At 61.9% G+C, this 64,851-nt stretch overlaps 2 protein-coding genes and 1 long non-coding RNA gene across 3 annotated transcripts; 2 read left to right on the plus strand and 1 right to left on the minus strand.

Annotated features, from left to right (window-relative positions):
• Positions 1-444: 444 nt before the first annotated feature.
• AKT1 (AKT serine/threonine kinase 1) lies at positions 445-23,074 on the minus strand. Its single transcript, XM_079701243.1, has 13 exons — positions 23,020-23,074; positions 20,196-20,334; positions 8,343-8,471; positions 5,717-5,828; positions 5,463-5,610; positions 5,002-5,133; positions 4,834-4,899; positions 3,641-3,709; positions 3,373-3,498; positions 2,953-3,296; positions 2,569-2,656; positions 1,675-1,777; positions 445-1,432 (listed from the first exon to the last, which is right to left on the minus strand). The coding sequence occupies exons 2-13, from the start codon at positions 20,239-20,241 to the stop codon at positions 1,353-1,355; spliced, it is 1,443 nt and encodes a 480-aa protein (XP_079557369.1). The 5' UTR covers positions 20,242-20,334; positions 23,020-23,074; the 3' UTR covers positions 445-1,352.
• A 5,724-nt stretch (positions 23,075-28,798) lies between these two features.
• Positions 28,799-30,070, plus strand: ZBTB42 (zinc finger and BTB domain containing 42; the record flags this gene model as incomplete). The annotated part of the gene is made up of 1 exon (XM_079700598.1): positions 28,799-30,070. One exon carries the CDS (start codon positions 28,799-28,801, stop codon positions 30,068-30,070), a length of 1,272 nt encoding a protein of 423 aa, XP_079556724.1.
• Positions 30,071-30,105: 35 nt separating this feature from the next.
• Positions 30,106-35,774, plus strand: LOC307050239. Its single transcript, XR_013810786.1, has 2 exons — positions 30,106-31,047; positions 35,567-35,774. It is a non-coding gene; the product is annotated as an uncharacterized lncRNA (long non-coding RNA).
• The last annotated feature ends 29,077 nt before the right edge of the window (positions 35,775-64,851 follow it).

Consider the following 64,851-nt stretch of genomic DNA (forward strand, 5'->3'; position numbering starts at 1 on the left):
CTCCCGGCTGTCCCAGGCTTGCGGTGTGACCGCCGGCAGGCCGCTCTCTCGGGCCTCCTCAGGCCCCAGGGCCCAGGGCCTGGCAGTGACCCGAGTCTCGGCCTTGGCCAGCTCTGGGCCCTGCAGGGTGGCTGGTCCTTCCTGGTGGTCAGGGTCTGCGGCACTGCATGGACAGAGCTGGTAGGCAGACGGCTGTGCAGTCCGGGTGGCTTCCTTGGGGCGTGGGGCTGGGGTGAAGCCAGGTGGAGACACGGACGGCCAGGGCATCCCCCTCCGGTGAGTCCCGCCGGAGTGGGGTGGGGGGGACATCGTCCCTCAAAGGTCATCCCTGGGGCCTCCGGGCAGGCCAACCCCGGGCATAGGCCGGGCAGGAAGGACAGGGTGCTCCACTCAAGCGGACCGGCCACGTGCTCCTTCACCTGCCACCCAGCAAAACAAGCCACAGAGTTGAAAAGCAATTTTTATTGAAGAATTTGGAGGGAAAGTCTCGTAATAGTAAAAATACTAAAGTTGAGTATAAAAAACGCCACGGTGCAGCGCAGCGTCCGGCCGAGAGACACGGAGGGTGCAGCGACGGTCCCTCCGAAAGGTGTCAGGTGGGGCCAGGGCGACAGCAGGAGAGTGAAGCTTCTATAAGGACAGGTGCTACCAGGGGAAGCCATTGGGTGAGACGGTCCCAATGGGGAAGGGGGCAGAGTAAGGGCTCTCTCCTGAGATTAGAAACCCCAGTATGCACGGGAACAGCATAATACACGGCAACAGATGTCACCTGGCTCTTCTATCTCGCCGGTGAGCCCCGGCCCAGCCCCATTGCAGGGGCCACCCTCCTCCAGCCTCAGTGCTGGGGCTGCTGCGTGCCCCACCCCGAGCGAGAGGGGGCCGGGCCATCACACCACGGCCAGGTGGCTTCTGGGGCCCCCGGGCCGGGCCGAGACAGGGGCAGCCAGGGACAGCCGGCGAGAGGGACGGAGGGGCCGCGGGCAGGGCCCACCCGGGCCCGATTGCACTTGGCTGCAGAAGTCCTCAACGTTTTCCTACGTGAATCTAATCGTTCCCAAGGCCGAGGCCACGTCTGGAGAACTGGATGAATAAATTAAGAAAAACCGCAGGATGTCTTCCTCCCGACCTGGCTGGCCAAGAGGACACCGCCCCCAAGGCGGGCAGCCCTGCCCACAGCACGAGGCGTCTTCCCATCCGTGTCGGAGGACGGCATGGTTCTGCCCAAACGCATCCAGAAATAAGAAACATTAAATACAGATCATCCATGCGAGGCTTCCTCCCGAATCTTCCAAGCCCTCGTCCGGAGCACGTGGCTGCCCACGGCGGTGTCCCAAGCGCAGCCAGCTGGCCCCTCAGGCCGTGCCGCTGGCCGAGTAGGAGAACTGGGGGAAGTGAGGCCTCCGCTCGCTGTCCACGCCCTCCATGCTGTCATCTGTGGGCGGGAGGGGCGGTTCAGCTCCCGGGCACCAGGAAAGCGAGGCCGGCCCCAGGGCTCGCCTCCCAGACTCCACGTCCAGCCTCAGCGAGCCTCCATCCCACGATCCCAGGGCCGGGGGGCCGCGGCCCTCCCGCCCTGATGGCCACCCTTGAGGGAGCCTTCCCAGTAAAATGCTGAGCACGGAGTTCTGTTGCCTGGAAAGGAGGAAGGGGTCGGCAGGGAGGACCACCCCTCACCTTGGTCGGGCGGCGTGATGGTGATCATCTGGGCTGTGAACTCCTCGTCAAAATACCTGGTGTCCGTCTCGGACGTGACCTGAGGCTTGAAGGGTGGGCTGAGCTGCAGGAAGGGGGCTGCGTTACAGGCCTCGCCCTGCACGGCCCAGCACACCTGAACCTGGACCTGGACCTGGACCCAACTCCCCACCCAGGAGCCAAGGCTGGGGCCAGGCCTTCCTCTACCCACGTCCCCTCTGGGGCCTCGCCCTTCAGGGATCCACCTGCAGAGCCACCGGCCTCACTCGCGGCCCCCGGATGGCAGAGTGGCCCAGCAGCGTCAGGCCAGAGAGGACTCACCACGACGCAGGATGCAAGGGCAACTGCAGAGGGACAGGCTGCGGGGGGGAAGGACCCCCACTCCCCCGACCCCTGGCCCGGGGGCAGGGCTGCCTGGGAACTAGCAGCAACTAGCAAGGGGGCTCTTCGGTCGGGGCTGGGACTCGAGCCCTTGGAGGGCAGGCCCAGGAGGCGGCAGGACCCTGGCTGGAGCACAGCAGGGTTGGAGAGCCCTGTCTCACAGGGACAAAGGCTCAGCCGGCCAAGTGCGGCCTGCAGGCGAGGGGCGGGGTGGGAACGGGGTGGAAGCATGCTTGGGGACAGGCACCCAAGCCTAGGGACAACCTTCCTGAGCCTGCTGGCCACCCCACCAGCATGGACCAGGGCCTGGGGCTCCCAGGTCCCTCAGAGGGCAAAGGGCAGAGGCACACATGCAGGAAGCAGCTGCCTCGCTCCTCAGAGGCCTCCTCACGTGTGTTTGTAAGCAGGTATGTGTGTGAGCAGGTGTGTGAGCGTGAGCAGGTGGGTGTGAGCGGGTGTGTGCAGGGGGGAGGGGTGTACACAGGCCCCACACACCTTCTTCTCATACACATCCTGCCACACGATGCTGGCGAAGAAGCGGTGCTGCATGATCTCCTTGGCGTCCTCGGAGCCCCCACCGAGCCTGCGGGGAGACGGAGGCCACAGTGACGGGGTCGCCACCTGCTGGGCCCAAGGTTCAGACCCCTCCTCCCACAGGCTGAGGTCGGCCGCCAGGCAGCAGCCCAGGCAGCTGCAGCAGGTGCAGGGTGCTGGGTGGGCAGGAGCTGCCAGCAGAGCCGGCTCTTCCTGAGCAGGTGTGAGCAGGCCCTCTGCCCAGGCCAGCCCAGGCCGAGGACATCACACACGGCCACCAGCACGGTCGTTCCCTGGGGGTTTCGGGGGACAGGTGGCTGGGGGGCAGCCCAGGGCAGGGCTCACCGCTGCTTGGGGTCCTTCTTGAGCAGCCCTGAGAGCAGGGACTTGGCCTCAGGGCTGAGCGTGCGTGGGAAGCGGATCTCCTCCATGAGGATGAGCTCGAAGAGCTTCTCGTGGTCCTGGTTGTAGAAGGGCAGGCGGCCGCACATCATCTCGTACATGACCACGCCCAGCCCCCACCAGTCCACCGCCCGGCCGTAGTCATTGTCCTCCAGCACCTCGGGGGCCAGGTACTCGGGCGTCCCGCAGAAGGTCTTCATGGTGGCGCCGTCCTTGATGCCCTCCTTGCACAGCCCGAAGTCCGTGATCTTGATGTGCCCGTCCTTGTCCAGCATGAGGTTCTCCAGCTGCAGGAGGCGGCCTCCGGGTCAGCCCGCCTCCCCGCCACCTCCCCGCCCCGCCCCGATCCCCGGCCCCGCCCACCTTGAGGTCCCGGTACACCACGTTCTTCTCAGAGTGCAGGTAGTCCAGGGCGGACACGATCTCGGCGCCGTAGAACCGGGCCCGGTCCTCGGGGAACACCCGCTCCCGGGACAGGTGGAAGAAGAGCTGCGGGACGGGGAGCCTGAGCGGGGCCGGCGACCTGGGCCAGGGTCACGGGGCGGAGACCCTAACCAGGCGGGGAGCTGGCAGGGCAGCCACCCAGACACCCGAGGCTCAGAGAGGGCCGCCCCCGGGAACCGGGCCCTACCTCGCCTCCGTTGGCGTACTCCATGACGAAGCACAGGCGGTCGTGGGTCTGGAAGGAGTACTTCAGGGCCTGCGAGGGAAGCAGAGCTGAAACCCGGCCCTCAGGCTGGGCAGGAGCTTCGCCCTGTTAGGGCGGGGGATACCCCGCTGCCCCCGGCCACGCCCGAGGATGAGCAACTGCAGCTCCAGGGACCATGAGGCGGCGCCCCTGCAGGGCCGGCCCCGCTGCCCTCACACCTCAAACCACAGGCGGCCTCACTTTAAAAGAAAGGCCCGCTGGTGACCGCTCGCTCACAGAAACACGGATGGGAGACCCTCCCCGGCTCTCTCGGCTCCCTCACGGCCAGGCCCTCACGGCCAGGCCGGCCGCACCGACCAGGGAATCTGCGGAATGCGACGTTAGCGTCCCGTACAGGGACCCACTGGAGGGTGGAGGGCACGACAGAGCCTGGCCTTTTCCTCACAATCCTCCAGCCAGACAGAGGGGAAGAGGGCAAAGTGAAGCACATGAGGCAAAGGCACGGTAACGAGTAACGTCTGGACGAACAAACACGACGTCTGCTCGTGAAGTCTGAGGTTTCTCGTAAGAAAACGTCTCAGGAAAAGAACCACCGCAAGTCTGACCACGCCTCTGCTGTGCGTCAGGCCGTCCCCTGGAGCGAGGACACTTGTGCTGAGCGGAGGGGACAGGCCCACGGTGGTCCCGGGCACAAGACCTCGGAGGCCGGCCGCGGGTCGCCCAAGGCCTGAGTCCTGAGCCCCATCTGCCTGACTGCTGGCCTTCTGGGGGCGGGGCTGGCTGGGCCTGGCAGACCAATTCCAGGCACTTCTTTGTTGCTCCAGAAGGCCAGGGATTTTCCATACACCCCTCCTGGCCCAGGTTCCCCCAGGACAGGGACCTCCCGGAGTGAGCCTCAAAGGGGAAGCAGTGGAAGAACGTGCAGAAGGGTGGGCACGGGGAGCGTGGCCTCCCAGGGTCTCAGCGGGCCAGAGGGCAGGCCGGGCCTCCTGCCCTCTCTGTGCACCGGTGACCCCGCACCACGCACCTCCATCCGCCCCTCCTGGAGGCCCGCCCGCCGTCCGCGGGGCCCTAAGCCCGCCAGATTCGCAGGGGAAGAGGAGTTGGTGCGAATGACTGCGCGACCCCAGCACCTGGCGCCCGAGCTGTCCCCCCAGGGTCCAGAGGGGACTCACCGTCAGGAAGGGGTGCCGGGAGTTCTGGAGGACGCGGTTCTCCGTGAGCGTGTGGGCCACCTCGTCCTGGAAAACAGGGCCCACTGAGCCGCCCGCCCCGCCTGGCCCGGCCCCGGCCCCGGCCCCGGCCCCACACCCCGGCCCCCGGCCCCCAGCCCCGGCCCCTACCTTGGCCACAATGACCTCCTTCTTCAGGATCTTCATGGCGTAGTAGCGGCCCGTGGCCTTCTCCTTCACCAGGATCACCTTCCCGAAGGTGCCTTTGCCCAGCAGCTTCAGGTACTCAAACTCATTCATGGTCTGAGGATAGCGGGCAGGCACCAGGGTCAGGGGGCAGCAATGGTGACTGCTGAAGGCCCAACAGTGGTGAGGGGTGCCAGAGGCCGGGGCCGCCGCGGCCAGCCTCGGGGCCGAGCACGGGTGGGGCCCGAGGGGTCCGGGGGGTCCAGGGCTCGTGGGAGATCACGGGGCTGTGCGCCCCAACTTGGAGCCCTGGGGTTCGGAGGGACGGTGGGAGCAACGGCACCCGGGCCTTCCCGAACCTGGCGTCCCTCCCTCACTCCTGTGCGGGAGCTGGGCGGGGTGGGGACCCACGACTGCAGGGCCCCGAGGGCAGGGCTGGGCCTCACCACGCGGTGTTTGGGCTTAGCCAGCGCCACCTCCATCTCCTCGGCCCCTGAGTTCTCGCCGGGCGAGCCCGACCGGAAGTCCATCATCTCCTCCTCCTGCTTCTTGAGCCCGTCGGCCACCGTCTGGATGGCAGTTGTCCACTCCTCCCTGCAGGGCAGTCAGTCGGGTGAGGCCCCAGCCCCACCCAGGCCTGGGGCCTCCCCCTCCGAGGTCCCCGGGCTGGGGGCGCCGGGACTCGTCCTCCAGCTCGTACCGCTCCTCAGGGGTCTCTACATGGAACGTGCGCTCGATGACCGTGGTCCACTGCAGGCAGCGGATGATGAAGGTGTTCGGCCGCGGCCGCTCCGTCTTCATCAGCTGGCATTCTGGGGGCAGGCGGGCATCCGTCTGCACCGCGCCCCGGCCCACCCGCCACAGCCCAGCCCTCCCCAAGCCTTGGTCTCCCGCCCTGTGAAAGGGGGCCCGGACCCCCACTCCAGCTGGGACCCCTGCTCAAGGAGCTCAGCGGCGCCCCTCAGGGGGTGTCTGGGGGCCGGTCAACCCTCCGTGGTCCTTCCTTAGGTCTCCAAGCCCCCCGGCCAGCCAGGACACGGCCCTCAACCAGCCGGAGGGTGAGGGGTTTGGGAGGGCAGCTCGCCCTTCCCGAGCAGAAACGTCCCACCACGTTCCCAACCTCACGATGACCAGCGCTCCGCCTGCCCCTCTCGGCGCAGGGCCAGTCCCAGAACGGAGTGGGGTAGTGACTCACCCTCCGGAGAAGCTGCCTGTCCACCCCAGAGGCCACTTGGGCTGCGCCCTCCCCGCACGGCTGCCCACGCCCCCAGGTGCACACGGGAGTGAAAACAGGCACATGCACACCTGGAACACGCACACCTGCAGCCGAGGAACCGTGGAGGTGCCCCAGGCCCGGAGAGGGGCTGGATTCCAGCCCAGCCTGTATGAGGCGGGAGGGGGCCGCGGGGCCAGCGCAGGGGTCTCCGACATTCCAGCGTCTAGGCCCTGGCAACCGCGAGGGGCCCCGGCCGGGCTCAGCCGAGCACAAGGGAGCGAGGAATGGTCTGCCAGGCCGTGGGGCCAGGAGGGGGCTGGGGGCCCAGCCTTATGCGGAGGGCGGCCTGTGTCTACACGGGGCAGGGGAGAGAGGAAAACCTGTGCGGCCAGCCTTCTGGGTCCCCACGTGCCCCCTCCCACTCGCTCAGCCCATCGGAGACCACCAGGAGCCCCCAGGGCTCAGGCGCCTGACACCCACCCAGGGCCTGACTTCTCATCTCTCCACCCTGGAACCCATCCCCAAGGAAGAGCCCCTGGTACAGAGGCCCCTGCACAGCCGCTCACCCCTGCCGCACGCCTCTGCTCCTGCGCCTGGAGCCCCTGCTGGCCTAATGCCCGGGTCAGGGCCCCAGCCCCACCCACTGCTCAGGAAGCCCCTCGGGGTGGTGCCCACCTCCCATGCGCCTCCTGAGAGACCCCCCCGTGCTCCCCTGCATTCAGCCTGGGGAACACTCCCGAGGGGCCTCAACCCCCCAGCAAAGCAGCATCCCCCTGGCCGAGCATCCTTCCCAAGCCCGGAAGCCCCCAGCCTGACCCAGGAGGCCCTGCGGGGAGCCCAGACACACTGCAGTGAGGCTCCCATGTGGCCACGAGGCTGTGGGGACGGGGGTCTGCCTCCTTGGCCTCCCCTCACCCCCAGGTCCCTGTTCTACCTACTGCTTTGCTGAGACTTGAGGAGCCTGGGAGGGGGTTCAGGGCTCACAGGAAACGGGCCCTGCTAAAGCACCCCCAAGGGAGCCTCCCTTGTGGCACAGGGCCTCTGCCCCTCCCACGGGAAGCCCTGCAGCACGGGGCCAGGCACACTGGGGGCTGGGCAGGACGGCCCCCACCTCGGAATATCTGCAGGCGCGGAGGCTGGGAATCCTTCCCCGTCAGCCGAGGATCGGCCACCTGTGCTACGCCCCCTCCTGAGACCCTGGACCAGAACCTGCGGTCTGGCGGCGGGGGGGTGCAGGGGCGGCAGCCGGAGAACCCCGAGCTCCCAGGCACGTGGCAGGGAGGGCAGAGCCAGCCGGAGGGTGGGGGGTGAATGAAGGAGCCTGGGGTGGACCCCGGGGTGTGCTGGTCAACAAGCCATCACTAACTCGCCCAACAGACCTGTGTCCCGGGCCAGCCTGGGCAGAGCACCGGGAACAGGGACCAGGCCGGAAGGCCCGCCCAGCCCAGCATCCCACCCACCCACCCGTCCCCATGCCTGGGTGCCCCCCACCGTGGGTAGGGTGACACCCGCTGTCCCCCTGCAGGCACGTAACAAGGCCACAGTAGCACTTGGTTTAGAAAAAGTGCAAGTTTGTTCAGCGTCCTGAGACGCCCCAGGCCAGCAGTGCTGCACCCACCCACCTGGCACCCCAGCTGAGGGTGGGAACAAACGCACTGCCACGGTGGACTGGGGCCTCTGAAAACCCGTGGTGGGCACTCGGGCTGGGGCGACAGAGGCCCCGGGAAGTTGGCTGCCCCCCACCCCCACACTCTTCCTGCCTCTGCCGGGGGCTTTGGGGAAAGAGGCCCTGGTGGGCTGGTCTGGCCCCCGCTGGAGGAGGGGCCCAGGTCGGCCGGCTGCCCCAGGCTAGGCCCTCCGGCCTCCAGAAGTCCGCCCGGAACAACCTCGGGCTCGGCTCGGAGATCCCTGGCAGCCGGAGCCGACCACTAACCGGTCCCTGAGGTGACGCGGAGCCGCAGGCCCAGCCTGGTCCCCGGAGGGCTGCTGGCCCCAGACACAGAGGCCGGGGGGACCCCACGTGGGGCCGCTGGGCCCAGAGGGCTCTCCCCGCCCCGCCCACCGGCCCGGCGCCCTCATCCCGACCCCGGGCGGCCGCCAGCACACTTACGCGCCACGGAGAAGTTGTTGAGGGGCGACTCGCGCTGCTCCACGTCCTGCGGCCGTTCCTTGTAGCCGATGAAGGTGCCGTCGGTCTTCAGGAGGAAGTATCGGGGCCGCCAGGTTTTGATGTACTCACCTGAGGACACGCGGGCGGGCAGGCGCTGAGGGGCTGCAGCCGCCGGGCCACGCTCCCGGCCCCCTACACAGCCCGCTCCCCGGGGTAAGTCACAGCTGGTTGTGCCGGGACAGATGCGCCCAGGATGCCCCAACTCCGGGCACTGACCCCGATTCCCCTGGGGCAGGCACAGGGCGGGTGGGAAGACAGGTTTCACTGTGTGAAAGCACCACCTCTGATGAAGTGCCAACCCTGAACCTGTGACTGAAAGGGGGCCAGGTCAGCACCTGGACCTGGGGGAAGCGATACAACTGATGGGAAGCCGGCCCAATCCAGAAGGTCTTCCTGGAGGAGGTGGTGCCAAACCAGCGGGTCTCCAACCAGAGCGCGGGCACCAGCTACAGCCACCCGCCAGGGCCTTCAGGGCCAAGAGGCCTCCCCACCCACCCTGGGTGCCGCCAGGTAGTGGACGCGGCAGCTACCGTGGTGACCATGGCGACTGGGCTGCCCACCGCAGCTGGCCCCTGCCGAGAGGATGGAGCCTAGCTAGCATCCAGCAGTGAGGGGGCCAGCATCACACTCAGAGTGCGACTCATGGGGGCTTGCCTGGCAGACACAAGCCCACCTGCAGCACGTCCCCAGGGTGGGTACTCACGACAGAGCCCCCTCTGCCCGTGTGACTACACTCTGTCCAGGGGCCGAGTGCTGTTGTGAAGCCAGACCCGGGAGGCGGCTGTGTGGTCCTCGGGCTGGGACCTGCTGTCCTGGGCCCCCGCATCCCAGCCACGGGTCACCCAGGTCCCCAGGAAAGTTCTCCCTGAAGCTCTGCAGCGTCAGCCATGAACAGGCGCTCACACGCAAGAATCACAGCAGATGTCCTCTGTGACGTTCCAGCGACTGCCATTTTTCATACTGACACCCAGAAAAAACGTTTCATTTACATTTTGCAGAGCCAGGAGTTTGAACACCACCAAAGAACTTACTAATTAGGCGCCCGCTTCAGCAGAGGGCCACCGGGCAGCAGGAGGGGAGGGGGCTGGACTTTCCCTACGAGCTGAGCCCCACACGCAGCCACCTGGAGGGCGAGCAAAGGCCCAGACCCCCGCGCCTTGGTCCGCTCTTCCTCCCCCGCCTCACCGCCCAGCTCTCACCCTGCACGACCCAGGGCCTCTGGGGGATGCTGGGCAGTCGGGGCCTCCAGCCACTCCCTTCCTTCCCCAGGGAGCTCGGGCAGGGGTCTCCACGGGGCCAGACACCACTGGGCAAGGGAGGACCCGGGCGTCGGCCGGTAACCTGCCCTCACCCCGACAGCATTTAGCGGGGCCTCCACCCAGTTCCGAGCCCCCCAAACCCCTGGGGACGTGGGCTGGGAAGGTGGTGAGGCCACCCTTGGATGCTGCCTCCCCTCCTGGGCCCGGGGACCGCCCCCCAGGCACCGGTCCCACCCAGCCTCCCCCGCCCCTGTGCAGGGTGGAGCGGAGCTGGCTCCGGGGGCTGAATGCGGCTCACCCCGCTCCATCCCGGGCACCCGCTGCTCACTCCCACCCGCCTGCGCTCCAGTCTGGAGCTGTCGGCCCCTGATGGAGTGCCTCCCGTCCCGCCAGCTGCCGCTCCCCGGGACGCTAAGTGCGCGGGGAGAGTGATGAGTGCCTCATCCGTGCAGCCCCGAGAATCCATCTTGATCACCAACTGCTGCTGGCCCCCACCGTGCCCAGCATGGCGGCCCCCCAGCACCGCACCCCACGCGGGCAGTCGGCACGTGTGTGCCTGGAGAGGCGTCCGCGCTCGGCAGGACCCGCACACACCAGCCTGGGCCTCGGACCCCACTGTGGCTGAGGCCCTGGGAGGGGGACCCGCCCCCAGCCACGTGACCCAGCACCTGCTCTCCAGCTTTCACTCCACAAGGCCACCCCCAGGGCTGGGAAGGTTCTGGGATCCGGAACTGGGGGTGGGTAGCGGGAGTGGCACTGGCCAGAAAGAGGCTGAGGGGCAAAGTCCCCAACGCCGTTGAGCCCGTGGGGGGGGGGGGGGGGTCCGGGGGATGGGCCACAAGCCCCCAGACCCAGGGCACTGAATGGGGGCCAGGCGACAGGAGCCGGGCAACACACGGGTGGAAGCGACAGCCAGGGAGGCAGCCTCACTCGGCCCCTGGCCCTCAGCAGCCAGCATCCAGAACCCCGTAGGAGGAGCAGGACCGCTGGGCGGGTCGGGGGACGGGGGGACGGGCCGGGGAGGCCAGGGCCAAGGCTCTGAGACCCACAGACCCCTTTCTTCAGCCTCTGGGGCACTCCTGCCTGCAGACGTCCAGCCAGGCGGTCCCTTGGGAGCCGCCAGCTGCAACCTGAGCCGTGGCCTGCATCTGAACGAGTTCAGTGTGGACAGGATGCCGGTGGGCGGCCGGCCCAGGGACGGGGGTGACACAGGAGGGGCGAGGGGAGGAGGTGGCCGCCCTGTGCCTGTGGCCGCGGCTGGGCTCTGTCCTCGCGGCTGTAACACCTGTGGGCCAGCGAGGGGGATGAGGCAGCACAGACACAGACGGCCCACGGTGGGAACAGACGAGAAAGCCCAGGTCTGCTCTTCGGATGCCGCTCCCTAAACGGGGGGGGGGGGGGGGGTCCCCTGGTCTCTGGGGCCAGATGCCCGCCCACCACCGGGTGGCCTCCCAGCAGCGGCCACACCAGGGGTCAGCAGGGACTGGCCTGGACCTGGGCCCAGGTCGGGTCCCCTCGTCCTTGCCACTCCCGCCCAAGCCCAGCCCAGGACTCCAGAAGGGCTCCCAGCCACCCCATCCCACCTGAGCGAACGCTTCAGACCGGGGCCCTGGAGCCCCACATCACAGCTGGCCCAGCTCCCCTCCGCGCAGGGCAGGACAGCACCCCGGCCGCGAGACCGGAGCTGGGGGCAGGCACTTGGAGGCATGCGTGGTCTGGTGCCCACCCCCCACCTGGAGGGTCCATCCTCAGCCCCCCCAAGGTGGGGGGCTCTCAGAAGCCCAGCCCTGGGCCGGGGCGGGGTAGGGGCCCTGCGGCACCACACCCACCCCTCCCAGACACTGGAGCCCCACCCGGCCACCAGCGAAGGGGACCCACGCCCCCTGAACCCCGAATGCCCAGGCCTGCCCACCTGCCTCCCAGGCTCCGGATGAGGAGGCAACCGCCCTGGGTGGGGTGGACGTCGGGGGGGCGTCCAGGTCAGCAAGGCTCCTGTGCCCGGGCAGGGCTTCCCTCCTCCTCCTGCCCCCCTGGGACCCCCAGCCCCCAGCCCCGGCCCCCTCGGCGTCTCCATGTGTCGTCCACCAGGAGGGCCCTTCCACCATCCCAGCTCATCCCCAGAAAGGGGCTGCAGGACCCCCGAGGAAGGGGGACTCCTCGCCAGCATCACTCGTCTCCCACAGCCCAAATCACCCTAACGGGGCCACACAGCCAGGATCGGGGACAGGACGGGTGCCGGCTGACAGCCTGTGTCTGTACACCTCCCAGCCCGGGTCCCAGGCCGCGCTGTGGGTCAGGGCACCCCCGGCAGGAGGCCCGGAGGGCAGGACCCGAGCCGCTGGGGGCCCCAGGGGCACAGCGCACAGGCTCCCCACGTCCCAGGCCTGCCACCCGCGAGTCCTCCCCTGCCAGGCACCTCAGCCCCTCCAAGCCCCCAAGCGCAGGCCGCCGGCTGCCACACCGTGGGCTCCGTGTACGGTCTGAGTCCCCAGCTCCCGGGGAAACTGCTGGATAAACGCTTTGCCGCAGCGGTGGCAGGCGGCGGCTGGCAGGGAGCCAGGCGGCGCTGAGCTGTTTCTCCACAGCAAAGCGAGCCCCAGCAGGCCAGGGGAGCGGGTGCCAGCTGACGGCGGCCACCACGCGGTCCCCCGCCACCGCCACATCCATCGCTCATGGACAGCCGCCTCACGCCATCACCCCCTCCGGCGCCGCGAGCGAAGCGGGGCGGGCGCGGGCCTAGCTCATCTCGTGTCCCCACGTCCCCGTGTCCCTGTCCCACCAGCAGGACAACAGATCACGGACAGTCAGCGAAAGCCCGAGAACCGGTGCCAGGGAGGGGGCACGCCCCACTCAGGCAGAGCCCGGGTCTGTCGGGCGAGCCACGCTGCCTGCTCCTTGCTCCTGGGGACACCTTTCCGAGGGCAGCGCTCTCGGGGTCCTCACGGGGGCACAAACGGCCAGTGTGGACAAGAGGAGAGGAGAGATGGCCACTCCCTGCCCAGCAGCGGGGGGACAGGTGGAGGACGGGTGTTCCCCCGACACAGCCCCCCGAGCCCGGCTGGGCCGCCCCCAGGCTGCCTGGCAGGCCGAGAAGGTGGGATCATTATGACCAGTCACTCCTGGGGGAAACCGAGGCCAAAGGGAGAGGGCTCTCAAGGTCACAGAGAGGCAGATGGTGGCCAGAGTCCCAGGCCCGGCTGCCCAGGCGGGGCTCACTCCTCGACACAAACCGAGAACTCTTCGCAGGTCGCTGGTTCTGCCATCAAGCAGGCAGGGGCCCAAGGCCTCAGCCCAATGCACACAGACCCAAGAGGAACGTGGGGAGGCGGGATGGGAGGGAGGGATGCAGTCAGGGAGCAGCGCCGTGCCCCCGCCCCCCACCGTCAAGGTGCAGCAGACGGCTCTGGGGTCTCCCTGCCCCTTCCTGCTGCCCCAGGACGGTGCCGGCTTTCGGGCCGCTCACCAGCTACGACCGACAGCCCCCCTCGCTGCAGCTGCCTGCACATCACCTGGGCCTGGACGTCCCACCCTCCTGGCCATCTTCTCTGGAAACCCTCCTCCTTGGGCACCACACATCACCTGCTGCACAGGCCAGAAAAAGGGGCCACCCCTGACCCCAGCCCGCCCCGCCGCCCGCCTCCCCAGCGCTCTCCGCCTGATGTGCACCTGGCCTCAATACTGCAGGGTTCAGGGGGGCTGCTTGGAAAGAGCTGGGCTGGGTCCAGGGTTCAAGGCAGCCACAGCCATACCTCTGCCTGCAGGGGCATCTGGGGCCTACACTTTCCAGGCCGGGTGGGCCTGGGAGGCGGAGCAGGCAGCCCCCAGGCCTGTCAGTCCACCAGCTTCCCCCCATCTGCTGGCCCCTTGGGTCACAGGCCCTGGCAGAGGGGACTCCGGCCACCACGGGTCCTGGCCTAGGCCCTCAGGCAGCGTCTGCCCAAAGCCACACGGCACTTAAGTTCTAGGTTTCCAGAATGTTTCCCTAGGGACACGCCTCTCACTCCTGTGCTGAGAGCCCAGGATAGACCCCATGAAACCAAGGGAGGTGCCGGGGCTCCCCGGGGAAGGCGGAGGCAAGGAGGAGAGGGAGGGAGCGGGAGTGAACAGCCGGGCAGCACGGGCTCCCAGGAGAGCAGGTGGGGTGGCCGCAGAGCCCTCCCTGCAGACACAGCTGCAGGAAAGGAGAGCCCTGTGGGCACCAGCCCTGCCCAGACCCGCTCCCTGCAGACCCTCAGAAGAGGCAAAGCAAGACCCTGGCGTCTATGTGACCCCCAGCCTCCGTGAGCCAGGGCCCTCCCCAGTGGCGAGGGGCTCCAAGCACCCACCCCACCTCCCCCAGGAAACAGCGCCACCCACACAGGGGAGGGGGCAAGGGAATGAGGGGCAGGTCGGGGGACCCTCCAGAGAAAGGGCCTTCCACCTCCCAGCCGCCCGGCTCTCATTTTATTGTTCCCTAACTGGTGCGACAACCGTGAGGACAGCAAGACCTGGCTGGGGACGTGGTGGGGACATGGTGACATGGTGGCAAGCTGCATCCTCCCAGCTGCCAGCCCTGTCACCTCATGTTCCCGGCCACACCCACCCTGGCCCCAGCCCGGATCGAGCTCATCACAGCCCCCAAACTCCAGCTCGCAGCGTACCCCGCCCCCCAGCCCGGGGTAGAGCGCCAGCATGGGGCCCCCACCCCTGCCAGGAACAACCGGCTGAGGCCTCTGGGCCGGCGGAACCAGCCGGGAGGAGGCTAGGGGCCGGGGGTCTGTGGTCCTGGGCCTGCTCAGGGATCTGTGAGCCCAAACCAAGTGCCCAGGGGACCCCACCCCAAGGCTCGCAGGGGTGGCAGAAGAGGCACCAGAGAACCCCCCATCAATGCCAACATCCCTGAAACACGAGCGTTATTTCGGATGGTTAAGGAGCCGCGCGTGACGCAGGAAGAAAGGCAGCAGGGGCGTGGCCGGGTGGGCGTGGTCGAGTGGGCGTGGCCGGGTGCGCACGCGGCCCTCTGCCAAGCTGCTGGGGCCAGGTCCGGGCCGGGCTGGGGGCCTACCCGTGGGGACGAGTGGGCGGGGGCCCGGGGCACCCATCGCTACGGGTGCAGAGGCGGCAGGCGGCCGCCGGCTCCGGTTACGGGAGGGCCTGCGGGGAGGGCGCTGGCAACGAGCCTGGCCAGGTGCGCCCGGGCAGAGGGGATGCCAGCCGCGCCAGGGCCCCCGCCCCCACCCTCCCACGGCACTTCTAGGAACTGGCCTGACGCTACCCGACCCAGGCCCCTCCTGAGGGCTGGCAGTGGGCAGGGCCCCCTCCCCTCCACGTACAGGGCGCACACTCAGCTCCCTGGGGCGGCTGGGCTGCCGGTAGAGGCCCCCTCCTCATCACCACAGGACCAGGAAGCGGACAGGAGCACAGCCCGCTCAGGGCCCCTCAGGCCCGGGGCAGCGGTGACCCCCTCATCCCCCAGCGCAAGGACGCCCGAGCTTCCTCTTTCGTTGTTTGTTTTGAAGGGAAAACTCAACCGGCTCACAAAACAGGAAACTTGGTCCCACACAGGCCGGCAGGCCTCGGCCTCAGCCTCGTGCCACCGCCCGCGGGCTCAGGGGCACCAATCCAGGAACGGGCCCCCCTCCCAGGCACCGTCCTACGGAGCAGAGGCCCCAGCACCTGCTCCCACCCTTGGGCCGGCCGCCTGCACGCATCTGCCTCAGTGGACCAAGGGGACCCCCGGGACCAAAGCCGCGGCCGCTGCGGCGAGACCTGGAGGGGACCTGGGCATCCCTCGCCTGAGCCAGGGACGCTGAGGTGCGGGGGGAGGAGGGCCCAGGACAGCCCCACCCTCCAGCCTGGGGAACGGGGCGAAGGGAGCAGCCTGCCTCCCCTGACGGTCCCGTGAGCCCTTTGCCCAGGCAGAGCGGCCGGGCCGTGCACACAGACGAGTCACCCCGACGGGCCCCCAGGCAGGTGTGCTCAGAAGTGGGTCCAACAGGCCCCTGCAGGCCTCGGCCCCTGCTGTCCGCTCAGCAGAGCCGTCGCCCCCTCTAGAGGGGAGCCGGGCTGCACCCCTACGGCCCCGCCCCATGGGAAGCCCAGGACTGCGGATGGGTGGGGGTCTGTGTCAGCAGGTGAGACCACCGGCTCCCCAGCTTAGAGCCACCTCAGGGAGCAGGTAAAGCCCAGGGCTGCGGCCGGAAGCAGGACCTGGCCAGGACCGAGGGAGGGTAGGGGGGAGGAGCCACCACAGTCCAGAAGCCCGCCCCCCCCACCAGGACGCCTGGGACCGGCGCAGCGGGGTGGCAAGGGCCTGGAACTGGGGGAGGGTCTGGGCCAGAAATGGGCTGCGTGTGTGGGGGGGGAGGGGCGGCCACAGCCAGGCCTGAGACGCGCCAGGGACCAGCGCCACCGAGCCCCGTGTTGAGCCCCGTGAACACAGGGCGCCGCCAGGCCCGCAGCTCCTGGGGTGGGGGGAGTTAAGCCGACGCACGGATGCTAGCCTCCCACGTGTGCACGCATCGGGCAGACCTCACTTGGGACCACGTCCAAGGAGGGTCCTGGACGGGGGACCCCGTGCCCACAGGCCAGCTCTCCTCCACCCCACCCCTCAGCCCCCGCTTGCCGGGCTGCGGCGTGGTGGCTGCCCTTCTGGACACTCCTGGCCAGGCCAGCAGCCGGCCCACGTGAGCCCAGGGGTGCCCGAGGCCGGTGCCCCACCCCCACCCAGACCCTCAGCCCGTTCCTTCACCCCGCGGCCAGCATCCTCCCTTCTCCCGGCCCACGTGGCCCAGCTGGCCCATCCGTGGGTTGGAGACAACCAGGAGGACGCCCATAGACCCTGCCCCCTCCACGGGCTCCGAGAGTGGGACCCGCGGGTGGGGCTCTGCTGGAGCAGCTCTCCGTGGGGCTGGGCTGCAGCCGAGGTGGTGCACAGCCCGGCGGGCACCAGGGCAAGTGGGCAGGGACGGCGGGGCCCTGGGGACACGTCCCAAAGCAGCTGCACGGACGCAGGCCCGTGGCCTTGCACACCACACACAGCCTAAAGACAGAACTGGAGGCCGCAGGCCAAGTCCAGCCAGACCTGCATCCTGAAGGAGGACAAGGTTTTTAAACTGTCAACCTTCAAACATCAGCAGAGCGCACGTAATAGACCAAAGCTTTGGAAAGGGACTTTCTGAGCCACACCGGGCCCACCGGCCCCCAGCGCCAGCGGCTGGAGCCGAACGGCAGCCGCCCACCGCTCGGGGTGTCCGCCCATCACTCGGGATGCCTGCCTGTCACTCAGAACGTCCCGCTTTACTCAGGAAGGCTGCCCACCTCTGGGGACACCCACCCACAGCTCGGGATGTCCACCCGTCTCGCAGGACATCTGCACACGGTCCCTGCGGCCCCACCCGGCTCAGCCCTCCTCCTCACCACCTTCTGAGCCTTGAGCAGCTGGACCCCTCTCTCCTGGGGACAGCCAGGGACACCGAGGGCCAGGGGGCCTGCCTGGGTGCCGCAGGGCAGCACAGGGCTGGGACTCGAGCTGTGGCGTCAGCCGCCATCCCGGGCTCTCCTCCGCCCCCTCGGCTGCTCTGGCCCAGGGTACACGCATCAGGACACCAGGGCCGCAGCCCCAGGCCCTCCCCAGAGATGGGAGCCCATGTTCCTGAGGGGCGGGAGAAGGAGCTGGCGGCCGGGGATCTGTCCTGCCCTGACCCTGGCCAACGGGCCGTTGGGTCAACTCCCAACACCCACTCAGCCCCGAAGGTCCCTTCGCCCCTCACGTGCAGGCCCTGGGCTGGACGCAGGGCAGACACGGCACAGTGGGCAATGCAGGCCCTCATCCCACAGCAGCCCCCCAACCTACGTAACAGGAAGCAGCAGCGTGGGGGCCTCAGGGGTCTGTGAGAACCTGGAGGACAGTCGGAGCTCCCCCAACCCCACTGGGGATCAGACCCCCGGCTGGGGGAGGGGGCAGGGAGGCGGTGGGACCTCACACCAGTGCTGCAGGAGCCCTCCGCCCGCTCCCAGCCCAGGGACCCCCCCCAGCTCTACCCAGAGCCACCCCACAGGAGGCCTGGCTCCCTCTTCCAGCCAGTCCTGAGAGGCGAGCGGGGGCAGGGCCGGGAGGTGGGCGTGACGCTGCAGGTGAGGGACGGTTCTGGGAGTGGAGCACGCACGCAGAAGCATCTTCAAACCGTCCACCCTCCTGCCCGTGACGCGGGGTTCGCCCTGCACGTCCGCCCGCCCACGACCAAGGCCAGGACGCTATCCCCACCCAGGAAGTGTACGCGAGCCCGCCCGCCCCAGTCTCGGGAAACGGCACCGCCACGCACCTCCAGCCCCAAATCGGGGTCCTCCTCGATCCCCCAACATCTAAGCCAAGCCCACCCATTTCCCACCCCTCGGCCACATGACCCGTTCCTTTCACCCAGTCACCCCAAAGTCCAGCACACAGGAAGAGCCCACGTTTGCGGGAAAGAACAGATCCGTAAAAGACGGACCGAGAGACGGACACAAGGACGGAGAGAACAAGACAGCAGTGGGGGCAGTGGGATGAGCCTGCAACACACAGAGGTTCCCACGGGGTCACTGGGAACGGGGAGCGGAGGGCGGGGGGGGCCTCGAGGGCAGGCAGTGGAGGTGGGACACGGCACGACCCCTCCCGAGCTACAAGAGGGCCGGTGCCACATCGCCACCCCACACACTGCCTGGGTTGGCACGTGGGCTGGAGAAAGAAGAGTGGAGGCATGTGGGCGCGTAGGACCCTCTGTCCCGGCCTGAGTCTGGCTGCACTCTACCCCAGGGCCTACCCCACCAGGCCCTTGCCCATCACCACACCCACTGTACCCATGGGGAAGCCAAGGAGTCAACAGACTTGCCCTTGGAGAAGGACAGTGATGGGGCAGCCCAATCAGGTCAAAACCCAGCTCCCTGGATGCCCCACTGGGCCCGACACCCCGTGCCCCCGGCGCACACACCCAGAGTGGCACTCTAAAATTCACCCAGCATGAGAGGGGCACTCCCACCCGAACCTGGCTGGCCAGTGGATGCCCCAGTGACTGGGACAGGAGCCCGGGCAGCCCCGAGGCCGAGGCATCTCCTAGGTCAGGCCTTAGTCGAACAGTCGTTAACAAACATTTGCCAAGGATTAAGAGGTACCGATCCCCGTGTGTTCTTGTGCTGCCACCAGGCACAGAGGGGAGGACGGGGACCAGGGTCAGAGAGGGCATCCTTGACACCAAAGAGGGCTATGAGGTGAGGCAGACAGAGTAGGACCTGACGGGGAGCGGGGGTGGGAGGCTCCAGGCACAAGAAGCGGTACTCCTGGGGGTCAGGAAGGGGTAAACATTGGGGGAGGGGATCCGGAAGGCCGGTGGGTGCAGGAAGCCTTGGAGGGGCTCGCCACGGACCACAGGCCCCTGCGGCCACCTCATCTCCGCCTTGAGGCCCAGTGCACTGTCCTCCCTGCAGCCGCCTAAGTGAGCTCTAAAAGCACACAGCACACCACATCCTTGATCCCCTGCTTCGTGCCCTCTGCAGCCCCTTGAGATCTCATCTCCATCACTCCTGTGCTGCCCACCGCAGCTCCTGCAGCTTCCCAGCCTGCTCTGCTGGGAGGCTCCTATGCATCCCACAAAACCAGTCTCGTGACACCCACTTTGGCCGGGCCTCCCTGTGTGCTCCACCTGTGTCTGAGGTTCCCCCTCCCTACAGCCTGTGGGATCCCGAGGTGGGGACGGGGACACCCTCACCAGAGGGTGTGCACGAAGAGTGGCGTGGCTAGTGGCTAGCTAGCGTGGGATCGCCAGAGCTCTGGGAGGGAACAGGTCTGGAGGAAGAGCAAGTTGGGGGAGCAGGTGGTGACTGGCCAATCCCCGCCCTGGAGCAGGGGAGAGGGACTTACCCCCCGGCACCTGGACAGGAGGCCTGGCCAGCCCCCCACCACCGGCCGCTAAGCAACAGAGGGCGGCGGGGCAGGCCGGGCCGGAAGCCGAGGGGCCCAGGCCCAAAGCTCCCGTCCCAGCAGCTCCTCACTGAGCCCCTCCCTGGGCACAGGGCCACGTGAGTGAGCAGAGGGGAGGCTGAGGGGGCTCCAGGCCAGCCGGCTCGGCAGCTCCAGCGTAAACCCGCCCAGAGCCGGGCCACTGGGTGGCACGGAGCCCCCTCCCGCCTACAGCCAGGCCAAGCAGCCCTGCCCTGCCCTCAGGAGCCCTCGGGCAGCGCCCCGGGCCGCTAGTGCGCCAGGCCTTGGACCGGCCCCAGCGTCCTCACTGCCTTCCAGGAAAGCGGGTGGCTCTTCCTGCCCACGGCCCCAGCCAGGCAGCCACTCACGGGCTGCATGCCGGCCCAGAGCACACGTCCCCGCCCGGGAGGTCCCACGAGGCCATGCCCTCCAGGCCGTGGGGACACTGGGCCCCAAAGCGCACCCGGGCCGGTCCAGGAGGGTCCAGGAGCCCAGGGAGGCCTCGCTCGCACGGCAGCCACGGCCCAGGCCGCCCCCGGCCACTGAGGAGCCACAAGCCCACTTGGGACCCTCAGCCCCGCCGGCCCCGCGGGCACTGACCTCGCTTGTGCAGCCAGCCCTCCTTCACGATGGCCACGTCGTTCATGGTGTCGGGGCTCCCGCGGGCCTGCGTGGCCCAGACCTCGCTCACACACCTCTAGCAGGGTCCTCCCAGAGCCCAGCGGGCTGTCAACAGCCTCTGGAAGAAGCAGAGGGAAGTGTGAGGCTGTGTTGGGCTTGGGGACACACCTCGGACCTCGAGGTGAGCCCAGGAGGCCCGTAGCGCCTGGGGACTCAGCCCGGGTGCGTCTTCCCACACGACCTGTCCCCTCTTAGCATCCAGAGCCACCGCTGGCCCCCGCTCTGCCTTCCCGCCACGGCACCTGATACAAAGGCGCTCACACTGCTCCCTGAGCCCAGGCCTCCCCTCCCCCTGGGCTTCAAGCCCCTGCCACCACCCCTCTTGGACCCTCAAGCCCTCAGAGCTCACTGCCCTCCTTACTGACCCATTCCCACCTACCCTGACCTTTGTACAAATCACTCCCATCCCCAAAAGGCCCTCCTGGTATATCCCAGCCTCCCTAACCTGCCGGCCCAACGGAGGCCACCTCTTCCAGGCAGCCCCTCTGACTGCTTCAGCCCACACCACTCAGCCTCCCCAATCCCCTGGTGAGGGTGCCCAGTTCTCCCTGTCCATGGTGTTCCTGCCCAGAGGCTGGGGTTCCCAGGCAGAATCCAGAGCTCCTCTTCCCTGCCCCAGACTGGGAAAGGCGAGAAATTCAAACGTGACGTTTGAAGAACGCAGGGGCAGGAGTGCAGGCAATTGGTGCAAATGAGAGCCCGGAGCCCTCCAGGGTGACATGAAAACCCCCTACACACACCCACCCCAGAGAAACGCCAAACCCCTCCTAAACCACAGCGCCCCCGCCGGTCTGAATCTGGTTCATTCATTCGGCCAACATGTACCGGGCATCTCTGGTTTTGCCAGGCTCAGCGCTGGGCACTGGGGACAAAGAGAGGTACAGACGAGTCCCGTCTGTAAGGAGCACCCAGTCCAGGGTGGTTACAGACCCATAATTACAGCTTTCAGGAGGCAACAAATGGGGGGGGGGGACTGTGCAAACTCAGAGGCACTGGCACCCGCCCTCTGGAGGCCCACCAGCAGCCTTCTCTTGAGCAGACACTTTGGCCATTGATCCTGTGTGGCCCACCCCATTGCTCCCCTGCTGGATGAACTCCTAGGCATCCCTCAAAACCCCGTTCTCACATCACCGGTTCCGGGCATCCTGGGAAAGAGCACCCTCCCCGTGAGCAGTCCTCTGCTACCCTTCGAGGTGCGCACTCATGAGGGCAGGCCAGGAAAGACTCCTCTCGGGGACACTCGGGCCGGGCAGAGACCCTGAGTACCTCCAACATGGGTCTTCCTATAGTCACCTAGACACTCTCCCACAGCCCACCTTACTGGCCTCCTGAGGCATGGGCTAAGCACCCACAGAAGGCCACTTTGCACTGACTGTCTTGGGCTAAGTTTGGAAGGACAGGAAGACCCACTCACTGCCTTGTGTCTGGGACAGGGAAGCCGCTCCTTGCCCAACACACTCAGCAAGCCCACAGGCAGGGATGGCAAGTAAGAGTGGAAGAGGTACCACCAAGGACAGGGCTCTGAGCCCCACCTGGCAGGCACAGGGGGCTCTGGTGACACTTGAGTAGGCGTGGCCTGGAGGCAGAGGGCTGGACTCAAAGACCTCTGGATGTGCCCCTACCCCCACTGGGGCCTGAGCAGGGCCTGGTGCTGACAGAGTCAGACAGCTGCCGATGGCCCCGTGTGTAAAAATATATCTGCACATACACAGGGTGGTGTGCATGTGCACAGAAACACACACACCCAGCCAAGGCCTGGGCTGCCTCTGGGCACAGGGTGGGCGGCACGGATGGGACCTCTGCTTCCCGCTGCTTCTGTCCTGTGAGTGACTTCACCACAAAGGTGAATTACTGCTATTATTATTTAAGTCACAACCTTAAAAAAATAATAATAATTTGTGCTCTGAAGGGCCCCCTCCCCCTGCGTCCAAAACACTGGTTTATGAACTGGATGCTCAGCTGGGGGGCAGGGAACCAAGCCCCACAAATGTACCCCACCCTTCACCTGGACCAGAGCTCACAGCAGTTAGGGGTGGCCTGAACAAGGTGGGAGGGGGCCAGGAGTGAATGTCGGGGGCCCTCTGGCCACAGAGCACAGGCCCAGGGCCCCAACTCTGTCCACCGCGACAATACTCGGGAACCAATCCCACCCACCAAGTTCACCAGCTGCCCCGGGCCTCTGGGTTGCGTGGGCAGCACCTCCAGAGCCCACCCAGCTCAGGAACAAGTCTCAGGGCCCAGGAGGGCTGTAGTCCTTTGTGGGAGGGCCTGGGCACCCAGCCACCATGGACAACTTTTTGTCTATGGGAAAATGAAGTCCCTTCCAAGGGCCCACCCACAAACTTCAACCAGGGCCGGGGCGAGCTTTTTCCTCGGCCCCCTGAGCACCTACTGTGCGCCGGGGCCCCCCTGGCCGGGCGCCCGGGCAGCCCCTGGCCGCAACGGTGCCCCGGCCCCCCGCGCGCGGCCGCACCCCTCCGCTCCGGCCCGGGCCTCGCCCGGCGGAGCCGCTTCCCCAAGGTCATGCGGGAGGCCGGGGCCGGAGGCACGCACCCCCAGCGCCGGCGCGGCCCGCGCCCTCCCCGCCCAGGCCGCGCTCGGCCACTTCCTGCTCCCGCGCCTCCATTCCAGCCGCGCGCGGCCCTGGCCCGGCCCCGGCGGCCGCGAACAAAGCGGCCGGGCCGCAGGGAGGAAATCCGGGCCCCGGCGGCGGGCGGCGGGCGGCGGGCGGGCGGGGACTCACCGGGCGCCGCGTCCGGCGCGAGCGCGGGCCTAGCCGGGCCGCGGCCTCCGGCGCCCGCCGCTCCGCATCCCCGCGGGCCGGCCGGCCGGGGCCGGGCTGGAGGCCGCGGCGGGCGCTGCTCGGGCGGGCCTCGCGCGCCGCCGGACCCGGAGCTCGTGCGCGGCCGCCGGCTAGCTCCTCCGGGCTGCGCTGGCTGCGCTGCTGCGCTGGGCCAGCCGCCCGCCCGCCCGCCGCGCTCGGTCCCGCCGGCCCGCCCTCTCTCCGCCCCGCGCCCGCCCCGCCCGGCCGCCCGCCCACATCCGCCTCTGCCGCTCGGGGCGCCCCCACCGCGGGCCGAGCGAGGGCGCGGCGCCGGGGAGCGGGAGCGCGCAGGAGTGCTGCGCTCCGCCGCGGGGCCTGTCCCCAGGCCACGTCCTTTCTGGCCTCGGTTTCCCAGTTTGTCCGGTGAGCCCGCACTTCTCGGCCCAGTTCTGCCCCGACCCTGTTAAAGGGGCCGTTCTGGGACGAATCCTGGGCTTCTGCCTCCATCGGGCGGGGGTGGGGTCGGGGTGTAGGTTAGTGGGACTTTTAGAATGTGCACCAAGTGGGTATTTGAAGCTCGGGAGCTGGGGGCTCCAGGGGCCGGAATGGTCCTAAAAGACCCAATCCAAGGACCCTAAGTAGTGCAGGTCCCCTGGGGGTCGTGCAGGAGGCTGGCTGGAAGGTGGGCGATCGGTCATCTGTCTGTGTGCTGAAGGCCTGCTGTGGGTCTGGCCCTGGAGTGGCCGGCAGTGCGAGCCCCGCTCCCTGGTCGGGGTCTGCCAGGAGCCCCCCTTCCCCAGAAGGTAGATACTGACACCTGGCAGCTACGAAAGTGGACGGGGACTTCATGTGGTGATAGAGGGAGAAGAGGCCCACAGGGGCCAGTGGAGGGGCGTCCAACTGGCACCGCTTCATGCAGCACACCTGGCCTGGAGTGACCGCCCTGAGTCGGGCACAGACACCCAGAGGGGGTGCTGGAGGGACAGACTCCAGAGAAGAGCCGTCACAGCTGAGGCAGCCCAGGGTCCTCCCTAATGTCTGATTGGGCCCCAGGCGCTCACAGGCCACTGGGGGACAGCTAAGGGGACAGCAGGACACTGCAGACATCTCCCCACCCTGACCCCTCCCTGGGCCCTGTTGATCGCAAGTTTCTCCAACAGCTGCCCCTCCCCCCAACCCCGAGGCCTCCAGGCTGATGGTAAGCCTTTTGTGAAAGGAAGACTTGTGGGCTACCTTTCTGGGGTTGGTATGTATTTGGGGGGAGGAGGACATGTTTGTTCCTCGTCCAGGGTCAGAGTTCAGCCCGGGAGGTACAGACACTTCATCTGGGTCAGAGGTGGAAGCAGCTGAGCGCCCAGGACGGCGTCCGCAGCCGGCACTGGGGCTCCATCCCTTCCTCGGGGGGCCGACCGAGAGAAGGACGCTCCTGAGGGAAGGACCGCCTCCCCTGCTCAGGGGGACACTCGCTCCTCAGGGAGAGGACACCCAGCTCTGGGCCTCTCTCCTTGGCACCCCGCCCTCCCACCCCAGCCAGCAGCGTGGGCTCTGAATGTGCACCCCCAGGCCCCGCCTCCAGGGGCCAGGGGAGAGGCCCGACTGGCCCGCGCTGCAGGGGCACCTGGCCGTCGCTCACCCCCTTCTGGGACCATCCCACCCACCCACCGTTCTCCCAGGAGGGGTTTCCGCACCCACCCCCCATCCTGCGCTGGCAACGCTGAGGAGAAGGCAGAGGAGGCCCGGTGGCCTCGAGGGTCACTGGGGGCCCCCGGGAGGGCGCCCTCTCGTGGATAACGTGGCGACTCCCCAGGCTGTCCTCGGGCCTCCTGGCCATTTGAAGACAGCATCTTCGCCAGAGGTGTCATCACGGTGGTCCAAAACCTCCAGGCTTCCTCACCGCTGGCCCATCTCCAGGAGGCCTCCCTGCCTGGTGCGCCCACCAAGGGCCCGTGACCTGCGGTGAGCCCCACACCCCATTCCGTGCAGCGCCTACGTGAGCCTGCCCTATGGCTGGGGCATCTCTTCGGGCAGGGCCAGCGCCCTCCTCTGGCCTCCGGAGGGAAAGCAGAGTTCCTCTCTAGAACACCTCCTGCCTGCCCCCCCAGACAGAATGTCAAGGAGAGGACCCAGACCCACCGGCCACCCTGGCTGAGGCTCAGGCCGCGGAGGAGCCCCTTAGACAGATGTTTGCAACAAAAACTGCTGCACCGGCCCCTGGGGAGGAAGGCCACCTGCCCCCTCCTAAAGCACAGGATCCTCCGGCCCTGTCACCTTCCGCAGCTGCCGGCCTTCGGGCAGGACTCAGGGGCCGGAGCCCGGGCTGCCTAGTCTCGGCAGCAGCTGCAGGGCGGGGCCTCCAGGCAGCTCCCGGGCCAGATGGCCGCCTGGCTGGCTGCGTTCAGGGGAGCTCTGCCCCCACCACTGCAACAGCCTCCTGTCATCCTTGTACCCGAGACCGTACCAGGCCAAAGAGGGGATCTGGGGGCCGAGGGGCTGCTAGCTGCCGAGTGCCATCTCGGGGCTGCCTGGGATGGCCCCTCCTGGGCCTTAAGGAAGACTTAACTCCAGGAAGACTTAAGACCTTCCGACCAGAAAAATGCAGGGGCCTCTCTCCCCCATCACCTCCTCCCAGTGAGGTTTCTCGTCCTTTAGCCATCCCTACCCAGCACAACCCCAGCGTCTTGCTGGCAGCGTGCCCTGCTGCTGCTTCGATCCCTCTCCACGCCCCACAACCTCTGTCAGGGCGCCAAGGAGCCCTCTCTCCTACCAGCCAGGCAGGGCAGGCCAGGGCACTCTGACCGCCCCAGGGCCTCACTCCTAGCCTGGCTGGGGAGCTGTGCGCCAGGGCTGGGCAGGTGGGCACGACGGAGCAGGCGGGATTAGGTTGGTGGCACCCGTGGACATCCCACACAGATGCCTCTGCCCTGCTTTCACTCAAGAGACACAACTGCACCCGCACTTTGTGCCACGCCAACTTCTCAGCAGCAAGGATACAGCGGGGAGTGGGAGGGTGGCAAGGTCACGTGACGTGGGGAGCACTCTGGAGAAGGCTAAGGCCACAGAGGAGATTGTGGGTTTAGGGGGACCTGAGCGGGGGTGATCAGGAAGGACCGCTCCCAGAGGGTGATGCTGGCGCAGAGAAAGGACTGGGGAGGAGCCGGGAAGGGCTCTCCGGGGAGAAACGTGTGGAACCTGAGGACTGGCCATGAAAGGGCCTGGGGTCTTGCTGTGTGCCGGGCCCGGCAGTTAATCTACCCATTCTGCAGATGAGAATATTAAGGTTTGAAGAGGTTCAGGGTCATGCCCGAGGTTGGGAGGGGGCAGGCAAGACCCCAGGAGGCAGTCCCCTCCGGGTTCACTCTGAGCTGACTTGAAATCAGCTCCCCCTGCTGGGGTGGGGGGGGCGTGGGTGTGGAGGAGGAGGTTGGCCCTCCTCAGGAAGGGATCCCCAGAGCGCCTGGGCCACGGGAGCCAGGGCAGTCTCTGTGGCTCTGAGCACAGTGTGAGTCCAGGGTTCCAAGCTGAGACTGCCGAATATAGGAAATAAAAATGCAAGCTGTCCGGTCAAATTTGAATTTCAGATAGATAAGGAATAGTATTTTAGTATAAGAATGTGGCTTTCCTTTCCTCAGAGTTTAGGTCCTAACTGCGGTGGGCCCTGGGGCCTCTGGCCACTCCCCAGGCCCCCAACCCACCAGGGTTTGAATAGGATCCCTGGGGGCTCCCACCCCATCTCACAGCCAGGAACCCCTTCCTCCCAGGGGTCCCAGCCTTCCAGGAGCATGGCTGGAGGGCTCCCCACACCTCTTGCTGCTTCCTCTGCCCTGGTATACCTGGCCAGTGGGGTCCTGGCCTTTGTAATCCAGCCCCTCCCCCAATGCCACCCCCACTTCTGGTCAAGGCCTCCTTTCTACTCCTCCCCGGCTGCTGGGCTATGCGGGTGAGAATTGAGGACACTGCCACATCTGAATCCTGGTCCAACAACTTACTGCCTGCTGTGTGGCCCTGGGCACCTTAGCGAACCTCCACCTAAACAGGTGTCATAATCAGAGCACCTGGCTAACAGGATAGTTGTGAAGAGGTGAGCAATGGTCCGCAGGGCCTCATCCTGCTCCGCCCAGGGTGGCTGGGAAACACTCCCAACAACAGTGCACCCCATCCCAGGGGCCCCAACCTCTCCAAAATCGTTTCTATGTTTCTCGGGCTCTCCTTCCTTCACGCAGCAGACCTGGGTGTCCCCTCACACCTTCACGGCACCCTTGCACCGGAGTCACCAAGCCCGGGGGACGCCAACCCAGCCCCTCCGAGGTGTCTCCTCTGCCTGAACGCTTTCCCGCTGGCTCCGGGCTCTGGGTGCCCATTCCTCTCGCTCCATCACCGCGATGGTCCCCTCACCCGCATCACTTCTTCTGGGACGTGCCCAGCCCCCAACGCTTTCCCAATGCACCACTCAGCGCCTGGCTCCCAGCAGAGGCTTTGCTGGGTGGGCTGACAAGATGAGAGTTCTCTGTTCAAGATTCCAAAGTCGGGAACCCGGCTGAGTGTTTGGAAGAGGGTCCCAGCTAAATTAACTTGAATTCAAAACGAGGCTTTCAACGAAAAGGGGGTGTCATCTTTTCCATATTTACGGCCCCGCACTCCCCCTCCTCCATCCCAGGGCAGGCGCCCCGCGAGGTGGCAGGAGGCCGTGTCCCGGCTGTGCCTTCGGGTGGCTTGCTCCAGCGCTGGCCGGGAGAGGAGCTTGTCCTCGGAAGGGGTCCCTTAACAGACGGGCGCAGTCGGGACCCCATGGGGGGGGGGGGGTACCCTGAGGACGAGACGGCAAGTATCGCGAGAGAGCCCCCTTCGCCCCCCCCACCCCGCGCCGCGCCCGCGTCCCCTCCCACCCCAGCGCCCCAGATGGCGGCGCGCGGGGCCCGGCCGGGCGGGGCGGACAGGGAAGGGGCGGCGTGGGTGACCTCAGCGGTTCCGCCGCTCCGGGAAGTCGCCTCGGCCCGCCCCCTCCAGCCCCCGCCCCGAGTTTCGCTCTCTCCGGGGCGGGGCGAGCGGCGGGTGCTGCCCGGCCAGCCAAGTTAGAGCGCGCCCCGCCCGGCGCCCTCCCCGTCCCCGCGCCCTCCCCGCCGGGGCGCGCTGCCCGCAGCTCCGCGCGCGCCGGGGCGGCACCGGGGAGGGCGTGCGGCGCGGGCAGCGGCCGGAGAGGAGCTCGGGGCGGCGGAGGTGAGCGCGGGGGGCGGGCGCCCGGCTCTGCCCGCCCCGCCCGCCGGCCCGCTCCCCGCGGCCGCGCTGCCATAAATGGGGCCCGCGGCGGCGGCGGCTGCATCTGGCGGGCCGGGCAGCAGCTGGAGGCGGCGCGGGGGCGCGGGCCGGGGGTGGCGGCGGCGCGGCGACTCGGGCGTCGGGGGACGCGGCAGGCGGCCGCCCGGGAGTGAAGTTCAGAGGCGCCCTGGCCGGGAGGGGCACTACAGGCGGGGACGCGCGCAGGTTCGCGCGACTCCGGCCCCCTCCGCCCGCGTCCCGGGACCCGCCCCCGCGGCGGAGCGGCTCCTGTTTACTTTCGATCGAGTTTTTCCTGCTCCGGGCAGGTGCCCAGGGCGGCTCCAGGCGGGCAGTTGCGCGCGGAGCCCCGCGCCCCTCTCCCCGCGCTGCCCGCACCCGGGAAGGGCTGGGGGCTGGTCGGGCGACTGGGGGCGAGCGGCGGCCGCGGCGTCTCCAGGCGCGCTCACGGGAGTCCCGTTTGTGCCCAGGTGATGACCGCGGCGGCATGGAGTTCCCGGAGCACGGCGGGCGGCTGCTGGGCCGCCTGAGGCAGCAGCGTGAGCTGGGCTTCCTGTGCGACTGCACCGTGCTGGTGGGCGACGCGCGCTTCCCGGCCCACCGCGCCGTGCTGGCCGCGTGCAGCGTCTACTTCCATCTCTTCTACAGGGACCGGCCCGCGAGCAGCCGCGACACGGTGCGGCTCAACGGCGACATCGTCACTGCGCCCGCCTTCGGCCGTCTGCTGGACTTCATGTACGAGGGCCGCCTGGACCTGCGCAGCCTGCCCATCGAGGACGTCCTGGCCGCGGCCAGCTACCTGCACATGTACGACATCGTCAAGGTCTGCAAGAACAGGCTCCGGGAGAAGGAGCGCGCGCTGCCCCTGGAGACGCCTGCCCCTGGGGCAGAGCTGCCTGGCCAGCCCCCAGGCCCCTTGTCTGCCTGGTCCCCTGCACTCTGTCCAGCCGCCCAGAAGGCCAGGCTCCCTCCCTCTGGGGTCAAGGCCACCCACCCTCCACTGGCACGGGGGCCTCCCCCCTGGCAGGCTCCTGGAGAGTCAGACCGGGCCCTGGACCTGTCGCTGAAGCCTGGCCCGAGGCGGGAGCCAATCCGCCCACCCTGCGTCCTCCAGACACCCCCTTGCAGCCGGATGCAGCCAGGGGCCCAGCTGATCGTGAAGGACGAATCAGACTCACTGTCCGAGCGAGGGGACAGCAGAAGCCCTCGGTGCCCCCACAGCCCCCTGCAGCCGCCCTGTGTTCCTGCAGCCCAGCGCCTGGCCGGGGACTTGGAGCCGCTGCCAGTCAGCGAAGTGGGCAGTGGGGAACTGGAGCTGGAGGCAGAGCGGGGGGCGATCGAAGATGTGCTGCGGCCGGGCGGGCGCCTCTGCCTCTGCCCGCTGTGCGGCAAGCTGTTCCCCAGCGCCCACATGCTGCAGCTGCACCTCAGCGCCCACTTCCGCGAGCGGGACGGCAGCCGCGCCCGGCTCTCGCCCGACGGCGCAGCGCCCACCTGCCCGCTCTGCAGGAAGACCTTCTCCTGCACTTACACGCTGAAGAGGCACGAGCGCACGCACTCGGGCGAGAAGCCCTACACGTGTGTGCAGTGCGGCAAGAGCTTCCAGTACTCGCATAACCTGAGCCGCCACGCCGTGGTGCACACGCGCGAGAAACCCCACGCCTGCCGCTGGTGCGAGCGCCGCTTCACGCAGTCGGGGGACCTCTACCGCCACGTCCGCAAGTTCCACTGTGGCCTGGTCAAGTCCCTGCTGGTGTGACCTTCGCTGCAGGGGTGAGGATGGAGTGTGAGGGGCCGGAGCTCAGCAAGTGAAGCCCCTGAGGCTGGGCCCGCCTGGGGGAATGAACCCTGCTGCCCTAGGCACGGCCTCAGACTCGGGCCGACTGGGAGCCCCACGGACAGCCCTTCTCCAGCCTTGTGCCTCCGCCAACTCACTTCTGCTCCCGGCCGTGCCCTGAGCAGACGCCGTCCTCCTCTCCGTCCCCTCAGCCAGTCCCGAGGAGTGTCCCAACTCGAGGAGGCCCGTTGACCCTCCACCGGGCTCTCCTGACCAGCTCCCCGGCAGGCTCAGGGGTGCCCTGTGAGCCTGGCACCACGCTCGGTGACGGACGCACGCTCACAGATGCTGCCGGTGGGAGTCCCCGGCAGGGAGCTCTGATGGAACAGGCTACTCCTGGTGGGTGGCAGTGGAAGCCCCTGCAGGGGAGGCCCCGGGCACAGTGAGAGCCAGCAGGGCACAGCTGGTGTGACGGGGGTGCAGGCCCCAGCAGGGACCCCAGGGCGGCAGGAGCAGAACCAGCCAGAAGCTGTGAGGCTCCAGAGTTACAGGCGCTGGGGTGGCAGATAGGCCCTCCAGAGCCTTCGACCCTGACCGCGGCGTATCCCGGGGCAGAGAAAGTGGGGACTTGGAAACGATTCTCTTTAGATACAGAAGGAGCCTCCGCAGGTTGCCAGACGTCTGCCCGTGGGTGATGGGCCATGCCGCTCTCCTGCCTAAGCACAGGATCCAGGGCGCCTCGGAGCCTCCCCAGAGTGGGACTGAGGGGGCTGGGAACGCAGCTGCCCGCCTTGAGTACCGCAGGTCAGCGGTAGGCCTACCTCGAAGGTCACTTCGCCTGCTCAGGGTCTCCCTGGAGCTGCTGGTCATTTCCAGAGCCCTGAGCAGGGGGGCCGAAGGCTGTTCTCTTTACCAGGAGCCGTGTTTGCAGCGTTTCCCTTCCCTGCGGCGGGGCCCGGGTGAGAGCAGCCATCTCGTGAGGAGGGGCGGTGGGGGGACCTCTTTGCTGATGCCCCTAAAATGCAAAAGGCCACCACATTCGTGCTTGGTGGGAGGCACCCCGCCCTGCCTGCCCGCTCACCCCGCAGGGCTCGCTGCTGGAACCCAAGGGGGTGGGCAGGGGTGGGGCTGCCCCAGCTTCTGGGAGTCCCACAGGTGGCAGAGCCACCTGGGCTCCTGGTTTCCCCAGACTGCATGGGCTCTTTCTGCTGTGACTGGAAGTGGTGCTGAGGTCAGAGTTCAAGTTTAAATGATCTTCTCGGCCCCTGACAACACTTGATGTCGTATTTATTCGTTTGCCTGGTCTGGAGTGAGAAGACCATTGGCCTTTGCAGCAGGTGGACAGGCGGGGACCATCTCCCTACAAGCCCTCGGCTCTCCCGGTGTGTGGGCAACTGGCCTGCGGACCAGAGAGAGAGCCGGGGGAAGGAGACCTCCGCTTCTGATTGTCCTGGCCCCCCTCCGCCTCTGGAAGGGCTGGTGGGACCTCACGCTTGGCATGATGTGCTTCATGATCGGATTTCCGTGTGTGTGTGTGTGTGTGTGAGTGTGAGTCTGCCTGTGTGGGCACCTGTGTCCAGCAAAGGCGGGGCCTGAGCCGGACCAGCAGCCGCGCGCCCACCCCAGCAGGCAGTGGGGAGATGAGCATCGGGCCTGGTTTTCCCCAAGGAGTTTCCACCGGGGAAGAAATTTATTTTCCTGGGGCAGGAAGCCTGCCCTGAGTTATCAACACTGGATTCATTGTGTTTTGCAAACAGTTACTGTGAAGTTAATGTACAGAGGAGTGGTCAGCTTTACATTTAATAGCTGATGCGGTTCAGATAAAATAGATATACATACACACACAAGTATATTTAAGACGCTAATCGTGTGCCATCGTGTAGCAGAGGCGTGTGTAAATGCATTTCGGGTGGAGCCTGCTGTGCGGGGTCCTCCCGGGCGGCCCAGCCTCCCGCCCCTCGGTCACTGCTGTCCTGCCCCTGGGGGGTGGCTCTGGGTGCCCAGAGCGCAGTTGTTGATGCTTAGCGTTCTGCGGGAGGTTTTGTGTGCACGTGCCCGCCTGCTGTGAAGGTCTGGAAATCAGTGCTGTCTTCCCATGTTCTCATCATCGTCTCAGTGACAGTGGTAATAAAGCCCACGCTAGGCGGAGACAGCCGTGATTATTCCTGGGGACAGGACTGCGTGTGGGAATTGGGGGCACTGCTGGTCCTGCGGGGGACCCAGGTGGGTGGTGGGCAGTCTGGGAGCCCTGTCCCAGATGCCACCTGCTGTGTCTCATGGGTGGAGTGGACTGGGGCAGGGCCGTGGACAGGTGACAGACACTCTTTCCCCAGATTTGTATCCCGTTAACCCTGAATTGGGGGAGGGGAATCCCGGGGAGCAGGATGCAGGTTGGGACCTGGTGAGAGGCCTCGTGGCTTCTCGCTTGGGGTGCCTTCTGAGCACCCGCAGGCCCTGGGACTCAGAGCTGAGGCTCCCAGTCCTGTGGCTCTGGGTCTTCCTGTCTCCCTGCATCCAGAGGCAACCCCACCTCCCCTGCTTTCTCCCCTCCCTCCACACCTCATTTGTACCCCTACCTCCCTCTGGGCGGGATGGGCCCTCGCAAGAAGTGGGCAGGCCTGGGAGGGGGGTGTGTGCCTGCTGCCCCCATCCCCACCCTGTGGAGCCCAGCTTGATGTCTAGAGGGCGGGGCGGGGGGGTCAGGCTGGCTGGGTGGCTGGGCGGGCCTGGCCCCTTGGTGGTTCCAGGATCCCTGAGCCAGCCCAGCTGGTGCCCGGGCTGATGGGCGGGTGCGTATGGGTGTTCCAGGGCCCCCCACCCCCGCTGCTTCACGGACGGGCGTGAAGCTGGTGCTTCCCTGAGCCTCCTGGGAGCTGTGCCTTCCTCACCAGGCCCGGGACAGATGGGCAGATGGCCTTATGTATCCCAAGCCTAGTCCTGGCCAAACACCCTCCAGGAAGAGCTGAGACAGACCCCAAGGGCAGGGAGGGGGGACCTTGCTTGCCTACAGGTCCCCAGAAGTTGCCCCGAGCTGAACTGGTGCCAGAAGGGCTGCTGGTTCTTGGGCCAAGCTTCGAGGCCTCCCCAGTCCTAACCCCAAGTGCAAGGCCTTGCTTCTGGGAGGCTGTGCCTGGCACCTTCCCTCCCTTGCCCAGCCTGGCTCCTGCGGAGCCTTCCTCCTGGACCTAAGCCACTGTCCTGCAGGGAGGCCCTGTCATGTTCCCAGTTGGGCCCATGACTCAGCCCGGGCCTTCTCAGAGCCCCGGAGAAGGCTGCTGCCGTGCCAGCCGGGCAGGGGAAGAGGGCAGTCAAAAGGTGCCTAGGGTCAGAGCTGACTAGGGAGGGGCTTCCGGGACCCCTCCTGCCTGCGGTCCCTGCCGGCGGCTCTGCCCAGCCGCGTTTGCACTCTGCGCACGGACACGCCCACCCCCGAAGCTATCGCCCCCGCTCCTGGGGTGGGGGGAGGGCATCCAGCCTGGCCCCTGGGCCACTCGTGGAGGAGCCCATCTGGCCCGCAGTCCCAAAGCCAGGCCCTCTTTGCACAAACTTCGGGAACGCCGGTGGTGCTGGACGCAGCCCCCCTTGGCAGGTGGCGCCCGGGGCAGCACGGAGGAGCCCACGGAGGGTGCAGGGGGTGGGACTGCGGGGCAAGAGGGCTCCCCAAGGCCCCCTGGCAGGGCGAGCGCTCAGGACGCTCCAGGTGGATGCGGAGATGGGCGCTCCAGGCCGAGGGCCGCCGCTGCAGGGGCGTCAGAGCGAGGGGTCGTGTGCGAGCGGGCGCAGGGCTGTGACGGCCGGCCGGGAAGCCACCGGCTTTGAGGCAGGGAGAGGCCAGGGCAGCTCTGGCCAGCCACAGGCCTCCCTCCTCAGTTTCCTCCATCCCGCGCCGCGGGCTCAGCCAGCGGCCCGCTCCCCCCACACCTGGTCTCGCCCCTCCCTGGGTTCATCCCTGCTGCTGAGGGAGGTTCATCCTCAGACACCCGGGAACAGACGGACAGACGCACAGGCTTCGGACACGGCTCCAGCCCTGCTGGGCCCCTGGCACTCCTCTTCCCACCTCAGCCGCATGGTTCCTTTCTCAACGCCCGACCCTGCACGGCCATTGTCATCGTCACGGTCACTATACCTCCCCTCTCCCTCCTCCCCTACGTCCACGGTCACCTCCACCACTGCCTTTGTGGCGGGTCCCCACGGAAACTGACCCCTCATCTAGGCCAGTTTCCAAGCTGAGAGCCCGGTGCTCGATATCTGCAAGCTGAGAAGTGGCGGAGACGGTGACGTCCTCCCAGTGGCGCTGCAGCATCAGCGCCCCTCTTCCTGCGCCCTCAAGTTCCAGAACTTTCTCAGTCCCCTCCCCCTCCCCCCCCCCCACTCAGAAAGGAAGATGTCTGTGCCTTCCCCACCCCACGCAGGCCACCTGGCCTCCCAACACCAGCACGGAGAGAAGCCCTCCTCGGTCCCTGTCCCCGGGTCTCTTCCTCTCCCTCGCCTCCGTGTCCTCACTTGTAGAACAGGCACCGTGGCGTGGCAGACAGCTGCTGAGGGGAGCCTGGGGCACCGCCCAGCGGGCACACGGGCAGCGCTGCTGCTGACGATGCCCACCCAAGGCAGAGGGTGGAGGGCTTGGCCACAGTGCCCCACGGAGCAGGCAAGCCAGTCCCTGGAGTGCTGGCCATGCTGGGTCGTAGTGTGATGGGAGGGCAGTTGGAGGAGCGTCGCCATTGGGCCCCAGGCCTCCTGGGCCACCCCGCATGCTCCCCCCGCAGCTGTCCCTGCCCGGCCCCCAGAGGGCTCTGGAGGGGGGGCGCCGTGGACCGAGGAGTCCAGGACAGCTGGCACGAGGGTGGGGGCCGGGCGGGGGCCGTTCAGAGAGGAAACCGGCTGGGCTGACAGTGTCCAGGCCCCCTGACCCCGGCTCCGGCCAGGCTAGCGGGTAGCCCTGCAGAGAAGTCAGTGACCTGAGGGATTTCACAAAATCCAGGGGCGGGGCCTCGCCTCCCAGAGTTGGACCCAGATGGGTTTGTTTTCACCAATTTGAACAGAAATCTGTGTAAAGAGAAACCTGTTCCCTTGCCTCCTTGAACAGACAGCTGAGGCCTTCAAAGTTAGGTTCTGGACCCAATTCCATTCTGTGTGCCTGTGTGTGTGTGTGTGTGTGTGTGTGTGTGTGTGTGTGTGTGTGTTGGGGGGGGACGTTCGCACCCCTCCAGCAAGCAATTCTCTAACACCAGCTGGGTGTCCTACAATTCAACCCCATTCCGACACTATCTATCCAGGTAAAGCTCGGATCCCACAGTTAAGGGTTCAGTCCTACAAGACCGCCCACCCAGTTGAGACGCCAGGTTGTCACCTGTGCTTCTAACCCTTGGGCTATAGATCAGAGGTTCCACGATCCCTCGTTGGGTTTGATTAATTTGCTAGGGTGGCTCCAGAACTCAGGAAAAGTTTACTCACTAGATTACCGGTTTATTGTAAAAGGACATAACTCAGGAAGAGCAGATGGAAGAGGTGACGAGCGAGGCGTGGGGAAAGGTGTGAGCTTCCACGCTCCCCCTGGATGAGCCGCTCTCCCCGCTTCTCCACGAGCTCACCAGCCAGGAAGCCCTCCGAACCTCGTCCTTCTGGGGTATCATGGAGGCTTCATGTGTGGGCGTGATTGATTAAAACATTGGCCATTGTTTTTTTTTATATATATTTATTTATTTGGTTGCACCGGGTCTTAGTTGCGGCTCGCAGGCTCCTTAGTTGTGGCATGCATTTGGGATCTAGTTCCCTGACCGGGGATCTCACCCGAGCCCCCTGCATTGGGAGCGTAGAGCCCTACCCACTGCACCACCAGGGAAGTCCGTGGCCATTGATCGTTGATTCCACCTCCAGCCCCTCTCCCCTCCCCAGAGGTCAGGGATGGGGGGTGGGGTGGGTGGGGACTGACAGTTCCACCCCTGTCATCACGTGGCTGGTTCTCCTGGCAACCAGTCCCCACCTTCAGGTGCTTCCAAAGCCACCTCATTCATACAACAGAAGACACCTTGACCACTCTCTTCACTTAGGAAATGCCGAGGGTTTTAGGAGCTCTGTGCCAGAAATAGGGATGAAGACCAAATATGTATTTCTTTTTTTTTTCCTGGCTGCGCTCGCTGCGTGGCTTGGGGGATCTTAGTTTCCCAACCGGGGATTGAACCCGGGCCCTCAGCAGTGGAAGTGCAGAGTCCTAACCACTGGATAGCCAGGGAATTCCCTGTATTTCTTATTATAAATCATATTATCACAGCTTGTCATTGGTTTCTTCACTGGTGGTACTAGTTTGCTAGGGCTGCCATCACACAGCACCACAGGCAGGGGCTTAGACAACAGACATCACTGTCTGACACCCTGGAGGCTGGAATCCCAGATCCAGGAGGTGCAGGGCTGGCTTCTCCTGAGGCCTGTCACTGTGGCGTGTAGACGCCGTCTTCTCCCGTGTCCTCACGTGGCCGCGTCCCTCTGTGCGTGTCTCTGACCTCATCTCCTCCTCTTATAAGGTCGTGAGCCAGACTGGATTAGGGCCCACCCTAGTGACCCCAGTTTAACTTGATTACCTTTGTAAAGACCCCATCTCCAAATGCAGTAACGTTCTGGAGGTCCTGGGGGTCAGGGCTTCAACATGTGAAGTTGGGGGACAAAGTCCAACCCGCACCTTTGGGGTTTCAGGAGGGCATGGAGGCCGCAGGACCCTGGCCTAGGAGCCGGGAGGCCCAGACCCCAGCCTGGCTCTGCCGAGATCCAGATGAGCCACCGCAGCTTTTTTGTCAGCGACGTTTGTTGATGTTTCCACGTTTGCCCTCCAGCCCATGGGCTGTGGGCCGCCTGGCACTCAGAGCCACAGCTGTGGGGACACCACCCTCCTCAGGAGCCTGCAGGCCCGACAGCATTCTGCCCACACCCCTACAGGGGCCACCGTCACCCCCGTCCCGTCGCAGGGCAGACTCCTCCGCCCCAGGGCGGCCCCTCGCCTGGTCCCACCTGACCATCCCGCACAGACTCTGCTTTCCTTCAGGGGGCACGGATGAGCCTTTTCTCCCCTCAGCCCCCACCGGCCGGGCCAGGAAGGGAAGCACATGTGTCCCCATCACCCTTCACAAGACCCCAGCCCTCTGGAGGCTCGTGCCGTCCAGGTAAAGCCCCTCCCTTCCTTGCCCCTCTGGGACCTCTGCCTGTCTCCCCTCCGCCATCTCCCCCTCCAATTGCCAAGGCCTCCGAGATGCAACCCTGTGCAGGAAATGCAGTGCCCGCCCTGCCCTGGGCTCCCAGGCCTATTCCATCCCCCCTCAGTCCCACTCCTGGCTCCGTCACCACCAGCGACGGCATCTGCTCTGGGATCCGAACTTCAGCCTCCCTCGCTCCCGTCGACCTGATCAAGCTTCTCAGTGATAATTCTTCAGCCGCGTGGTTGTGAACCCACTGACCTTGCCATCTTCTCCCCACGTCTCCCCCACTGCCCAGACCTTGAGTCACTGGCCCTCTTTTTCTGTCAAACTCCTGGGCAAAACCAGAACCTGGACGGCTGTAAACATTCCCTTCACTGTGGAGTCCACGGAAAAGGCAGGCCTGATGGCTCTGCCTGACCTCCTTCATAAAGGTGTCATAACAGAGAGACATGCAAATGAATCTCACAGCATCTGCGATGCTGGCGGAGCATGGCTGGACTGCCGCCCACCCCCACAGACGACAGTCAGAAATGCTGGACAAAAATACATGTTTTAAATAACACTTTGAAGGCACTGGAGAGCGAGTGAAGCAGGCAGAAGCTGGACAGGAGCCCATCCTTGAAAAACAGAAGCTGCAACCAGCTAGACGTGTGCGTTTGTGGCCGCAGGGTCTAGAGACACGTCCCAAGAGAAGTTACACACGTAAATGGCTGAGAGGCACGTGGAAGAGTGTGAAATAAAACCACAGCGAGCCGTCACCACACACCCATCCTGAAACTCAACGACCGACACCACCAAGCATGGGTGGGGACTTGGAGCCACTGGAACGCTCCCACACTGCGTGCAAAAGGAATCGCGTTTCTCACCAAGGTCAGCTCCGCTCCAGGGCGCAGCCCAGGAGAGCGGACACCCGTGAGCACAAAGGGACCCGACTCCAATGTTCACAGTGGCTTTTCCCTATTACCTGGAAACTAGAAACAGCCCAAATGTCTGTGAGTGTGATGGCAGCACACTCACACCACGGCATAGAACGGACCCAAAGGGGACCAGCGAGTAAGGCACAATGTGGGTGAACGTCACCGTTCGGAGGGGAGAAGGCGGCCGGCCATGCACACTGACGGCAAGAAGCTTGAGGGGAGGAACAGCTGTCCAAGGGGGTCTGGGCGGAGGGGAAGGACTGACTGGGCGGGATGTAAGCGACCTTCTGGAGTGACGGACACTTCTAGAGCTTATTGGGGGTGTGCTGTGCAGGTGTAGCGTTTGTCAAGGGTTACAATTAAGCTTTGTGCATTTCAACGCATGTACTGTCAAGACTAAAACAGTTGCAGGAGGACAAGAGCAGGTGAAGGTCTAGACACAACTAGAATGGCGGAAGGAGGGTGGTCGCTGAAACTGGTCGACGGGTACAGGGAGTTTATTGTACTTAAAAGACACTTGTGTATTTGAAACTTTCCATAATACGTTTGTTTTTTTAATTTTTTATTTATTTTATTTTTGGCTGCATTGGGTCTTCGTTGCTGTGCATGGGCTTTCTCTAGTTGTGGTGAGTGGGGGCTACTCTTCCTTGTGGTGCGCGGGCTTCTCATTGCGGTGGCTTCTCCTGTTGCGGAGCACGGGCTGTAGGTGTGCAGGCTTCAGTAGTTGCAGCATGCAGGCTCAGTAGTTGTGGCTCACGGGCTCTAGAGCGCAGGCTTAGTAGTTGTGGCTCACGGGCTTATTTGCTCCGCGGCATGTGGTATCTTCCCGGACCAGGGCTTGAAACTGTGTCCCCTGCATTGGCAGGCGGATTCTTAACCACTGCGCCACCAGGGAAGTCCCCCGTAATACATGTTCAGAGTTAAAAAAATACACAGATACATTTTGCGTCCGCCTGCCGAAGATAACAGCCTGGTACCACCCTTTCTTGAGGAGGCTGTGGGCATGATGGGCAGGGTGCAGGCTGGCACGTGTCCGATGTGGAGGGCGACTTGACAACTGCTGTCCACGTCACAATGGCAATGGATGCTTGGACCCAGAAGTTCCAGGAAGCTATCCTACAGATAGGCTCACATATGTGCCCAACGACTTATGTATAAGAGTATTTATCAGAGCGTTGTTCAATGTAGCAAAACACTGGAAAAGGCTTAAATGTCCAGGGTCAGGGGACCAGCTAAGTGACACCACAGTCCACACATTGAATGGAATACTCTACAGCCGTGGAAGTGGAGGTGCCCTGTGTGGGGCAGGGTGATCTTCACGCTGTGAAGTGAAGCTAGGAAGTGCAGGGCGTGGTGGCATGCCAGCCTCCCCGTGTAAAAACAGGGCACATTCTATGCACATGAATGTAATTCACATAGGTATAAAATCTCTCTGGAAAAACACTAAAGAAATAGCGAAGTTGGATATTTTGGTCACTTATGGGGAGGGAAATTGGTGGCTGGCATGGGAAGTGGGGGACCTTTTTAAGTTTTGGATCACGTTACCAGTCATCAGTTCCCAGATCGAATGTTAATTAAAACGTAAACGTCTTCCTCTAACCCCCATCTCCTTCCTCTTTTCTGCTGTTCCCAGCGAGATTTTTCACATGACTGGTTAGCTCTGTGTACCTTCTATTTCTTCTTTTCCCCTAAGTATTATGCTTTAATCTTTATTCTTTGTCATTAAAAGACACACATGGAATGCCCCCTCTGACTTATACGTTCCCTGCCCGCTCTGTACACCCCCATCTTTGCGTTACCACCATCACTCACTTCTTGCGTGTTCTCCATTGTTTCCTTTTGTAAATACAGGCGAATATTCTTTCCCCCCATTATCACCCCCCAAAAGTGGCATACTATGTATGCTGTTCTGCACGTTGCTTTTTTTTTTTCTTTTCTCACTTAAAAAAAAGACCATAGAGACCTTCCCGGGTCAGCACATAAAAATTTCCTTGACCCTTTTATTTGTCAGTGGCTGCTCGGTGTCCCCTGGTGGGGCTGTACTATTGTATTATTTGGTCTCCTAGAGATGGACACCTGGGTGGTCTCCAAGCTTTCGGTGTTACAAGCAGTGCTTCCACTAATAACCTTGATCGTGCACCCTTCCGCACAGGGGGTATTCGGAGTACATTCCCAGTGGGTAAAAGCACCTGTGATCCCATCAGGGGCCAAACTGCCTCCGTGGAGGTCGCACCTACCTTCACCCCCTGCACCTGCTTCCCTACCACCTTGCCAGCCCAGTGTGGTATCAAACTTTGGGATTTAAAAATATCTGACAGGTGAAAAACAGCCTCTCGGACTCATTTTATTTGCATTTCTCTTGTAACATGTGAGGTTCCCTGCTTCCCTGTGCTCAGCCCCTCTGCCCACTTTCCCAAAGGCATTTCTACTCCAAGGATAAGGAATTCACCCAGTCCTTTCTAGCATTTTTACGGTTTCACTTCTTCTACATTTGTATCTTTGATCAGTATTTTCGTGTTAACGGTGCACGTGCTCAAGCTGAGGATCTCACTTGCTCACTCTTCACCTGAGCAACTTTACCGCAGTGTCCACCTTCCCCTTCGCTGACTGGAGAGCGGCCCCTCCACAAACCCCCACGTGCATCCAGGTCTGTCCCCTCCCGCTGCTCTCCCAGTCCCCGCAGCCGAGCTCCAGGGCTGGACTGAATGGGCCTCGTCACGTGTTCTGATATCTGGCGGGGCGAGCGGCTCCAATTTCTCTTCTTTTCTGTTTTTTTTTTGGGGGGGGTGGGGCTATTTTTGCCTGTTCGTTTTCCACTGAACCCTCAAGTCAGCTCACCTAGTTCAGGGAGAAGAGCTGCTCTTTATTCTGTAAAATCCTCTCCAAACAGCTTCTCTCCCGACACGCCACCGAAACTCCAGGTCACCAAGTCAGAGGCCCTGCTGTCACTGTGCTCTGTACCAAATTCTCAGCAGCATGTGGCTCAGCTGCTCTGAGCAGCATCTCCTCCTCCCCAGCATCTCCCAGTTCTCTTTCTACCCCCCTGGCTGCTCTCCACCCCACCCCCCCTCTGCACGTGCTGGCTCTCCTCAGCAGCCCTCCCAGGCACCACCCCCGCCCCGACACGGTTAGTGCCCCCTCCCATGGGAATCTCACCCTTTCCCATCCCGCGGGATGCCATGTCTTGCTGGGGCCTCCTAAACTGACGCTGCCTGTCACGAGCTCCCCTCTGAGCCCAGCCACACATGCAACACCCACACAACTCCTGAGTGCCTTCCAGGAACACAAAGTGAAACCTGGACTTCCCCCCACTAACCCACTCTTCACCCGGCTGCCCCCGTTCGGTAAATGAGGGCATCAGCGAGCCTGCTGTTCAAGCTGAGAGCCTGGATGTCACCCCTGGGTCCCTCCTCTGCCTCACTCCCCCCGGCCCACAGCGAGTTCTGAAGCCTGTCTGCAGAACAGAGGTCCAATCTCTCTCCTCCACTGCCAACACCCTACTCCAAGCGCAAACATCCTCCACACAATCCCCCCCGTGGCTTAGAATCCCCCGCTGGTTCCTCATCGCACTGGCAAAGACATTCTATCTCCTTCCTCCCCGAGTGACCCAGCCCCTGCCCTCCCTCTGACCTCATTTCCCAGCATCGTCCGGAGCCTTTCCTCTCTGAGGCCTGGCGTCACAGCCCAGGCCCAGGTCCCAAGCGTGCTGGGTGCTTTCCTGCCGGGCTGGGGTTTTTTCTGGCGGGGATGGCTGGCCTAGCAGCGGCTCACGGGGTGGCCGGGGTGGGGGCTGGGGTCCACGGTCTGGGATCCAGGGTCCGAGGACTGGGATTCGGGACCGGGGGTCTGGGGTCCAGGGTCTGGGATCCGGGGTCCGGGGGCTGAGGCCCGGGGTTCGAGGGCCCGCGGGCCCCGCTCCTTCTCGCCCCCCAGGTCCCACGTTACCCGCTGCCTCCTCACTCTCTATTACGAACGACCTGCCTGTCCCCTGATGCCACCTGCAGAGGTTCGAGAGGGGACAACTCGCCACGCCCCCCTCCCCGAGTTGACCCTGCGGCCAGACGGGTGGCGACGAAAGGCGGGCGGCTGGAGAAGCCGCCCTGACACGTCCAAATGAGAACAGCACGGCGCAGCCGGGGCGGGCGGGGCGGGCAGGGGGCCTGGAGGGCCCCGGGAGGCAGCGACCGGGCACCCCCGCCCGGAAGTGACCGGCGCAGGCCGCGCATGCTCGCTCCCTCCCTCCCACTGCGCGCTCGCGCGTCACGTGGGACGGTGCGCGGGTCGCACCGGGAAGTTCCCCCGGAAACGCGAGCCGCTGGCCGGCGGGTTCCGGCCGGCAGTGGTGCGCGGTGCGTCACGCGTTGTTAATGGCCCACCCACGGTGCCGAGTGCCGCGGTGTGTGGTGTGAGCGCCACCGTCCGCTGGGCTCCCGCCGTGCCCGGCACGTCCTGCAAGCTAAGGGTGGGCGGCTGCAGGAGTGAAGGCTCAGTCGTTCGCTGACCGACTGACCGGGCGGTGGCCGGCCTTGTCCAGCCTGTCCATCAGTGTCCGGCACGGTGACTTCATGTTGGAGGCGTGAATAAGGGGGCATGGTAGATGGGTCATCCCTACGCACGCTGCGGCCATCCCGTGGGACAGCAGGACAGAAAGGGACAGGCCAATGCCTGTCCTGGGTGACTGGAGGAGAGACCGAAAGCCTACCCACGGATGGGGTCTGCTGAGTCTAGGGCTTTGTTCAGGCCTTGCACCTCCTGTTGAGCCCTCCTGCTTCCCGTGTGCAGCTCCAACCCTACAGATGAGTAGCGACCCTATGGTCCTGCTGGTCCTTGCTCAGCCCTGGGGCACAGGGGCAGGGCAGCTGTGTCCTGACCCTCAGCAAGGCAGTCTGCATTTCTTACTTCCAAGTCCAGGTCTCCAAATGGGAACCCTTCCACGGCCTGACTAGGCCTGGCTTTGGGGAGACATCTTGGTTTTGTCCCCAGCTGGGCTCACCGAGAGCTCACCAGGGGGCTTGGGTGATGGAACCAGCTTGCAGGAAGCTGCGGTGGAGCGTGGATTTCTCTCCAGGAGGCAGAAGAATGTTAGAGGCCTCAATGGGATGGAGGGGAATTCTGACCCATCTCCAAAGCCTGAGATAAGTGAGCTATAGGAGAAAAACCTCCACTACTTTAGAGGGCTATAGTGCAAGTGGTATCCCCATTGGAGAGCTTGGTTTTGTACAAATCTAGGAATTCTTCAAAACTTTGTTTCCCTAATCTTACCTCAAACAGTAAACAACTTGCTACAGAGGACTTCCCTGGCATGAGCTCCGACTCCATGCCCACTTCTAACTTCCGGTTGGTTTCTATGCCTCCTGTCTCCTTTCCTCCAAGTCTCTCAAGTAAATTTAAGCAGATGTCCCTCATTTCCTTAAAACCATTGTTAACTCTAGGTGGATGGATGGATGGTTGGCTATGTTAACCAAAAACGATAAAATAGCCAGTTATCTTTACCAGCAAGACAAGTTTATTCTGGAGCAGTAAAGAATTGAAATTCAGGACTCGCAACTATGGCAAACCACACGAAAGTCTGGCAAGGCAAAGGAGAGGACACTCTTTCTAGAGAAGGGGAAGTTGGGGGTGGGCTGTTAGGAAAAAAAAAAAAAAGTCTGTTGGAGGAAACTGGGAGATCAGAGTATGGTGGGTTTTCATTGGCCAAATTGTGACTGTCTCTCATTGGCTGAGCTGTTGCCAGGCAAGGAGAAAATCTTCCTTCCTCTGCTGGTGGTAAAGCAGTGTCACTTCCTGCTGGGGATGAAGGTACCGCTCTTCCTGTCCGAATCTGTGTTGATGTGGTACATGTATTGAGTGGCACATGTGTGTGAGCTCCTCTTTCTGGCCTCCTGATTCCATTTGAGTGAGGCTTCCCATTATTAATTTTCACAGATACATGGATGGATTGTGGGATGAATGGATGGCTAGTATATCAGTTAGAAGCACTTTTAGCTTCAAGTAGCAGAGATTATGACAAGTGCAGTGGTTTGAACCAATAGGGGTTTATTTTTCTCCCATAACAAGAATCCTGGAGACAGGCAAGTCTGCGTTAGTTCAGCAGCCCAGTCATGTCAGACCAGCATCTCTGCAATCATACCAGGCTTCCCTTGTGCTCAGAGGGTTGTCACAGCTCCAGACACCGCATCCATGTCCCAGGCTGGACAAAGAGGGGAAAGGATAGTGAAAGGGATGTCTATCTCTTTTATCATGGAAACAAAATTCCGCTTCCGGCGGTGACATCTCACCGGCCGGAACTGTGTCACATGACCAGCGCTACTGCAGCACAGCTGGGGGACTGGGCACTAAGCTTTTCCGGTGTCTATTGTGGAAGAGAGAAGGGGAGAAGAGCGTGGAGTTATGACTGTGGCGGACGTCTGGCATTGAGACCGCCCAGCATCTTCTGAATATCCGCTCTGCAATTTGGTAGTTCCCACATCGTGAATTCTTTCTCTCCCACTTAGAATCCAGAAGGAGTACGTTGGTCAGCCTCCCTCACCACTAGGGGCAGATGTCTGACGTGACCTGGGAGAGGGCGGCTGCACCAGGACCCCAGTGGGCTGCTGGGGCGACCGTTTCGCTGGACTGGTCCCAGCAAAGGCAGCTTGTTTCTGGGGCCGGGGGTGGTGTCAGCGTCTTGCTGCTGCCGACACAGCAGCTCTGGGCGTGGTGGGGGCAGCAGAGCCTGAACCCAGACCAGTCCTGGCAGGGGTTTTGGGTACTGTTCCTGGAAGCTTAGCTAGATCCTCGAGCCCTCTCACAGCCCCTTATAAATCCATATCTGCTTAAACAAGCTAGAGTGGGTTCCTTTATCCACAGCTGTTACGGGTTGGATTGTGTCTCCCCACACGCTGTGCTGAAGTCCGAATCCCCAGTACCTGCGAACGGGACCTTCTTTGGAAATAGGGTCTTTACAGATGTAGTCAAGTTCCGAAGACGTTATTAGGGTGGGCCTCAATCCGATATGCTGGCGTCCTTATAAGATGAGGGAAATTTGGGCACAGACCCCCAAGGGAGAAGGCCATGTGACGGCAGAGGCAGACATGGAGGGGCTGCGGCTTCGAGCCCTGGAAGGCCAGGCTGACAGCGGCCCCAGAAGCTGGAGGAGGCGGGGAGGACCCTCCTCTAGAGCCTTCAGAGGGAGCACGGCGCTGCCCACACCTTGATGTTGGACTTCTGGCCTCCAGAGTGTGAGAGAATAAACTTCTGTTAAGCCCCCCGATTTGTGGTGCTTTGTTACAGCAGCCCTAGGACACGCATACAGCAGGTAAGGACCCCAGCCCATCGTCCGAGCAACAGTGACCGGGTGAGTGGAGCGGGGGCCGCGGATGGACGTGTAACTGGGTATGAGTGGTGGGGTCTTAGCGGTGAGGCCCCCGCACCCTGAGGAGAGCTGGAGCAGCTGCCCCAGACTCCCCGCCCTGCGCTTTCAAAGCAAGTTCCGCTGAGAGCTGCCAGCCAGGGCCACCGGCCTCCTGCCACGCACCCCCACCCCTGACCTGTCCTGCCTGAGCCCGGAGAGGACTGGGGGGAGCCGCGCAGTGTCCAGGCAGAGGCAGCGCCCCTGCTTCCTGTCAGCCCTGGAGCAAGGCAAGGGCCTGGCGAGGGCTCCACAGTCCAAAGTGCCTGCCCGACAGACGGGCATCTCACTCCAGCGGCGGAGTCCTCCGGCACCCACCCCATCAGAGCAGAGCCAGCCGCAGGGGCTGGGTTTACCCGCCCGGAAGGCGGGCCTCACTCCGGGACACAGTGCCCACTCCCCGGAGTATTTCCGAGAGCGAGAGCCCCCTTAGAGCAGAGGGCACCCAACGGGTGGGAGGTGGGCCTGGCCCCAGGGGGCCCCGGGGGCCGCAGAAAACAGTTCACTCTTCAGGTTCAGTTGCAGAGGCGGCAGTCGGGGTGCTGTTCATAGGGGTGTAGGGCGGGGTGGGGGGCCCCTCTGTGAAGGAGCCAGAGAAGCTGGGCTGCTGTGCTCTGAGGGCAGTGGGCTTCCAGCCTCAGGGGCCTCACCCCCACCAGCCCTTCCACGGCTTTGGGAGGGACCCCAGAAATGCATTCTCATTGTCACATTGTTTTTGAAAATTTGTAAAAGCTGTATAAAAAATGAATATAAGTATATATGAAAGATATATATGTGTGTATATGTACATGTAGATATATACATTATATATTATGTATATCTATATGCGCTTGGGCTGCCAAAACAAAGTGCCACAGACTAGGTGGTTTAAACAACAGAAATCCATTGTCTCCCTGTTCCAGAGGCTGGAAGTCTGAGCTCAAGGTGTCAGCAGGCATGGCGTCTCCTGAGGCCTCTCTCCAAGGCGTGCAGACGACTGTCTCCTCGCTGGGTCCTCACGTGGTCGCGTCCCTCTGTGTGTGTCTGTGTCCTCACCTCCTCCTCCTGTAAGGACACCAGCCTTGGGACTTCCCTGGCCATCCAGTGGTTAGGACTCCGCGTTTTCACTGCTGAGGGCCCGGGTTCCATCCCTGGTTGGGAAACTAAGACCCCACAAGGCACGCGATGTGGCCAAAAAAGAAAAAAATAAAGGACACCAGTCCGACTGGAGCAGGTCTCACCTTAGTGGCCCCATTTTAACTGGATCACCTGTGTAAGGACCCTATTTCCAAAAGCAGTCACATTCAGAGGTGCTCAGAGTTAGGGCTCCAACAATGAATTTTTTAAATTTGGGGGACACACAATTCAGTGCATAGCTATAACTGTATCTTTATATATTCTTTATATAGATATTAAAAAGACTTTTTACTTAAAGACGAGCTCAGAAACGTGTGCTCATCAGGCCCACTGGCCACACCCACAGGAATCCAGCGGCCAGGGAGCCAGGCGGGCAGCAGGCAGCACGTGGCGGTCGGGGGGCGGGAGGGAGGGACAGAACCCCATCAAGGCCCAGCCCTGTGTGACCGTTCCCGCCCCTTGCCGGGCTGAAGTCCCCCCACCGAACAGGAGGAAGCGAAGTCACCAGGCAAGGCCAGCGAGGCCACACGCGCACTGAACCCTCAGCTGAGTGCTGGCCTCCACTGCCTGCTCCTTGGGAAGTGGGGGAAGGAGGGCGTCAAAAGAAAGAGCAGATTAACCTTAAAGCCTGCGTGGCGCCAGGCTCAGCCCTAGGGCTTGCTGAGCGCAGGACCAGGCACGGATGGGAGGTCCCACTGCGTGTGTGCTCGCCTTGTCCCAACCTGCACCCTGAGGTCCCCCAAGGAGAGTGTCAGCACCCCAGCCTGTCACCGCCTGCACACACCAGAGCACCCCCCGCCCTGGGCCAGACCCAAAGAAGGGGCTGGCAACCGGGGGAGCAGCTCGGGCCGTGTGGGCCGGAGTTCTGGGGCCCAGGTACCAGTGCCTGGTCGGGCAGGAAGGAGGATGGGCTGTGAGGGACACAGCCCCCGGCTGCAGGCAACTCTAGTGAGCGGCCCCGGACGGGCCGCAGCTTCCGGGCCCGAGGGCTGCACTGTCCACTGCTGTCCACACTTCAGAAGCTGGTCGTGAGGCCACCGTTGGCCACAGGCTCTGTGTTGGGTCGCTAGGCCTGTCATAACAAAGTGCCATAAACCGGGTGGCTTACAGCTATGGTTTTTTTCTCGCGCGGTCCCGGAGGCCAGAAGTTTGAGGTCAAGCCGTCGGCAGGGCTGGTTCCTTCTGAGGCTGCGTGGGAGACTCTGTCCCATGCATCCCTCTGAGCTTCTGGTGGTTGTGGCATCTTTGGTTTTCCTTGGCTTATAGAAGCACCACCCTGGTCTCTGCCTCAGTCTTCACGTGGCTTCTCCCTGTGCGTGTCTTTGTCTGATGTCACCTTTTGTGAGGACACAGTCACGTGGGATGAGGGCTGCCCGCTCCAGTACGACCTTGTCTTAACCCATCTCATCTGCAGGGACCCTATTCCCAAGCAAGGCTACATGCTGAGGTGCCGGGGTCAGCACTGCAGCCTGTGAACTGGGGGCACAATTCACCCCATCACAGCCTCCTTCCTCTCCCCCGGTGCCACGTGCTTCTCTCTCTCTGCCAGCACTTAGCTGGCTGGGGTTTTTACCAGATGGTGGGACCCGAACCCTCGTTCGTGAAGCTCCGAGTCCTCAGTGGTCCTCTCTGGGTCCCACAGTTTTCTCCGGCCCTTTACCACCACCCGGGAGGCTGTCATGTGGCCCCCGAGGCCCTGGGTCCCTGACGTGGGGCTCTCTCCCACCCTACGTCTCCCTGGCGAAGAGGACTGACCCCCTGGCTGGCACACTAGCCCCTTCTCCAGCGCTGGTCCCGCAGCAGGAGGACGCCAGCGGCCCAGGGCAGTCTCTGCTCCACGTGCAGGAATAGTCCACGTTCCCTGGACGACTGGGGACCGGGACCTCCAGTCCTGTGGATCCCGTGTGGCCAGGATGGAAGGAAAAGATCTGCTGCTAGATTATTACATGTCACAGTAAGTGGTTGTGCTGTCTCTACCCCGTGGCTCCCAGACACGTCATGCATTGGTCCCTGGTGTGAGACTGTATCCCATCCTGCTGGACGCATCTCAGCATCACTGGGCAGCATCACCGGGCCCCCAGGAGGCCAGGCCACCTGTGTCGGGGTGAGGGGCGTGGGACAAGCCCAGAGAAGTTCGTGGACACAAGGCCACTGCCACACGTCCTTCCTCTGAAATGAATCCCTTGATGAGAAATGCCCTTTGTAGAATGCAAGTGTCTTAGTCCATTTGGGCTGCTGAAACAAAACGCCCTAGACTGCGTGGCTTACAGAGAACAGGAACTGATGTCTCGCAGTTCAAGGCTGGAAGTCCCACATCAAGGTGCTGGCAGGGGAGAACCTGCCTCCTGGGTCACAACTTCCTGTTGTGTCTTCTTGCTGTGCCCTCAGGTGGTGGGGGGAGCCAGGGAGCCCTGTGGGGGCTCTTTTCTGAGGGCACTAATCCCACTCCTGGGGGCTCCTCCCTCCAGGCCTAGTCACCTCTCTAATGCATCACCTTGGGGGTGAGATTTCAACATCTGGATGTGGGGGACACAGATATTCAGTCCTCCTCACCAGGATGGCGAATGAGGCACCCTGCAAATCCGTGATGGCAGCGCTGGTGGGAGCTGTCCAGGTAGGAAACACACAATCCTGGGGCACAACCAGCCCTGACCTCTCCCCAGCGGGAGGGCCCGCAGCACTCTCCCTGCTTCCAGGAAGCTAGGCGGCCCCTGGGGATGGAGCCACATCAGTGGCTCAGACCCTCTCTCTGCTGATGAGACGGGCACCTGGCAGTGAGGGCCACTGGAGGGGTGCGGCGGGGGCCAGCCAGATGTGGAGGCTGCGGCCACCGTGCCTGCTGCCCTGAGCCCGCTGTGCGAGGGTGAGGAGGTGACCGACACCGCAGAAGGGGCCATTCTGTTGACCTGATCTTCGAGCGTCTCCTGGGCAGGGGATGCTTCTGGGGGTGTTTCCACAGAACACAGGTGTCGTCAGGCTCTGCCCATTTCAAGTGGTTCCTTAGAACACCCCTCGCGGACCCTCCGTGCCGCCTGCCACCCCACCCGTGAGCCCCACCTCGTGAACCAGGGCAGTCGTGCCCCAGGCCGTCCTTGTGACCTGTCTGGTAGTGGCTTCACCACTGTCCTCCGGGGCCTCCCTGGGGGGCTGCAGCGCTGTGGGGACAGCTGCCCGCTCAGACCCCACGTCAGCTCGTTCCCTTCTTCTCTCTTCTGTTAACCCGTCAGCTGGGTGCCGCGTGAGGCCACAGACACACTCTGAGGGAGGAGGCTGAGCAGTGGGCTCAGTGTCTCAGGAGGTGCAGCTGTGTCAGGCAAACACTCTGCCTTCTGGATCTGGGGGGCCTGGCTCACGTCCACCGTCTTCAGTTAGGGATGGGCCTGCTGCAGGGCATGCTCAGTTTTCCATTTGTGGGGATGGACGGTCAGTGGGGGCAGCACGGGCAGTCACCCCATGGCCCACGGTCTCATCTCCCGGGCCCAGCAGCTCACCAGGAGCCTCTTGCATGGAGAACTATGAGCCGAAGGGAGCACGACCTCGGTCCAGACATCTCGGGGTCTTCCCTGTGATTCTCCTGTTAGAGCCGCCAGAGGTTCCCCACAGAACTCCACCTTCTGCGGGCCCCTCAGCAGCGCTAACCCCAAAGGAGTCATAAGCCCCAGATGGCAGGACAGCCTGGACCACGCCTGGCCCCAGGCAAGAGCTCTCTCTCCTGCTCTGAGCTCCACCCAAACCTGGAAGCCCACGTGTCACTCAGTAAATACGTTGGGGAAACACATCCAAACAGGGTACGTGCTGCCTCCAAAATCCAAAATGACTCGCCATGGGACTTCCCTGGCGGTCCAGTGGTTAGGACTCCGCGCTTCCACTGCAGGGGGCACGGGTTCCATCCCTGGTCGGGAAACTAAGATCCTGAAGCCACCAGGCACGGCTGGCCAAGCACGGCGCCCCATTTTTCAAGGTGAGCGACACAAATTCTAGCGACTCATCTTTCACTTTGCAGGGAGGGCTGACCACCACGCTCCAGATCACCAGCCCCTGGAAATACCACCACCTGTACTTCCGCGAGGCTCACCTCCCAGCCTCTGACACACGTCTTCCCGAGGCATCTGGTGTCCTTACCACTTCCTGATACCGGATCCAGTTAGTGTTATACAGTCAGTGCAGGGGCGCAGGGCAATGTATCAATTGTGGGATGTCAATGTGACCCAGTTCCCCGGGAGCCACGCCGTGACAGGTGCGGGGGGGCGGGGGGACGTTGCCATGAGGAGACCAGCGGGTTTACTGATACCCCTGCCAAGTGAAAGCAGACGGCTTCTGGTTTTCTAGGCTAGTCGGGATTGAGGGGAAAGCAAAACAAAACCCCAGACAGGTCACTAGCCGCACGCTGGGCGCAAAGGGTGCAGTGGTTTCTCCATGAAGACACAACATCTGGAAAAGCTGCAGATGTCGCCACCTGATTAAAATTGTCACAATATCCCATGGTTCTTCACGCCCAACCTGCAAATGCAGAGGGGGAATAAACACACTGAATGGGATGTGTGTTAGTTTGTGGTGATCAGGGGCTTCAAATAACCCACGTTTATTCTCTCACGGTTCTGGTGGGCAGAAGTCTAACATCAAGGCGTCGGCAGGGCTGTATTCCTTCCGCAGCCGCTGAGGGGAAGATCCATCCCCTTGTCCTTTCCAGCTTCTCGAGGCACCTGCATCCTCTGGCTCAAGACCCTTTTTCCATCCTCAAGGCACCGCCTACCTCTGGTCCCTTTCACTCTGACCCCCCCTCCCTTTTTTTTTTTTTTTTTTTTTGCGGTACGCGGACCTCTCACTGCTGTGGCCTCTCCCGTTGCGGAGCACAGGCTCTGGAGGCGCAGGCTCAGCGGCCATGGCTCATGGGCCCAGCTGCTCCGCGGCATGTGGGATCTTCCCGAACCAGGGCACGAACCCGTGTCCCCTGCATCGGCAGGCGGACTCTCAACCACTGCGCCACCAGGGAAGCCCCCTCCCCCCTTTTGTAAGGACCCTTGTGATTACTGTGGATCACCTGGATAACCCAGAAGCGTCTCCCCATTTCAAGGTCCTTGCGTTAATCACCGCTGCAAAGTCCCTTTTACCATGTAAGGTCCCATATCCTCAGGTTCCAGGGTTTCAGAGATTAGGACATGGACCTCTTTGGGGGGACCACTATTCAAAGAATCACCACCCCTGTGTTTTTCAAGACTTTCACGGTGACATTAATTTCATTTCCCTCAGCGATATACTGTGGGTTTGCATTACAGTTTTGGTGCGGTTGGAGTGCAGCCTTGGACGTTCTGCTTGGCCCTTTCTACCCGTGGGATAATAAAAAGTGTATTTGGTCTTTGTCCCCGTTCCCGGCCCAGAGCTCCTAAATCCCTTGGAGTTTTCTGAGCGATAGGAGTGTCTTTTGTTCTTCATTAGGAGCCGTTTTTGATAACAGCTGGATTTATGCTAATGAGGTGATTTGGGTTGAGGCCCCTAGATAGCTTCGGGATGGGGCCGGTCACCAGAAAGGCCCAGTGGCAGAGGGTTGGAACGCTCAGCCCCACCCACTGACCTCCTGGGAAGGGGGAGGGGTGCTTCAGATTAAGCTCTATGCAAACTCTCCAACCACAAGATGCAATGGACTTCTGGGTTGGGAACACGTCCAGGTGCCAGGAGGGTGGCGCACCCCAGTTCCGTGGGGATGGGAACTCCTGTGCCCAAGACACTTCTGGACCTCACTCTATGGACCTCTTCATCTGGCTCTTCTCCTGTATCCTTTACAATAAACTGGTAAATGTACGTAAGCATTTCCCTGAGCTTTGTGAGCCATTCTACAAATTATTGAACCTGAGGAGGGCATCATGGGACCCTCGACTTACAGCCTTTGAGTCAGAAGCACAGGTGACAACATGGACTTCTGACTGGCACGGTAAGGGGCAGCCTTGTGGGACTGAGCCCTTAACCTGTGGGATCTGTGCTATTTCCAGGCAGATAGTTTCAGAATTGAGTTGAACTGTAGGACACCCAGTGGGTGTCCGCTGAGAACTGGAAGGGTGCTTGGTGTGGGAAAACCCCACACCTGGGGTCCAGAGTGTTGTGAGAAGAAATGAGTCTCCCTTACACTAGTTTCTTAGCTCTTATTCCATAGGTCAGGGAGCCAACATGGAAATCACTCCCGTGCCACGTCTGTCTAAGTCCAATACATCCAGGACCGGGGGAATGACCAGGACAGTCCACGGCCCACTGGCCTCACTATGAGATGGACCTGGGTCAAACGTTTTCTATCACTTGATCTCCCTAAGCCTCCCCTCTGACATGGTGGCACTTGGAGGCCCAAGGGGCTAGTTCAGAGCCAGTATGTGGCCACTCCCAGAGGATGTGGCTGTTCTCCTTCCCCAGCTCACGTGGTTGGTGGCCACGGTCCTCTGGGACAGGCCTGGAGAAAGGTTTGAGGCAAACACATGTGACCTCACAGCAGCATCCTTCCTCAGAGGGACCCGGCCTCCCTTCCAATCACGGAGCTTGGGGTCTATGGCCTGACGCACGTGGGGGAGCTGGGTGAGGGTCTTGAATCCCCAGCCTGGTTCTGCTTCAACCAACAACAAAGCAAACCCTTAGTGCTTCTCCGAGCAACTCAGCTGCAACGGCAAATCCCAGTCCTGCCTGCCTGCACCCACATGAGCACCCACGGGGCCCCACCCAGTCTCGCATTCCACCCTCCCTGGCCTCACCCCTTTGGTCTCATCCTTTCATGGACAGAATGATTCCGGAGTGCCTGCCGATGTGAATTAGGGAGCCCTGATAACTCACTTGGTGTCCCATTAGCTCCTCCTGGACCACATCTGCCGTGGTCCCCTGGGGTGTGCTGGGACGGCAGTGACAGTGGTGAGGCAGGGAAGTAGGTGACTGTCCACCCCAGGGACGTTATTGAGGGATGGTCAGGAGGCCAGGCCCGTTTCTCCAGAAAGGCAGCTGCAACTTACCCACCTCTGGCAATGACCTGCGTAACTGAGGTCACTGCAGGCATGGAGTCTCGGCGCCCCATGGCCCCTTCGTGGGAGCCCACGCTTTCACCAGTCCCGAGATCCATTTGGAAGGTCTCTTTCCTGGGGACACTCCTGTAACCAGCACTGGTTACAGGATCAGTCAGGAAGCTGTCTTCATCCCAGACAGTTTGAATGCAGAAACCTTACAAAAGGTGCTATTTATGGAGGTGTGGGCGTGCCTTGGGAAACAAAGGGGAGGTGGTGAGGCACTGGAGCCTCTCAAAGTCAGGAAACCATCACCATCTTTCGAGCTGAAAGGATAAGGGTAGCAGCTAATGTTTCCAGAGCCCACGAGGAGCTGGGCCCATGGAGGAGGGCTGCCCAGGGGCTGTTGTCATGAAGGGGCGTGGCTGCTGCCGGAGACCTGGCACTAACGCTGGGCAGAAGCTCAGAGAGATTACCTAAACTACCAGAGAATTCCCTCCCCGGTCACTTGCTCGTGTCCCCCTCGGGCTGAACCAGCCAGAACCGGCTGGTGTGGGAGCCCGCATTGGTGCAGTCCACAGGGGCCAGCCTCCCAGGGCACAGAGCAGGGTAGAGGCTCCAGTGAGGGGTTAAAGGGAGGCCAGGAAATGAGACACCCAGGCGGTCAGCTGGCTGGGGGCTGCCACCTTGGAGAAGGGCCTGGAGCCAGGGACTGCTGCTGGGGCCCATGGGACACACAGCTGCCCTCTGGGGGCTCAGCAACGGAGGGGTCCGGCTGAAGCTGACTACTGCCCCAGGACAACCACAAATGACCCCCCACTACTGCGGAGACATCAAGTTGTTGGGATAATAAGACCGGGCGGGAGCAAGAGCGGGGACGTGTCCCCGCTGCGATGGCCCTCGCCTCCCCACCACACCTCCTCGCCCCCAAACAAGAAGGACCAAAGCCCAGGAGAGGGAGGTAAAGGCCTGTCCCAGAGGCAGATCCATTGCGCTCCTCCTCAGCCCAGGTTCTAGAGCAAGTGAGCTGGCCCCACGCCACCCTAATTCAGATCGGTGAGTCACAGGTGTGGCCAGCAGTGAGGGATTAGGGAGGGAAGCGGGGCTGAAATTGGGTATGAGATGCGTATTTTAAACTAACTGGGCTGTTTTGATGCCTGAATGTTGTGGACCCTGCCTGAGCCTGAGATGTAATTATGGGAGGGAAAGCGGGGATTGCACAGCGCACAGGGATTGACAGAGACAGCTCATCACACCCTAACGAGCTGAGATGCCTCAGAAGAACCGATACAGCTGGAAGATTGGCTGGATGGGTGTTTGGGATGGATGGATGGACAGGAAGAGGACTGGGTGGACGGAGGATCAGCGGGGATGGCGCCTGAGAGCTCTGGGAGGTTCAGAAACCTGGGTCACGTCCTCCAGTGGATTACTTTGCTGCCCTGTCTGCTCCCCCCTACCCTCTGCTCATGCCTGACTCAGTGACCTGTTGATGGGCTGAGAAGGCAGGAGGGGGGCAGCTTTCTCCTGGGCCAGGTTGGGGGCAGAGGTGAGGCACAGATAAGGAAGAGGTGCAGGTATACTCTGGGGCATGGTCTGGGCTCTCCTGGGGAAGCTCACCTGGGGACTCCAGGTGATTCTAGAATGCCCCCAGAGCCCTTCTGGGTGGGAGTCATGAAGGCAGGTGGCAGAATCCCGTGGCCCAATAAGCAGATAGAAAAGTAAATATTTGGGACGCCAGATTAGCATATTGGTGGGAGGTGCAGGGCTGGCTGGCTGACCGGGGACGTTTGAGCAGAGGCGGGAAAGATACAGGCAGAGATTGTTGGGGTGTTGCGGGTGCAGCAAGGAGGCCAGTGTGTCTGGAGCTGAGGGGGGGAGAGGAGGGGGTCAGGGAAGGGCACAGAGGCCTCGCGGCCATCGTAGGGATTTCGATTTTTACTTTGAGTGGGAGCCTCTGGAGGGTTCAATCCGCTGAGTGACAGGATCGGACTTGGATTCTGGCTGCATCAGCTGCCGTGTGGACAGCACACAGGGCAAAGACGGAAGGAGCAGGGGACAGCGAGAGGGCCGCTGCGATAGAGCAGGACAGCAGTACAGGGGGGATGCTGGAGGGAGGGCTGGGCGCGGGGGTTGGCGAGGCTGGAGGATCTCGGTTCTTACGCTCAGGCCAAGGCGGGCGCCGCCCCGAGGGCTCACTCAGCCAAGCCGTGCAGGGTAAACTGAGGGCTTTAAAGTTTCCGAATGAGGGCTCCTGAGTGAAAGAGTTGGTCTATTTGGGAAGCTGTGAGGACTGAGAAAGTTGGGCGGTGCGTCCCAAGTCATCCTCAGGCCACAGAGTGGCCAGCCCTGCGCTCTTGCTCTGCGCAGAGGAGCGCCAGCCTGGAACCAGGTGTCCGCATGGAGAGGCCCCTTTCCTGCGGCGCTCAGGCGCCCTCAGCATCCCGGAGGGAGGGCTCTCAGCATCCGGGGGCGCTGTCAGCATTCCGCGGCGCTTCTAGAGGCAGCCCCGCCTGGTTCCCGCAACCAGCGCGCCACCTGGCGGCGTCGCTCCGCCATAGCACCCCTCGCGGGCCTCCCCTCTTTCCCTGCCGCTAACGTGCTTCTCCGCGGAAACCCCTAACCCGCGGCCCTCGGAGCGCAGAACCGTGAGCAAACGCAGCCCTCTGAACACAGCTGACGCCGGTGGAATCTGGGTTACCGCCCCGCGGGGACGGGGGCGTCGCAGGATCCGGGGGTGGAGACCCGAGGCGCCCGGGGTCCACCCGCGCTGGGCCAGAGGGGTGGGAGAGGGCGGCGAGGGTCCGCGGGGGCGGGGGGCGCTCACAGGGTGGCGAGCTGGAAGGCTGCGCCCAGTTCTCCGGGAAGGGGCGGGGCGTCGCGGGGGCGGCGGCGGGGGCGGGGGCCGCGGCGGGGGCGGGGGCCGCACCTGCCAAGACACCGGCAGCCCGGGCACTCGGTCCCGCCTGACCCGGGCGCAGCAGCAGTCCTGGGGCTGCAGGTGACCAGAGAGGAGCGGGGTGAACGGGGGCTAAACTGTGGGGGGGGGGTCCTAGGAGAAATGGGGGAGCACGGGGGATTTAAGCAGGCGCGACCCGGTCGGGTTTGCGCGCGGGAGGGCTGCTCTGTGCACTCAGCGGAGAATGGTTGGGCGAGTTGAGGCGGGGGCTGTCCTGGACGCCCCCACGAGTGCTGAAGGCCTTGGCGGTCGGTGGAGGGAGGGAGGGAAGGAGGGTGCCCGGGGCTGGGTAGCAGCTGGACGGAGAAGGATGGAGGACACCGGGGGCACCTCAGCTCTGGCACTTCGATGGAACCCGAGGGGCAGAGAGAGGCCTGGGTGGTGACCAGGGTTTGGGAGCGGCCAGCACGGGCCTGTGGTGAATCCTCGGGCCGGCCGCCCACCCCAGCCCGCCGGTGGGTGGAGGCAGGGCTGGAGGAGCGCCAGGGGGCACCCGGAGAGCTAGCCCCCGGCCAGGTGTGGGTGGGCACCCGGCAACGGTCTCGTGTGCCTGGGGAGGGGGCGGGGTGGTGTCCTCAAGGCAGCTCCGGTGCCCACACCCAGCCTGCCCTGTGCCCCTTCCTCCTCTTCTGCCCGCCGGGAGCCCGGGCAGCCCGGGGCTGAGGCCTGGTGGTGTGGGGACACACCGGCGCCCCGGGCTCCCCCATCTGCTCGATTCTCTCCGAAGCCATAAGCAAAGCCGCTCCCTCTGGGGTCTCTGGACCCGCCTGCGCCTCCGCGTGCCCCAGGCCCTGTCTCGGGTGGTCCCAGGTGCGGTGGGAATCCCTCGTGGGAGGGAAACTGCCCGCAGCTTCTCTCGGGGTCGGGTCCTCCGAGAGGGGGCGGGGGGAGGGGGGCGTGGCGCGGTGGCCTGGACGGCGGGGCGGGGACCGCGCGGATCTCCGCCCCCTACCTGCGCAGGAGCGAGCGGGCTGGGGACCCGGGGAGGCCGCCGGAGAGTTCAGGGCCCCAGGGCCCCAGGGCCCCGGTGAGTTTGGAGAGAAAGAGGGATGGCGGGTAGGTGAGCGGGGCCAGGTCAGGGGCTGCAGAGGGGGTGACCCGGCCTCAGTGGCCACAGGGCTAGGGCAGCGCCCCCGGGTGCCCAACGCCGCCGCCGCCTCCATCGCTTTCCTTGGCCCCTCCCGGAGTCCCTCCCGGCCTCGGCCGCTCCCAGGATAAAGTGTTCATGTTGGTTCAAAAAAATGTTTAGGGCTTCCCTGGTGGCGCAGTGATTGAGAGTCCGCCTACCGATACAGGGGACACGGGTTCGTGCCCCGGTCCGGGAGGGTCCCACATGCCGCGGAGCGGCTGGGCCCGTGAGCCATGGCCGCTGAGCCTGCGCGTCTGGAGCCTGTGCTCCGCAATGGGAGAGGCCACAGCAGTGAGAGGCCCGCGTACCACAAAAAAATAAATAAATTTAAAAAATAAAAAAATGTTTAATCTTGTTTCCTGTGTGATTTTCAAACTTACATGAGTAGCAACTCGCTAAAAACCATGCTGTTTCTTTCTTCATGTAACGCATTTTTATTGCGGTATCCTGTACACGCAGTACCCGCCCAAATCTTAAGTGGACAGTTAGATAATTTTTACCTGTGTAGACACCCCTGTAAACATCCGCGTTCTCCGTGCCCCCACTAGACACCCCTGTGCCCACTCAGCGCGGTTCCAAGGGGACCACTTCTCTGGCCTTCACACCACACCAGCTTTGCCTGTTTTTGAACTTCCTCTAAGTGGACTCAGGGTACATTCTCTTCTGCATCCAACTTTTTTTTTTTTTTTTTCACTCAATAACATGTCCATGAGATTCATCCACGATGTACGAGGAACAGTAGTTGGTTTTTCATGGTTCAGCAGCTGATGGCCCATCTACTGACATTTGGATTTTTCCAGTTTGGGGTTATTAGGAATAAAGCTACTCTGATGGTTCTTGTACATTGTTTTGGTGATACAAACATGGGCTTATTGTACTTTTTTTTTTTAACTTAACTCACTCATTTTTACTGCAAATCTCTCCATTTTTATTCATTCACTCATGAAAATTTTATTGAGAAAGTTTACAATGCAAGTTTCACTAATATGACCATGGAAAGAGGAGGTCATAGCACAAAATCCTGGGTCTCCAGAAGCTCACAGCCTAATAGGCAAAACAGACTGGAGAGAAACAAGTGTCCTGACCTCCCAGGAGTTGGAAATGCAAACAGTATTCCACTTAAAAATGCAACCTGGGGCTTCCCTGGTGGTGCAGTGGTTGAGAGTCCGCCTGCCGATGCAGGAGACGCGGGTTCGTGCCCCGGTCCGGGAAGATCCTACATGCCACGGAGCGGCTGGCGGCTGGGCCCGTGAGCCATGGCCGCTGAGCCTGCGCGTCTGGAGGCTGTGCTCTGCAACGGGAGAGGCCACAACAGTGGCCTGCGTACCGCAAAAAAAAAAAAAAAAAGCAATCTGGTTTTCATAAGGTTTGGGAAATAGACTTTCAAACAGCAGACCCTCCAATTTCTAGGTGTGCAATGCAAGGCTCATACAGCTCGAGACAGTGTATTCCTGATCATCTGAGTCATTTCGATGAGCTCCTCATATTTGAAACCAAATTATATCTATTGACCTTAAACTCCATAAGTTCCTTATCAAGCTTCCTCACATGTTTTGGAAAAAACTTGCAGGCCTTTCGCTTGCTTAAAACTGATTTGTCAGTTAGATGGAGACTTTCCTGTGCTTTGATCACAGTTCAATGTAGGATTTTACGTTTGCATTGAAAGGCCATTTACAGTGGATGTTTCCTTCACATTTCTTCTTAACCACAGCCATTTTGTCACTTATTCTTTCGTGATCTTGCGATTCTCACACCTGGAGTCCCTTATGCTTCTACCTTACCTGCCACGTTGGTATATTTCTCTAGCCCCCAATTTTAAGAGCTCCCCATAAATGGAGTAATCTTTCCTCAAATGTCGACTCTCACTTTTCTGCTTAGTCTTCATCTGTTTTCCCTTTGAGACTTGATCTTTATCTGGATACAGGTTCCAATAAGGTGGTAAAGTAATTTCCAAGCTTTCTGTGTTTTAAAAGGTAACTCTACCCTAACTCTTTTTCTTACCACATCTTTATTTTGTTGTATGGGTTGGCCAAAACGTTCATTCGGGTTTTTCCATTACATGTTATGGAAAAAACCGAACGAACGTTTTGGCCAACCCAATAGTTCTAATTTCCTGTTGATTGATTATAGGTTCGGTTTTAAAATTTTCCCTTTCATAGGTTACTATTTGTTTTTAATATTTATTTATTTATTTGACTGCACCAGGTCTTAGTTTCGGCACGCGGGATCTTCCTTGCAGCATGCGGGATCTTTAGTTGCGGCATGCGGGATACAGTTCCCTGACCAGGGATCGAACCCGGGTCCCCTGCATTGGGAGCATCCTTTTGCTGTTATTATGTTTTATTCCTTTATTTTTTGTTGACATCTAATTCAGTATAATTTACAACGACAGGCGCAGATCTCTGTTGAAAAATGCCTGTAGAATATTAGCTATAACACAATATCTGTGACGCCTCTTCAGTCTCTTTCTTTTTAAGAACTTTGAACTGAGACATAATTCACAGACCATAAGAGTCACCCATTTAAAGTGTATAATTCAGTGGTTTTCAGTATATTCAGAGCTGTGCAAGCATCACCCGTCACCAAGACCTAATTCCAGAACATTTCTCCTCTGCACCTGTGAAGCATTGCTCATTGGCCATTTGTGTGTCTTCACTGGAAAAATGTCTATTCAGATCCTTCGCTCATGTTTTAATTAGGTTTCTTGTCATTTTATTATTGCCGAGTTGTAAGAGTTCTTTATATATTCTGGTTATTAGACTTACCAGATATAAGATTTACAGATATTTTCTCTCATTTTTGGGTTGTCTTTTAACTTTCTTGATAGCGTCCTTTAAAGCACAGAAGTTTTAAATTTTTTGAAAAGTTAAATTTATCTATTTCTTCTTTTGTGGCTTGTGCTTTTGGTGTCCTATTTAAGAAAACTCTGGCTAATCTAAGGTCATGGATATTTATCTCTATGTTTTCTTCTTAGAGATTTATAGCTCTAGCTCTTACATTTAGGTCTTTGATACATTCTGAGTTAATTTTTGTGTACAGTGTATGGTAAGGGTCCAACCTCATTCATTTGCATGTAGATATCCAAACCTCCCAGCACCATTTGTTGAAAAGACTGTCCTTTCCCCAGTTAAAGGGTCTGGACACCTTTGTGAAAAATCACTTGACCATACATGTGAGGGTTTGTTTCTCGGCTCTCTGTGCTCTTCCATTGGTGTATATATCTGTCCTATGCCAGTACCATACTGTTTTAATTACTGTAGCTTTGTGGTAAGTTTTGAAATCAGGAAGTGTGGGTCCTCCAACTTTATTCTTTTTCAAGACTGTTTTGGCTATTTGGGGCCCGTTGCAATTCCATATGAATTTGAGAATTGGCTTTTCTACTTCTGTGGGAAAAGGCTGTTGGACTTTTCACAGAGATTGTGCTGAATCTGTAGATCCCTTTGGGCAGTGTTGACATCTTAACAGTGTTGAGTCTTCCTGTCCATGAACACGGGATGTCTTCCCATTTATTTCATTTTTCTTTAATTTCTTTCAGCAGTGTTTTGTAATTTTCAGCATACATGGCTTTCACCAAGTAGGTTAGATTTATTCCTAAGTATTTAATTCTTTTAGATGTTATTTTAGATGGAACTGCTTTCTTAAGTTCCTTTTATCTCCTGAATTATTTGTGGTCTTAGGTATTTTCCACTACCTAACATTTTAAGTATATATATTTGCTTATCTTCTGTCTCCTTTACAAGAATAAACTTCCATAAGGGCTAGAGTTTGGATTTGTTTATTGCCATGGTATCTTAACAGTGTCAGGCACATAGTTCAGTACGTAACTGTTGAGAGCATTAATAATGACAACCATTTACCTATATCGGCATTCACTTCATTTACTGTAGCTTTTTTCTTGTGCCACGACAAAGAATGCTGCACTGGATAGCTGTGAACATATATTTCCTGCAATGGAGCTTTTATTTTTATGGCAGAAATTCTCCATCAGGGGATTTATGTCCACTTGTCTTTTTAACCACATCTGAAGTTTTCAGACTGCTTTCCAAGGTGTTGTAATGATTCTCATTTCTGCCATCAGCATACAAGGGTCCCTGATCCCTTATACTCCCAGGACCACTAGGCCCATTTTCAGTGTCTGGCAGCCTGAGGGTGGAGCCCTGTGTCAGTGGTGCTTTAATTGGCATTTCCCTGATGGCTCGTGACTTTGAACGTCTTCTCCTGTTTCCCAACAGATTGTCAATGAATTGCTCTTCTGTGAATTGCTTATTTATATCCTTTGTCCATCTTTCTACTGGTTCCTAAAAATCTTTTTCTTGTCAATTTCCAACAGCCTTCAGTCTATTATAGGTATTCATCATTTGTCTATCGTCTGCTTTACAAATATGTATTTTTCCAAATTTATCATTTTTATAGTTTGTTTATGGCTTCTTTTTCCACACAAAATTTAATATTCCTACAAAGTCAAATATATCTACCTTTCTTGTATAGCTTTAGGGTACCTGGATTGAGGTACGATGTTCTTCTTGACCCTAGATTACATGTGTGCTGATTACATATGTGTTTTTTCCAGTTCTTTTGGTTTCTGCATTTATTACTTAATCAATCTGGCTCTAACGTTGACACACTATGTAAGTTTTTCTTAGAGATGGTTATCTATTGTGCCAGCACATGGTTAGTAGATAACCCATCCTTTCCCACTGAATTTACCTTCCTCTTCTGTCATGAATGAAATTCTGCTGGAAAATGTGACTATTTCTAGCATTTCTATTCTGGTGCATGGGCCTATTTATTTATTCCTAGATTAATACCATATTTAATCAGATTAGTAGCTTTAGAGGTTGGCCTCATATTTGGGATGGCAAATCCTCCCTTGCTCTTTTTCAGTCTTTTCTTGCCTGTTATTGGGCATTTATTCTTACATATAAATTTTAAGATTATTTTAGCCATTGAAAAGACCTTCTTGGGCTCTGCATGGTGCTCCTTTCTTTTGTTCAGGTCTTGCTTTATATAGCTCTATAAGATTTTATAGCTTTCTTCATATAGATACTGTGCCCTCCTTAGTGGGCTTCTTAAGGTTGTTTGTTTGTTTGTTCTTTTGTCACTGTAGGGAATGGAATAGATTGCTCATTTCTAGAGGCTCATTATCGGAATAGAAAAAATGATGGATTATTCTATATTCTTCTCTTCCTGACTATTCACCAGATTATTTTATTCACTCCAGTAGTTTTACTAGAGTCTTTTAGATTGTCCGGTGTTCAAGCATATCATCCTCAATAAGAGGTGGCTTTTCACTCTTCTTTTTCATTGCTTATGCTAATCCTCCCACCTCCATCTATATTCATAAGTGGGGTGGCTATCTCTTTGTACCATCTGTCCTCAGCTGTGGGGGAGGGGTCCTGCCTTTCCCTGTGGAATGGAATAGAGTCAGCGCTCAGACTTTCTGTCCTCTGAAGGTGAGCAGAGGTCTGCTCCTCCTGCAGCCCCACTCAGCCCCCAGCCGTCACCGCCCGGCCTGGGTTCCTGCAGGACAAACCAGCTGCCCCCACCAGCTCCCGGGTGTCCCTCCCCGCTCATCACGGGAGGCCTTGATGACCGGTTCCTGCCCACCTGGAGCCAGGGGTCCTTTAGCTGATGGCTCCTCTCAGCCTGGGGTGTAACTGAGACCCCAACTTGTAGGTCTGGGGGCCGAGGAGGGGGAGCCCAGAGCCTGCCCCCCACCCCGGGACGGGGCATGGAGGTGACAGGCCAGCCCCGCTGCTGGGCGTGTCACCCATGCTGTCACCCCACCCGTCAGGGTCACAGAGACTTCCTGGCTGGCCCACCTGTAAGTGGAGGTGGTGTGCGATGCTCTCAGGGATAAGGCAAGGCCAGGCCTCCAGGGACCGGCACAGGGTAGTGCTCAGTCCTGGAGGTGTCCCTCCCTCCCGCCTGGGGCCAGTGCTGAGTTTCTCCACCCCAGGCCCCAGGGCCCCTCCCTCTTCCGACACCTGCACCCTCTGCACGGACGCCCTTCACCGCCCTTCCCATCCCCGAAAAGGAAATGGGGCTGAGCGCAACCTGCCACCTCGTCCCAGCGGCCTCCATCCTCTCCTCCCCGCTCCCTGTGGGTCAACACCTTCCCGCTTCCTCTGGCCCGTGCTCCTCCCCAGGTGGGGCGGGGGGCAGGTAGCAGACTGGGGGTGGGGGGTGGTCTCACGTACTTGACCCCCTGGCAGGCGGAGCTGAGCTTGGACCGGTTTCGGGGTCCTGGGCTCAGGTCCTCCGGCCCCGAGGAGTTCTGCAGGAATACAGCGGCCACCAGCTTAGCAGAGAGCTTCCCGGCCGCCTCGTGACTCCCCTGTCCTCTCCTCCCCGCGGTGACCCCAGGGCCTCTTGGGGTGGCAGGACACTAACTGTCCACGCACCAGCCCCCTGCCCCCTCCCCGCAGGCTAGTCCAGGGCCTGCCCCTGAAACGCAGAGCCACGTCGTGGCTCAGATTTCAGAAACCCCTTCTCCACGAGCACCTGCTACTGAAAAGGAGAAGTGGGTTGGCTTTGAGACTAGGGTCTTGGCTGGGGATCTGGCCACTCGGCAGGAACAGAGGGACCATCCCCCAGGTCCTTCCGCTGCGTACGGAGGTGTCTCCAAGTCCGGTTCTGCCACCTTCTCCAAAATTGGAAAAGAGCACACGTTTAAAACCTTCTCGGGCTTCCCTGGTGGCGCAGTGGTTAAGAATCTGCCTGCCAATTCAGGGGACATGGGTTCAAGCCCTGGTCCGGGAAGATCCCACATGCCGCAGAGCAACGAAGCCCGTGCGCCACAACTACTGAGCCTGCGCTCTAGAGCCTGCGAGCCACAACTACTGAGCCCACATGCTGCAAATACTGAAGCCCGTGCACCTAGAGCCCGTGCTCCGCAACAAGAGAAGCCACAACAATGAGAAGCCTGTGCACCACAACGAAGAGTAGCCCCCGCTCGCCGCAACTAGAGAAAACCCACGCGCTGCAACGAAGGCCCAACACAGCCAAAAATAAATAAATAAATAAATAAGTAAAACCTTCTCATCTGTCCCCACTTCCTGGCCAGGCTCCCACACCTTGCCCCTGGAACGGGGTCT

This window comes from Hyperoodon ampullatus (assembly GCF_949752795.1).
Source record: "Hyperoodon ampullatus genome assembly, chromosome: 3".
Lineage (NCBI taxonomy): Eukaryota > Metazoa > Chordata > Mammalia > Artiodactyla > Ziphiidae > Hyperoodon > Hyperoodon ampullatus.

Coding starts and splice junctions, on each gene's coding strand:
- AKT1 (XM_079701243.1), bottom strand. CDS start 20,241: ATGAACGACGTGGCCATCGTGAAGGAGGGCTGGCTGCACAAGCGAG. Junction 3,710..4,833: donor CCCGGCACCCCTTCCTGACG/GTGAGTCCCCTC, acceptor CTTCCCTCGCAG/GCCCTGAAGTACTCCTTCCA. Junction 2,657..2,952: donor AAGAAGGACCCCAAGCAGCG/GTGAGCCCTGCC, acceptor GTCTCCCCGCAG/GCTCGGTGGGGGCTCCGAGG.